This window comes from Rhizophagus irregularis, chromosome 12 (assembly GCF_026210795.1).
Source record: "Rhizophagus irregularis chromosome 12, complete sequence".
NCBI classification, from domain to species: Eukaryota; Fungi; Glomeromycota; class Glomeromycetes; order Glomerales; family Glomeraceae; genus Rhizophagus; species Rhizophagus irregularis.
Genome location: NC_089440.1, coordinates 2,499,726 through 2,566,691, shown reverse-complemented (window position 1 = coordinate 2,566,691; position 66,966 = coordinate 2,499,726). Strand labels below are relative to the sequence as shown.

At 25.9% G+C, this 66,966-nt stretch overlaps 9 protein-coding genes across 9 annotated transcripts; 2 read left to right on the top strand and 7 right to left on the bottom strand.

The window, feature by feature from the left end:
- Positions 1-17,070: 17,070 nt before the first annotated feature.
- Positions 17,071-17,846, bottom strand: OCT59_004082 (uncharacterized protein; the record flags this gene model as incomplete). The annotated part of the gene is made up of 2 exons (XM_066148055.1): positions 17,071-17,668; positions 17,752-17,846. The coding sequence occupies 2 exons, from the start codon at positions 17,844-17,846 to the stop codon at positions 17,071-17,073; spliced, it is 693 nt and encodes a 230-aa protein (XP_065996694.1).
- A 1,182-nt stretch (positions 17,847-19,028) lies between these two features.
- OCT59_004081 (uncharacterized protein) lies at positions 19,029-19,325 on the bottom strand (the record flags this gene model as incomplete). The annotated part of the gene is made up of 1 exon (XM_066148054.1): positions 19,029-19,325. One exon carries the CDS (start codon positions 19,323-19,325, stop codon positions 19,029-19,031), a length of 297 nt encoding a protein of 98 aa, XP_065996693.1.
- Positions 19,326-20,037: 712 nt separating this feature from the next.
- OCT59_004080 (uncharacterized protein) lies at positions 20,038-20,641 on the bottom strand (the record flags this gene model as incomplete). The annotated part of the gene is made up of 3 exons (XM_066148053.1): positions 20,038-20,106; positions 20,178-20,277; positions 20,589-20,641. 3 exons carry the CDS (start codon positions 20,639-20,641, stop codon positions 20,038-20,040), a joined length of 222 nt encoding a protein of 73 aa, XP_065996692.1.
- A 1,119-nt stretch (positions 20,642-21,760) lies between these two features.
- Positions 21,761-23,039, top strand: OCT59_004079 (uncharacterized protein; the record flags this gene model as incomplete). The annotated part of the gene is made up of 6 exons (XM_066148052.1): positions 21,761-21,809; positions 21,899-21,976; positions 22,068-22,312; positions 22,385-22,617; positions 22,692-22,965; positions 23,034-23,039. 6 exons carry the CDS (start codon positions 21,761-21,763, stop codon positions 23,037-23,039), a joined length of 885 nt encoding a protein of 294 aa, XP_065996691.1.
- Positions 23,040-28,107: 5,068 nt separating this feature from the next.
- On the top strand, positions 28,108-29,087 carry OCT59_004078 (uncharacterized protein; the record flags this gene model as incomplete). The annotated part of the gene is made up of 4 exons (XM_066148051.1): positions 28,108-28,211; positions 28,511-28,520; positions 28,589-28,677; positions 28,769-29,087. 4 exons carry the CDS (start codon positions 28,108-28,110, stop codon positions 29,085-29,087), a joined length of 522 nt encoding a protein of 173 aa, XP_065996690.1.
- Positions 29,088-39,223: 10,136 nt separating this feature from the next.
- OCT59_004077 (Rho GTPase protein rac1) lies at positions 39,224-40,638 on the bottom strand. Its single transcript, XM_025321685.2, has 5 exons — positions 40,554-40,638; positions 40,202-40,273; positions 39,931-40,111; positions 39,569-39,845; positions 39,224-39,485 (listed from the first exon to the last, which is right to left on the bottom strand). Exons 1-5 carry the CDS (start codon positions 40,586-40,588, stop codon positions 39,472-39,474), a joined length of 579 nt encoding a protein of 192 aa, XP_025168172.1. The 5' UTR covers positions 40,589-40,638; the 3' UTR covers positions 39,224-39,471.
- A 2,318-nt stretch (positions 40,639-42,956) lies between these two features.
- On the bottom strand, positions 42,957-43,319 carry OCT59_004076 (uncharacterized protein; the record flags this gene model as incomplete). Its single annotated transcript, XM_066148050.1, has 3 exons — positions 42,957-43,117; positions 43,178-43,241; positions 43,317-43,319. The coding sequence occupies 3 exons, from the start codon at positions 43,317-43,319 to the stop codon at positions 42,957-42,959; spliced, it is 228 nt and encodes a 75-aa protein (XP_065996689.1).
- Positions 43,320-43,447: 128 nt separating this feature from the next.
- OCT59_004075 (uncharacterized protein) lies at positions 43,448-44,391 on the bottom strand (the record flags this gene model as incomplete). Its single annotated transcript, XM_066148049.1, has 4 exons — positions 43,448-43,596; positions 43,652-43,789; positions 43,856-44,047; positions 44,232-44,391. The coding sequence occupies 4 exons, from the start codon at positions 44,389-44,391 to the stop codon at positions 43,448-43,450; spliced, it is 639 nt and encodes a 212-aa protein (XP_065996688.1).
- A 4,143-nt stretch (positions 44,392-48,534) lies between these two features.
- On the bottom strand, positions 48,535-48,968 carry OCT59_004074 (uncharacterized protein; the record flags this gene model as incomplete). Its single annotated transcript, XM_066148048.1, has 4 exons — positions 48,535-48,542; positions 48,615-48,636; positions 48,708-48,731; positions 48,807-48,968. 4 exons carry the CDS (start codon positions 48,966-48,968, stop codon positions 48,535-48,537), a joined length of 216 nt encoding a protein of 71 aa, XP_065996687.1.
- Between the last annotated feature and the right edge of the window lie 17,998 nt (positions 48,969-66,966).

Below are 66,966 nucleotides of genomic sequence, written 5' to 3'. Positions count from 1 at the left end.
GTGTTAGGATTATTATTGCTAATATTAGAGCGGGATGAAGAGGAATTATTATTGCGAGATCGAGAATTGGAACGCGATCTTGAACGGGAATTAGAATTGTCACGTGACTGTCGTGAATCCTGACGGCCACGTCTAGGGCCAGCATTGAAGCGAGAGTAAAGTTTGTTAAGGCGATCGTCCACTTTGCGTGTGTTACGGGGATTGCATATAGAGGGAGAACAACCAGGACGCCTACAAACATGACATAGAGTTTGTGCATCGTTAGGAGAGTGCCATGTTAATCCTTTACCGCGGAAAGCCACGGTCATTTCTTTGGCAGCTTCAAGAGATTCGAATGAGGAGAAATTCAAATATACATATGGTTTAGGCTTGTAGGAATTGATAGATAATGGAACGTTAAGGGCCTTAGCATTGACTTGAGTGGCAATTTCTAGTAGATCAGCTTCTTTAATGTTCTTAGGGATGCCGGCAAGGATAGCAACATGTTCTCTGCGGCTATCGCGTTGGGATTTCGAAAAAGATGCTGGGCAAACACGTAAAGAATTACCAAGGCAAATGATTGCCCAAATATCATTAAATTGGGTAACTGCATCCGCGCAGGAAAACTGGATATGTCCATTGTAATAATGTTTTTTAGGCGTGAGTTTGCATTTAACCACAGTACCATATCGGGAAAATGCTTGACGGACTTGAGTCTCAGTAAGGAAAAGTGGGATATCAGTGACGAACAAAGACTTCATTTCGTCACTGAGTTTGGCGTCTGCAGGGGAATAATGACTGAAGACCAAATCGAGGAGATCGGCACGTGGGGAACTGACACAATCGGTAAAATCATGTTGATCAAAGAAGAAGACAAGGATTTTTTTATTATCGCCTGATCCATCGCAGCGTGCGCGGGTACCATATGAGGAATATCGGGAGAGTGAGCAATCCACTTCTTCACACATGGAGCGATTGGTGATAAATTTGGTTTTGAACGCGTCAGGCGCGTCGCGTAAATATGCCGCAGCATAGTAACGAGATGGAGCGGATTTGATAGCGGCAGCGTTACCATCAGGGGATGGTCATCGTTCAGGGACATCGAAGGCAACAGATTTGCCTTTACCATTGGTGTTAGTGGGAGCATGTATAGAAGCGTCAACAGTTTCAACAGGAGTAGTAGTGGTTTGAGGAGAGGTAAGCACTTGGACTTTGTTGACAGGAAGACCAGAAGGAACGGAAGAAGTAAGGGTGGGAGCAGGAGCAGAAGGCGAAGTTATATCAACATTCATAGCATCATCAGTGACAATACGTGAACGTTTATTAGACGCGCCAGCGGTAGTCGTGGGAGACAAAGGTCGGTCTCCGGAGGGAGTAGAAGTAATAGGACGCGGTGGCGGCGGAATATCCGGGTTAATAACAGAAGGAGCTGGAGGTGTAGACATAGTAGAAGCTCAGTAAAGAGGAAAGCAACTGTGGAAATATTAATATTTTTGAACGAGCACTTAGAAATTTCGAACGAAAATTTCAAAAATAAATTTTTATTAGTATTTTCAAAAATTCAGGAAAGAGTTGCGATGATCCTCCCATATTTGGTGATTATGAGCAAACAGTCTTATGACTTTATCTTTTATTATTAAATTCAAACGAAAAGTACAATAAACAGATCGAACAATATTACAAATATCAAATATAGAAAATAAACATAAAAAATAAAAGAACTAGCTTCACGATTCATACAAGTAAAGAAATCTAAACAAAATAAAATTAAGTAAAGAAAAACTAAACTATTACAGAAACGCATACCCCATCTTTACCCGAAGGCCAGTGTGAGTCAACTATCCAGCATGTCCTAAGATCCAATCCGTTACCAAAAAGAAATCCTAAGTAGAGGCTGAACTGTTAAGCGGCGCCAAAAATCCAAATGTGAAATCCAAGATCCCCCACGGACTATAGAAGAGGAAACCCAAGAAACCCAGGAATCCAAGGAAGCTGTCGCCAAGGAAGGTGTCGAAGAGTCAAGAGGAATGTTAGAGGAAGGTCGAAGAATAGAAGAAGGCCCAAGAGCTGACGATTTCATTTTTTTTGTAATGCCTTGAGCTAATTCCCAATGATGAAAGAAAATGGATCGGCACAACCAGATTTGAACATAAAGGTCAAAATGAAAGTCATGCAAAGGTGTATCCAAGATAGACCATATGGTAGGTGAAGAAAAATAAGTTCCAAGAAATTCTGTCAAAAATTTCGGTATAAGTCCTCTTGTGAGTCGCAGGCAGGAAATTGAAGGAGGGTCACAATCCCAACAATTAAGAGCCATAAATTCAGCAGCAAAAGAGTCCGGTAAAGGGATTAAAGATGACGCGGAAAGGAAATTATCAAGATAAGTAGTCCGAAGAGCCAATAGTAATGTTTTAAAAGTTTGTAAAGGGCTAAATTCAGGTAAAATATAAGGACAAGTCCACAAGTGGTCTAAAGTCTCAGGGAAGGAATTACATTGAGGACAAAGACAACTTGGATTATAAAGATGAGGCTTTCGTCTCTGAAGAGTTGTAAGCGTTGGAAGCATATCTAAAAGTAGCTTGATACGGAAACCACAAAACTATATTTGGTGATTATAAAGAGATGTGACTATATAAAAAATTTCTTATATTTGTATATCATAATTCCAGCCAAAAATTAACATAATTTTAGCCAGAATCATACTTAAAACTTTATTGTATTGTAACTTCGCCAATATTAATCGTAGAGAGATGATCTTACCGCCATTCGATTCGTCTTGATGAGACGGTTCTAATGGTATAAAATACGTCGAAATCCAATCACTAGATTAATTTCCAAAATTAAAAAAAATACTAATGGTTTTTGTGTAATAACTCTGTCAATATTGATCCTAGAAAGACGATCTTACTACCATTCGATTCGTCTTGATGAGACGAATCTAATGGTATATGATACATCGAAATCAATCACTAGATCAATTTCCAAAATTAAAAAATATTAAATGGTTTTTAAGTAATAACTCCGTCAATATTGATCACAGAGAGATGAGCTTATCACCATTCAATTCGTCTCGATGAGGCGATTCCAACGAGCTATAAATCGATCATCTTTTTACAATCACTAGGTACTGAGAAATCTAGCAAAATGTTAAATGGCGCAGTAAACGTAAATCAAGAAATATTATAATGCCGATGTTTAACATTTTGTTGAATAACTCGTCAGCCAGTAATCGGAAAAGGATAAAACAGGGTTGGTCACCCTATCTCGGTGGTTAGTCACTGAGACCCTCATTAAGCCTGAGTATGGTGAGGTCGCAGGTTCGATTCCTATGACCACGGAAATAAAAAAAATTTTACTGCGAACACTACAACCAATAGCGTGAAGGTACAGGGATTAGTGTAGTTGGACTGCATCATGGTGAATTAGTGTGTACATGGTTAGGCCGCACATTTCAGCCCTAAGGGTCGTAGTGTCCTTCTAACGTTCCCTATGAGGCCATTGGCATGTGCGCAGTCATGTCCATGAGGTCGCTACTATACCTCGGGGGGGCTTGTATCGGGTGGTCGGCTCTACGATACCGCTTTTGGGGTCAGTAATGGCTAGATGGTCGTCCTAGATGGTAAAGCTGAGGGTGCAATGTCTTAGTGGTAGTTAGACCTTCTGTTAGGTCTTAGACCAACCAAGGTGTTCGTGCGCGAGAACAGGTAGCGTGGCTATGGGGTTCGGTCCCTACTCGTTAAGGTGCTTGGGTTGGTGATGCAGGTGGTTGATACGCTGTGGGGGTGATCCTGGACAGATGCCTGCTACTTCCTGTTCAAGTGGTCACTACAAAAGTATACCACTTGGGGTAAACAACTGTACTATCGGTGCTAGGTAATCGCGGGCTATAGTGGCCTTTAAGTGAGACTTAGTACCTAATATGGTGGTATGGAAGGGTATAGATAGTTGATGTTACCTGTCGAAAGTCCTCCATGAAAGTAGGTGCTCTCAAAGGTCGTAAAATAAATTGAGTACCATTATCATGCAATGGATTAAGGATGAGTAGGCGGCGTGTACCTAGCTTCAGATCAGCCTAAAATGGCTCGATGGGGGATGTCTTCTACATGGTGTTGTTACGAATTAATTAAGTCTTCGGTTTAATGGTTGCCTATTGAAGATGATAGGACACAGACCCGAGATTAGTCTCATAAGAGGCAATGGGTGGTCTGGCCGTAAACACTAGCAAAGGAAAAGGATAAAACTACCACCATTCGATTCGTCCTAGGTGAGACAATTCTAACAAGCATATGATATTCGTACTGTCGATTATTAGTTGCCAAGTTATTTAATATATTTTTTATATAACTGTGATTATAAACGGTTTTTTTTAATATAAGATTTTTAAGGATAGGTGTGATAGTGACTATAGATAGATTGTGACTATATAGGATAGATTTTAATAATAAAGTGTTTTGAACATTCAACTGGTGTGACTATATAGTAGAATGTGACTATAACGGGAGTGACTATAGAAGGAGTTGACTGTATATATTTAGTAATAAACAATTTTTTAATTTGTAGTTAATATTAAGCTCTATAAAATAAAAAAAGTTTATTCAAATTAAATTACTAAAATACTAAAAAATAAAAATTAATAAAAATTAATTTTGGTAAAAAGTCAATATATTAGATATCCAAAATCCTATTTAAAATAAATATACTATTATTCAAAATAAATTTAATAATACTTTTTTCTTTTTCTTTTTTATAATAAATAAAATTTTATCATTAAAAAATAAAGAAAATTTAATAATTTAATAATAAACTATTTATTATTAGTTAAAGGATTTTTATTAAAATTTTATTAAAAGTAAAAATTCTTTTTTTTATTAAAAAATCAATTTTTGTGTATTTATATAAAAACTACCTAAATAACTAACTACCATTAAACCCTTGAAAATCTTTTTTCTTTTACAAATTACATATATTTTACTGTTAAAACTATATATTTATTCAAACTTTTAAAAAAATCTTAAAATAAGTTCATTTTTAAAAGGCTATTATAACATATATTAGCTAATATTTTAGAAAATAAGAGTATATAATATAAAATTAAATATTTTTTATTAGTTAAATTAATATTATATATATAATTAAATATTATAATAAATTAAAAAAAATCTTATTTGAAAGTAAAGAATAAGACTTCTCATAAAATTAATATTAACCAATATATATTAGTAAGCTTTTTATATATATAAAAAGAAAAAAAAATATTTAAAAATGAAAATATAATTTTAAAGATTAGTAAAGTATATAATATTTATTAAATTATTTAATTTATATAAAAACTACATATTAAAATTAATAGTTTATTATAAAATAAAGTACTTAAATATGATTTTACCCAATTTTTTTTTAATATAAAAATGATTTTTATATTATATATATGATAATTAATATATTTAAAATATTTTAATATAAATTGTCTGGAGTAAATACAAAGGATTTTATATGTTTACGTACTATAAAAAATGATCAATTATGTGTTTCAGAATTCTAAGGCATTATGCTGTTAATTAAAAGAATATCGCTACCATTCTTAATATATGTTAATATCTTTATTTATTATAATATTTCACTTCAAATTTATAACGGTTTTCGTTTTCTAGTTTAATAAATACTGATTAAAACTACAAAATAATATTAAAATTATTCTATTTATAATTACCATGACATATCAAAATATTTATATTTATGAACCTGAAAATGTAAAACCCAACTTTTATTTATAGGAATTATAGCCTATTAATGATATAAAAAGTAATCTTTTTATTGTATATCAATCACTACGCATGTAATAAAATTTAAGGGCAAATTTTTCTTATTATGATAGCCATATTAAAAATTATGGTGCCGTATAGTTATTAATTATATAGACTTATGTATGTAGATCAAAATCGGCTAAAATAAATTTTATTGGTTAAAATTGATGATTTTCGAATCCATAATTCTGGCCAAATTTTGCTTAATTCCGGCCAATTTTATAATGCCGGCCTAAATTTTATAAAAATTGAAAAATGCAGTTCAAATGTAACATCACATTTATATAAAATAACTTTCAAACTAAATATAGAAAATAATACTTCTTGACAACATCTAAGAGTGTGTTGAAAAATTTCTTCAAATACTTTTTGTTTTTTAAGGTGGATCTTAACTAGAAGTTGATACATTTTATTTGCTAAAAATAAGGAATAATGAGAAAAACTTGAAATTTGTCAAATATAGTAAATAATTTAAACTCCAAATTAAGACAGAAAGTATTTTATATAATTTTATAACAAAAAAAAAAGCTAAAAAAAATATTAACTCAAATAAATTTTCAAATAAACCCAGAATCTATAAAGAAAAATTTCCCTTTTTTTCATTATATTTGTATAATAGTAATATAGTATTATAAATTCTTTATTATTTCAATGGTTTTAATTACAAAACAAACTATTTTCTAATTTAAAAAACAATTTGAATATTAAAATAAAAAAATTTCGTGATGAAATAAATAGGAATCTAATATTAAAACATGATTGGACAAAAGTGGATTTACTAAAAATAATGAAAATTTTGTAGTTTTTTTTTAATTTAAAACAAATATATTATTCAAAAATAAATCTAATAATACTCTTCCCTTCTTTTTTTCCTATAATAAATAAAATTTTATTATTATTTCATATTAAAAAATAGAGAAAATTTGATAAATTCAATAATAAACAAAATTCTTATTGGGTGACCGACCTTATTAACTTAATAAAAGCTGTTTCTTTTGAAAAGTTACACCTAAAAATAAAATATTTATTATTAGTTAAAGGATTCTCATTAAAATTTATTGAAGTAAAAATTCTTTTTTTTATTAAAAAATCAATTTTTTTGTGTTTATACAAAAACTACCTGAATAACTACCATTAAACCCTTAGAAAATCTTTTTTCTCTTGCAAAATTACATATATTTTTGCTATTAAAACTATATATTTGTCCAAACTTTTAAAAGGATCTCAAAAAAAGTTCATTTTTTAACGTAAACTTCTTGTACATGCGAAGAGAAAAAAAAAAATTTCAAAAATGGAAAATTAACTTCAGAGACTAGTAAAGCACATGATGTTCTATCAAATTACTTAATTTGTATGGGAGTTACATATTAAAATTGACGGTTTATCATAAAATGAAGTGACTCAAATATGGTTACATGAATTTTTTTTAATATAAAAATGATTTGCATATTACATGCGCGGTGATTGATATTATTTTAGTCTGATTTTATTCTATAATTAATTACTCATTTAATTTTAGAAATTAATGAAAACCTATAGTATTTTCTCTTCATCTTAGTCAGAATAAACTAAATCAAATACTGGTTACTAAAACTGAAATTGATATTATCAATAAAAAAAATTTTTAAATCATTCTACAAAAAAATCTGCTATTTAGAATTTAAATAATTAAAATATTAATATATAGCAAATTATAGCATTTTCTGAACATCATTCTTTAGCAGAAATTAATATATACAGAATATCTAATAAAAAGCAGTATTTAAATTAAAAGTTATTAATTTGTAAAATTCAGGAATTATTATAATTTTTAGATTTGAAATGGTAATTTTAGCTGAAATATAAAAATCTTAAAATAAAATCTTAATTTTAGCTAAAATTATAATTTTAATTAGAATTATAAAAAAATATTAATCAGTTTAGAGATGATAAATAATATAATTATTATATATAATTTAAGATATATATCTAATAAATACTAAATATATACTATATCAAACACAGAAATATTACAGATCAGCATAAAAAGTTTTTACTATAAAAATTTGTATAATGGTAATTTTTTGTTCTGTTTTATATAATAATATATACGTACTGAAATTTTACATAAATTCAAAATACTTTAAAGCCTTTATGTGTTAATTTTTATTAATATTAGCTAGACAAATATTAAAAAACTTTTATTAGAAATAACTTTCACATTTTATTCAATATATAAAAAATTTTAAGTTTGAAAAATACTTATTTATTTTATTTTATTTTATTTTTTTTTATTAATTTCTATAGATGTGATCTTATCTTAATATAACTACACCTACTTACATATACTAGCTGCTTTACGTGAGTAGCTCGATGAAGCTACAGTTCTGGCTTAGCTTGGCTTGAAGATCAGTGCCAAGCCAAGCCTGAAATGAGCTGAGCCGTAAAATCTTGGCTCAGCTCAGTTCGAAGCCAAGCTGAGCCATGAAAATCCTTGGCTTAGGCAGGCCAAGCTGGACTCGAGCTGGCTCGAGCTTTATCATAAAAATGTTTTCGCAATGTTTTTACTTTAAATTATTAAAAAAAACGTTGCGAAACGTTTTTTACTTTTATATTTATATAAAACGCTGAAACTATTTGTTTTGGCATTTTTCCTTTTGATTTTACATGTAAAAACGCCAAAACTGATAGTTTCAGCACTTTTTTTCGATTTTACATGTAAAAGCGCTGGAATAATGGTTCCTGACAAGTATTTTTCCTTTTGGTTTTACATTTAAAAACCGCCTGAAAACCTGATAGTTTCTGGCGTTTTTGATTTTACATGTAAAAAAACGCCGAAATTGATAGTTTCAGCATTTTTTTTGATTTTACATGTAAAAGCGCTGGAATAATTGGTTCCGGCGTATTTCCTTTTGGTTTTACATGTAAAAACGCCGAAACTGATAGTTTTGGCGTTTTTTTCGATTTTACATGTAAAAACGCTGAAATAATTAGTTCCGGCATATTTCTTTTTGGTTTTACATGTAAAAATGCCGAAACTGATAGTTTTGGCGTATTTCTTTTAATTTTACATGTAAAAACGCCGAAACAGATAGTTTCGGCATTTTTTTTTCGATTGTACATGTAAAAACGCTGGAATAATTAGTTCCGGCATTTTTCTTTTTGATTTTACAGTAAAAATGCCGAAACTATTAGTTCCGGCGTTTTTTTTTCAATTTTACATGTAAAAATGCCGGAATCATTAGTTCCGGCATTTTTTTTCGATTTTACATGTAAAAACGCCAGAATTATCAGTTCCGGTAGCTTCTTTTTGATTTTACATGTAAAAATGCCGAAACTATTAGTTCTGGCGTTTTTTTTTCAATTTTACATGTAAAAACGCCGGAATTATTAGTTCCGGTGTTTTTTTTCAATTTTACATGTAAAAATGCCGAAACTATTAGTTCTGGCATTTTTTTTCAATTTTACATGTAAAAACGCTAGAATCATTAGTTCCGGCATTTTTTTTTTCAATTTTACATGTAAAAACTTAAATAAACATTTTCGCAACGTTTTTTAATAAACAATGAAAAAAAGTTGCGAAAACGTTTCGTTTATGCATGCATTATTATATAAAAACATTTCGCAACATTTTTTGTATAATAGCTCATTTGGCTCGTGAGCCAGCTCGAGCTTTTTGAGCCAAATCTGTTGAGTTTCGAGCTTTTGAGCTGACCTAATAATCTGGCTCAGCTCTTAAACGCTTCCGTCCATGGCCAAGCCAATTTAATTATTGGTTGGCGGACAGCAACTTGAAAAGCCGAGCTATTCATGAGCCACTTAGGTCGTGTAGAGCACTAACATATACTAAACTTATAAAAATAAGAAAAACATAATATATATAAGAATTAAGTATTATGAAAAAAACCTACTTCTCCAAAGAAAAAGTCAACCTGTCATCTAGATGCTTATATCACTATTATAAATAATGATACAACCAAAATTTTAGAAGACTGTCAAGATCTACCTAAAAATTTGCCCAATGACCTTTCTAATGAAATGCTAAATCATTCCATTTATTCCAATTAGTTTTACTTAACTATTCTATTATAATGTGCTTCTCATCACACTTTTTACTATTCGACTTTGACTTCTTTTTTTTGTCTTTATTGCTAATTGTAATTCATTCCTATATTTTCAGATCAATATTTTAAAATCTAAAATAATTTTCCTAATTATTTGTTTTAACAATTTTTGTATTATTTTTAGATCTACTATTTTATAAAATAAAAATACTTATTTATTATTTGATTACAGTATCAAATATTCTTTTTATGCTATTAAAATTAAACTTATATATATAATTTTTGGTAATATTAATATAAATAAACTAAATAAAAAAAATAAAAATTATGGATTTATTAATAATTTTATTAAACTAACCTTTTTTTTATGATTTCTTGTAAAAAATTACTATGTTTAAGTATTTAAAATAAAATTTAGTTTTTATACAAAATGTACAAACTTGCATCTTAGAGTTGAAATCTTAAAAGTAGGAAAAATTAGCTTAATATAAACTTTTTAAATTAATATTATTTTGTTAAATAAAAAGTTAAGTGGGTCCTGTAATTGCCTTGTAAAAAAAGAGAGGCATTTATGCTAAGATAAAATATTCTAAATATTCCTTACCTTCTGAGCAAAACGTATCACCTGACAATATACACGTAAGGTGTTTTTCAGTATAACGAGTGGTTTGGTAGTTAATAATATTAGATGATAGTTTAGAGTTTTAGTTACTTATGTAATTTTTTCTAATAATGATTTTAGTAAACTATCAAATGCATTGCAAATAAAATAAATAAATAAATAAAAAGCTAAAATAAGTAGGCAAAATCCTATAAAATAAAAGTTTACTAAGATTTGTAAAGTTTTTACTTTTTGAAATATTTGTAACTTTATACAGATTATTTTTGCAGTACAATTTTTTAATTAGTAATTGATATATTATGTAACATAATTGATAATTGATATATATTAGTTATTTGATAGGAGGGTTAAAATATCATCTGAACTGCTTTAAAGTTTAGTGATATTCTAACCTCTCTATTAAATAACTGTATTATTCTACAACCACTGATGATCATACTATATTAAATTATTTTTGGTTTAACATGTTTTTTTAGTCTTTTTTAAAATATTTTTCCTCTTTCTATTTATAAATATAATATTATTAAATTATTTTCAGTTTAACATGATGCATTTTTTTATCTTTTTTTTATTTATTTTTTTCACTTATATTCAAATAAAATGCCATAATTAAGTTCAAATAATACATTACAGAAACCAGTTTCAGTAACTGTATTGTAACTACATTATAATCATACAGTACTAACTATATAGTGCAATAGTAACTGCATAGTAAAAATATTATAAATATGCAGTTACAGTACTACATATTAAGAAAATTAAGTTTCTGTAATATAAAATATTATTCATTTATTAATATTATTTGCTTTATTTTTTTTTCTTTATAATAATATTTTGTATTATTTTTTTTTAAAAAAAAATTAGAAGAGACTATTATTACTCTAGCAGTAAAGACAAAGTTGACTTTTATTATGAATTTTTAAAAGTAAAAAATACAGTTAAAATAACAGATATTTAGATAAATTTATTAAAAGTTTTAAGAAGAACAGTTTGTTATATAGAGTTTTTGCAATAGAAAGGTACGAAACTCAAAAAATATCAAAAATTGAATTAATATTAAATTTGCATTTATTTCAGTAAAAAAAAACATAATTAGCATATAAAGTAAAATTAAAATTTTTTTTGAGTTTCGTACCTTTCTATTGCAAAGACCCCATATATAGGAAAAATTTAGAAAGTGAAATCTAAATAAGATTTAATTAAACAATTATGCTCTTTTTTTACTAATATAAAGAAAAAAAATGGTGCCAATTATTCTATTAATTCTATTATTAGAACTTCTTTTTACAACTATTAACCATTTTTTTTAAAAAAAATCAAAAATTAAAAATATTAACTTATATAATAATTCTTGTTTTAAAGCTATAAAAAAAGTTGTTGATGGAAAAATTAGATATTTGTCTAAAAATAAAAAAAGTAAAACTAAAGAAGCAGATTCGCTAGATTTGATAAATATTTATCATTATATTTCTATAATACAGATTCTAATTTTTACCTTGGAAGTTGAAGAAAATTTGATAATATATTTTAATAGTAATATTTATAAATATTAATAAAGAATTAATATACTTTATTATTTTAGCTTTGAAAATGGGAATTTGGTATAAATACTGTATAAATTAAAACATATAAGATTTAGAAGATTAATAGACATTCCTAAAGAAGAAATGAAATTACTTTCTCAAATGCTAGATTATTATCATACATCTTATTTCTAATGATAAAAAAAAATGAGATTATTGGAAAATTTATAGAAAAAATTCATGGAAAATTAACTTTAAGTATATAGAATTTATTCAATTATTATAATTACTTATTGTTTTAACTAAATATATTAAATATTTAATTTTTATTTATTAGATAAATTAAAAGTACCAGAAATATTAAATGGTCAAAATTCATATAATAAATAAGTAATGGGAAAAGAAAACAATAATTTTAAAATTACAAAAGAAGGTAATTAATCTATTTTATTTTATAACTTATTAATTTATCTAATTTATTTTTTTAGTATTTTATAAAAATCAATAAAATTCTCTAAAAAAGCCATTATATTTAACTGATATAAATTAACAATTAGAAATTTTAATAAATATTAATCAATTTAAATAGTTATTTAATTGTGATTTAATTTCTAAGTTTAAAGGAAAGGGTAATTTATCATAGCAAATTTATCATAAATTAGAATAAATATCTATATCTATTATTGATATTTTTTTAAATACTAAATATCATGTATTAAATATCATATTAAATATTATAAATATTATATACTAAATATCATGTATTAAATATTATATTGCAGAATAAATTTACGTGTTTTATATATATTTTTTAAATATATATTATGTTATAAATGTTATAAACCATTAATTTTTCTAATTAAAAATCAACATTAATTCAATCATATGATTTTGTAAATTTTTAATTTGAAATATATTGATAATTTATTGTGTTTTATATAATTATAAATTTATTTTAAAGTAAATAAAAATGTGGTTAAAAATATGAATATAATTAATTTGCAATATATAAATTTGTAAATATAAAATATACTTAAAATTATTTGTGAAAATGAAAACATTCTCTACTACTAAGTTCAGAATGCAAACTACATAATATGTATCTTATTGGTTATTTCGTCAAATTATATGATTTATATGTTTATGCAAGAAGAATTTTATATAATACAAGACTAACAATTAATATAATTATATTTATAACTAATAAAATAATTATAAAAGTAATATTTTATATATAAAAAAAATTGGAAATAAAAAATACAAACCTAGAGGGTTGATCACCCTTGGCTCATTGGTTAGTCTGTGAGTCCCCTTGTGAAGCCTGAGTATGGTGAGGTCGCAGGTTCGATTCTGCTGATCACAGAAATTAAAAGAATTTTACTGCAGACACTACTACCAATAGTGTGAAGGTACAGGGTTAGTGTAAGTTGGACTGCATCATGGTAAATTAGTATGTACCGGTCGGCAGCATATTTCAACAAAGGGTCATGATATCCTCCTAGCGTTCCCTATGAGGCCATTGGGAAGCCTATTGTCCTGTCTGGATGGTCACTGCTTGCATACCATTTGGGTGAGCTTTTATCTTGGTGATCACTCTATGATACCACTAAAGGTGTAGTAAACTTTACTGTAGGGTTTACTATGCTAGATGGTCCTCATAGATGGTAAAGTCTCAAGTGCAATGTCTTAGCAGTAGTTTACCTTCTAATAGGTTTAGGATGATTGGAGACGTTCGTAGACTTACAGGTATATAAGGTTCTAAGGTGAGGTTCGATTCCTCAGTAAATTTGACGTATTGGTGGGTGATCCCTGGGTAACTGAGTTGGTTACTTTGCTGAAACTTGGAGTTTACAATCGATATTGATTGGATATCGCAATGATATCATTACGATATCATTACGATATTTTGATAAAAAATAGATTCAACATTGTTAAGTTAGTCGTAACTGTATTTATTCAATATTGATTAGTTTGATATCTCTGCGATATCGCTGCGATCATTATGCGATGTAAATATTATCACGTAACCACATCGTAGTGATGTCGTATTAACATTGAATTAATATTACAAAAATATTTGACATTTATTTGATATCGTAACCACATCATAGTGATGTCATATTAACATTGAATTAATATTACAAAATATTTGACATTTTATTTGATATCGTAACCATGTCGTAGTGATATTGTATTAACATTGAATTAATATTACAAAATATTTGACATTTTATTTGATATCGTAACCACATCGTAGTGATATCATATTAACATCGAATTAATATTGCAAAAATATTTTACATCTATTTGATATCGTAACCACATCGTAGTGATGTCGTATTAACATTGAATTAATATTACAAAATATTTGACATTTTATTTGATATCGTAACCATGTCGTAGTGATATCATATTAACATCGAATTAATATTGCAAAAATATTTTACATCTGTTTGATATCGTAGCCACATCGTAGTGATATCGTATTAACATTGAATTAATATTACAATTTTATTTGATATTGTAACTACATCATAATAATATCATATTAATATCGAATTAATATTACAAAAAATGTTTTACATTTATTTAATATCGTAACTACATCGTAATGATATTATATCAACACTGAATTAACATCACAAAAATATTTTTATTGTAATATATGTTTATTATTTATTATACATTAATGATAATAATTTTTTATTAGTGGATTATTATGGGTGAGTGGAATACGTTTCTTTTCTTCCTTTTTTTTTATTCTTTTCTTCTCTTTTTTATTCTTTTCTTCTCTTTTTTATTCTTTTCTTTTCGTATGTGAGTGGATGGATACGTCATTTTCAATTTTAAAAAATATATATATATATATAAAAAACAATCATGATTAATAAAATATATTCTTTGTAAAATATATTTAAAATTTAATCCATAACCTTGGGATAATAGTTAGAGCAGGTAATTCTGGAATTTTGTAAAGAATAATAAAAATGATAATATTTTTAAGTTAGTTCTTTCTTTAAATTTTTTGAGAGTGTTTTGTTTCTTAAAATCATAATATTGTAAAAAAATGCTGGTTGCTACGACTGACGGACAACGACAAATTGTCAGGCTACCCCCGGATAAAGTAATTGGAAGGCGGAAAATGCCATAAATATCCAGCCCTATTTTACAACATTTTCTTCCAGGCTAAAGCAAATATTACAAAAGAAATTGCAAATATATTTAACAAGCAATAAATACATGGCCATTGAAAAATATATTCACACTTCATATTGTAATACCAAGAAATTGCAAATATATTTAACAAGCAATAGATACATGGCCGTTGAAAAATATATTCACATTTATACCACAGTCTAACAAAAAAATACTCAAACCACAACATATTGTAAAAAAAATATGAAAAATACGCGTATATCCTATTTTCATACCTTGCTTAACAGCTCCACTATTTATTTAAAAAACGGCTTTTTTCTTTTTTGTATGTACTTAAGTGGGTACATTTTTCCTTTCTTTTATTCTTTTCTTTCGTATGTGAGTGGTGGGTACATTTTCTTTTCTTTATTCTTTTTTTATTCTTGCTTTTCGTATGTGGGTGTTTTACTATGTTGAATATATAAAATAAAATGTCCCAAAGTATTGTTAATATTGTAAAAAGATAATTAAAGTATACTTTAAAAAGAGAAAAGAAGAGACGAACAAAATACCGTAAAGTGTTAATATAAAAGACAAGAGAAAAGTGTATTTTTGAAAATAAACAAAAAAAATCTCATTAATAAACGTGAATTTTAGCTATTTTTAGATATCACATGCATGTAATTAAAGTGATTTTAATTGGTTAATTTTAATTTATTATTACATCATGCATATGATTTTATTGGTTAATTTTAACCAAAATTTTATACGATACAAATTAAATAATTATTTTATTATATTTATATAATTAATATAATTATATGGCTGTAAAATAAAAATTATTTTTTATCCAAATTCTATTTGTAGTATCATGATTTGGTAGTTGGCACCTTTCTGAATTACAATTATGAATAAAGTGTACTTTTTGAACATTATCTATTACAGTAATTGGAAAAATACGTCTCCATTTATCTCCTGTTGCTTGAAGACGGTAAAGTGGACATTTTAATACTGAATGTTCAACCATAGTATCTTCAAACCAATCTACAACAATAAATGCATAATATTTGTTATTATTACCCTTATGTTGAAAAATACCTTTGATTATTGCATAAGATTCTTCATGATCTTCTTCATAAATTGTGATAAAATCACCGAGATGTAGGTAAACTTTTGAAAGAATACCATTTTTTTCTTCAATTGTATATGATGCTAATTTGTACCAACTAATTGAAGAATTTATAAGTGCCGCCTCAAACTTCATATCCACATAAGATAAAAACAATTCAATTTTAAAATTATGCAAAGTCAAGAGAAGTTTATCATGTTCCTGCTTTGACATTCTTTTTTTTAAGGAAATATTGGAAATAAAATTTACTGGTGAAATAACTAAATTAAAAGATTAGTAAATATTATGCATATGTAAAAAAATAAATATGAAGTACTATAATATTTTGCTATCTTACCTTTTACGTCATCATTTTGAATTTGTTCCTCAATTAAATATTTATCTTCTGTAACATACCAATTCGAAAATAATTGATCAAAATTTGAACTTGCGAACCCAGTACAAGATCTATTTAATCTTGGATCTATACCTCCATCTGCTAAATGTCGAATTGCAAATAAAGTATTATAACGTTTTAATAAATCCAGGTCTATAGTTTTGCAATTAGTTTTTGGTACCATTCCTTTAAAGATACGATGAACCATCTCTTTTATACCAACCTGAGAGTTGACAAGTGTACCAAAAGTTTTAGCATGCATCAAAAGATGCATATTAATATGTATATTTGGTAAGTTAACAAAACTTGCAAAAACCTATAAAAAAACAAAATATTGTTAATTATTGAATTATTCCATGTTCTGAATTTCAAATTTATAATTATACCTTTGGAAGAATTAAAAACTCTTCTTTAAGACATAGCTGTAATTCCTCATAGCTATCTAACGTAAATTCCTTATTAAAAACTGCTTTCATAGTCTTTGCAACTTGTACCCAACAAGATATAATAGCTTTTAAGCACTAAGCTAATTCGAGCCACATCAATCCTTTGTCGAATAGTGGCTGCTTCATTATTTTTGAGGCTTGATTCCTTTAAAAATCGATTTAATAAAAATGGCATAATCATAGCTAGTCTAAGAAGATCAGACATCATAAAGCTATTGTAATGACTAATTGGATTTGGTAGACGAGACCACTTTTTTGGAATTTCAAAATTTTTCCAAATTTTAACAAAATCATCCTCTCCTTCTTGTGAAAATAATTCACAGGTTAGTTTTAGTAGCCGTCCAATCTTTCCTGCGGTGGCATGATAAATATCCTGTGGCATCTGTAAATATCTCTCACGTTTTAATTTATCCAAAATACTAGGTAATGATCTTAAACCATATTCTGTACAAAGTTGTCCTCTTTTTGAACTTACAGATTCTTGAGAAATTTTTGAAATTTCTTCATCTGTGATATGATGATAACGTAATGTTGTCACACTATCCTGATTATAGGTACTCAATGATTCCTTTTTAGTTGTACAAGTACGGCAACTTTTATTTGCATTATGTCTAAATTGATTTTTAAATTTAAATCATTTTAATAGTTGTTACGAAAATATATTATTAAGATTAATAATTAAATTGAAAAATACCTCAGTACTCCTGCCATATCATTACCTTGAGGTAGATTTGCTGTAACAAGGCCCAACCCAGCAATTATCCATGCATCTTGTCCTTGAACGGTCATAATCTTTCCTTTCTCAAATTTTTTTATTTCTGAAACAAATGGTACTATAAACTCATTAAAATTTCCGCCAAATGGAATAAATCCAAGAACAAAATGGTTCTTGATTAGCTTTCTTTGATGCGTTGGCATGTTACCAAACTGTATATAGACGTCACCTAAGGAATGGTATACATTTCTAAATGTACCAAAATCATCATAGTAAAGATCTAAAAACAGCTTATAAACTGGCATAGACAATGGTAGATTTCTGACAGAAATGTAATCTGAAGGATGTTGGTATGAAAGCTTTGCATCACGAATGTGCCAACGGTCATTAGATTTATAAATTATTTCAGTAATTCGTAATGAACCTTCTGGAATAATTTGGTGTTGATACGTCGTCATTATAGTTACTTTCTCTAAAATTTGAGAGGTCATTATGGTTATAAATGGTTCATCCTGAAACTATACTTCCCCAGTTAGAGAACGACGTCGTCTTGATAGCCCTTTTAGATTTCCAGGTAAATCATCATAATTTAAAATTAGTTGAACTCGTAACTCATAGTTTCCATTTTCATCTTTCAGAATTGCTCTCAACTTTCCAAGTTTTTGAAGACCATTATCATGATAGTAGACAAAATCACCAGACTGATATATTACTATTTTATTAAAATAAATATTTTAATGTTAACAAATCATAATTATATCAAAGTATATTGTCCTATTACCTTCTGATATTATTATTTCATGTTGTCCAAAAAGTGGTGATTCTCCCCATAAAGTTCCATGCCAATATTCTGATTTTGTTTCAGAATTAACACCGGATCCGATATACATATGCTTCATCAGCATTGGATTGTTGAGAACACGCCATATAATATCACTAATTGAGAGTTGATATGAAAGCTTCGAACCTCACGAAGTTGACAGAGTTTTTTTTGGTAAAATTTGAATAGGATTTGTTATTATTGGTAGGAAAGGAAGACGTTTTCTCCATGATTGGAATCTACAGATATTTTTTACTACATGAGTAGGTTCGAATTGAGGATTGTGAATGATATCAACAAGATCTTCATATGCTTTTGTAGAAACATTATGTTTTTGAAGCCAACAGAACAGTGCTGTAGTTGTATAATTATCAAAGTAAGGAGCAAATTCGCCATCACAGGATGGTATCTTATCTTCATCCAAAACTTCGACAATTTAATGTATTGCTTCCTCTTCGTTGCCATCACCCTTCTCTTCGTCGTAATTATGTTCCTCTTCATCATTGTTACAGTCATCTTCGTTGTTATTACCTTCCTTTTCATTATTGTTACCTTCCTCTTCATAACTACTACCTTCCTCTTCATAACTACTACCTTCCTCTTTGTCGTTATTATCTTCCTCTTCGCCACTACTTTCCTCTTCATTATCATCATCTGATGATTCGGTAACCACACCATCTTCCAATAATATCAACTCATTATTATCATTATCCCCATGATTAATGTCTTCCATGTTAACATCTTCGGATAATACGTTATTGAAAACATTATCAGGTAATGCCTCATTACAACTGTCATGAGAAAACCGATTGTGAATTCGAAATGGTTTTATAGAATTAGAATAAGTATATCGTCGTCTTATAATTAAAAAACTTTATTCAATTATTCAATTTAAATTAAAAAATCAATTTAGCAAGAACTTTATGGAATTTATGAAAATTAAACTGTACAGCACCTTTCATAAAAAATTATTTACTTTATTTTAATGATAATGACTATATGATTCAAATGCGTCAAATTAGGTAATATAATTTATCACAGCCACAATTTGTTGCCAAGTCATTTAAAAAAACTTGTTGTCACCTGATCACCACGTTGAGGTGCAGCAACATTGATCGGGAAGGGGGAAACGAAAGGGAAAGGGAAAGGGAAAAGAAAAAGACGAAGGGGAAGGGGGAAACGAAAGAGAAAAAAAAAATGAAAAGGGGAAAGAAAAAGACGAAGGGAAGGGAGAAGACGAAAGGGAAAGGGAAAATATAAAAATTATAAAATTAAAAATAAAATATATAAAAATATAAAAATATAAAATTAAAATATAAAAATATAAAATTAAAATATAAAATTAAAAAATATAAAATTAAAATATATAAAAATAAAACATAAAAATAAAACATAAAAATAAAAAATATAAAATAAAAAAAATATAAAATAAAAAAAAATATAAATTAAATCTCAAGCTCAAAGTCGCCGTAGGTGCCTCCTGTTACGTTGGCGTCTCCTACTATGCCACGTTTCTAATAATGTAAATAAAATAAATTTAATATAAATAAATATAAGAATTAATTAAAAGATCTCTAATAATTACCGGGCTGCTTCCAGAATCTGCTTCTGAAAGACCGATAGTAACGCTGGCCTGTTCTGGTCCAGCGACCTCTACTTCCTTCATTTCTCCACTCAACAAAATCCTAAAAATATCAATACAGTTAATACATTTTTTTTTATTATCTTTATTTTATTATTGCTTTACTAACATTGAAATTCTGAATTAAATTTCGGAATCGTTGCTCACACTGTCTTGCAGAGCAACTAAATTGTAGGTCCTGGTAGAGTCGTCTTGCGGTTGTTTCCCAGAAGGAGACCCTACTTCTACCATCCATATCGTGGTAGCGCTCATTACCACGTCTTTACATTATTGTTATTTATTGAATTATTAGATAAAAGAATAATGTAAGTAACATAAAAGAAAGAAGACATCTAGAAAGATATTTTATTTTACCTTTTTTGTCTTATCAAATGGTCAGTAGCCGCACGGGTCCATTCTATAGGCATGTTTAAAATTTGTTGAGAAATGATTATTTTTTTAAAAAAAAAGACGTATACTTCCCTTATAAATATTTTCTCTAGTTTGAAATTCTGTTTATTTTAGTTAACATTCAAAATAATATATGCAAGTAATATGTTTAAGATATCTGCAAAAATAAATTTCTTTTTTATTTAAAAATTAAAAATAATATATGCAGGCAATGAGATTAAGATACCCTTGCAATATATTTATATCAGACAATTACAAATAATAAGTTATTATCTAAAACATCGAACGAATTCAATCGCGTCAAATATGAGTTCAACTCGAGTTCAATTTGAGTTCACACGAACTAATTTATTTCACTAGATATTATGAATTTATTATACTATTTTTTATTTACAATTTTAATCGTTTAGTTTATTTTTTCTAATTGTAAAATTAAATCATATTTAATCAAGTCAAATCTAACAAAAATTAACAATTTCATCAACGCAAATTCAAACTCGAATTCAACTCGAGTTTGACGAGTTTCAAAATGATTAAATTCGCTGGATATAATAATCTAACTACATTTGTACATGCCAATTATATTAATATTATAATATTAACCCTTACTTATGTTTAATTGTGAAACATAAATAATACCGATATCATTAAATTTTGATTTTTTCTTTGACCATGCGAGTTGATATGTCATACAGTGTCAGAATAATATAGCAATTGTGGCTGTAAAAGGCTGTGCTTAATCGTAAAAGAAAGTTTAACATTATTGTTTCATCATTCATTTCTTTAAACAGAAATTCATAACATTTATTTTTATCTTATGATAGTCATTTTATATTTTGACAATAGATAATAAATTCCATTGTTATGTAATATTCTTCAAAAATGAGACATTGGATCAAAAAATAGGAGATGGAGTACGAGAACTCAGTTATTAGAATTTAGAATTATGATTACAGTATAAAATTGGAATACATACATTATGTACTGTGTGAATGTGTGATCTCGCGAGATGAGAATGTCCGGTTTCAAAATTAATATAAAGAACTTTAATTTGGTAAACATATTTATTTTACTTTTTTTTCGCTTATTTTTCTTAATCGAATTTTTCTATATTTTTTTTCACTAATATTTATATTATGTCTAAACGTAAAGCAGTTTATAATAATCAAGTAGAAGTTGAAACAGGTATTTATATAACTTTTTGTAAATATAATTATATTTTTGCTTATATGTAAGGAAAATAAATAGTAAAATACCAAAAATATGTATGATAGGAACGAAAAAAAATCCAAGGACTTTATCAAAAAAGAAGAGAGAAATGAATATCGAAGAAACTAATCAATTATTATTAGGTAAATATTAATTATATAGGCTTTAGCTCTTTGATATTATTCTATTAATTTTAATTGAAATAATTGAAATGATATATCTGATATTATATAGAAAAAGAAGTAATAGTAGAAGATGATGTAAGGGATAAAAGTGAAGATGAAGATGAAGAAGATGAAGAAGATGAAGATGATGATAATGATAACGACAAGTTAGGCGCGATTAAAACAGTTCTGGATTTGTTTCAGTTTTGTACAAAATTAGATATATGTAACTGGCTTTTAAAAAATCCAGACATTTTACGATTAGCAAATGAGATGAATGAATCATCTTATGTCGTTAGTTCAAAGAATACTGAAGTTAGTATTAATACAATATGGTAATATTTATTATGTCTAAATCTTTAAATAACGTATCTCATAATATTTTAGGATAAAATACGACTCTGGGATGAGTCGGTAAAGTGCTTATTTTTACGAGCGAGGAATCTGAGTAGTGAAGCACTTGATGATTTGGTTGTGAAAATTTTTCAGTTTAAAATTTATACTAGTGAAGCCAGAAGCTATTTAGAAAAAACTCGTAAATCTTTAATTGACTTTCGAAATAAATTCAACCAAAATATTCTAAATTTAGTGGAGGAATACAAAAAAATAAGAAAGAGCAGGTATTTATTTATTTTATTGTTTTATAGTCAACAAAATAGTGCTATTTGTATAATTATTAATTAATTAATTATAGGGGTACGACTGGAAATCTTTCACAAAAAGAAATTAAAGAATACGTTGATGAAAATGTGATGCAAAAACTTTTAAACCGTCAACTCGCAGCTGTCAATATTTTGGAATTAACAAATAATGGAGGAACTGATACGTTAGTTGAGTTTGTTAAGGAAGCCGTCCACATTTCTTGGGACGGTAAAAACTTATCTGGTATAAAGGAGTTGGATACCATGACTAAAAATTTAATTATCCCTTCCCGAAGTGGAAGTGATATAGTAAATACCCTAAAACAAGTAAATTATTTTATTTATTTCGCACATTACGCTTTTGATAATAATATATTAATAAAATTAAATTATAGATTTAGGTGCGTTCTTATAAAATTATATGACGAAGAAGAATCATTAATAAATGATTTTATAAAATTTTAATAAAAAAATAAAATTGAGTTTTATTGAGTATTTCTTTTTAGTTTATTTAATTATTATTCTTTTAATGATATAGATTTTAATAATAATTAGCTTCAATCGAAAAATCACAAAAAGTTTTAAAAGTTTTAAATATCTGTTGAGATTCAATCATATTTGAATTTCTTTAACTTGTTGTGTTATTACCATTAAGTAATCAATTATCTGTATAAACTGTGTAAAGTTAATTTGGCTCTATTTTGAGTAATATCCACCTATAAAGAACTCATCCGTGCATTACCTAAACAATTATTGGTTGATCAAGTTCGTATAATACCAAATTTATAAAATTGTCTGATTAAATGATCACGTATATTAAATGATCGCATATATTAAATGATCACGTATAAGACCTATTAATTTCTAAAAAGTCAATTCAACTACCATTTTATTTAACCGCTATTTATTTTATTTGTACGCTTTTTTTTTTGAAAAAAAAAACTTTCTTTCTGAAAGTAGAGTCTGCCTCCTATACCGTTTGCCGTCGTGCATAGTGTGTTATAGGAAAAGGCGGACTTGAATTATATAGGTGTAAGCTTATGTTATATAGGCGTAAAGCTTATATAATTAACGCAATGAAAATCCTTTAATTAAGGGTTAAAATAGGCATGATGCGATATTCTCATATATCATGAGCTCTGTCTGTTCGAAGTGTCGTTTTATATATAATTAAGTAGGCTTAAGTTGTAAGTAACTTTTTTATAACATTGATTATTGGAGAATTAAGTGGCAAAAATAATTTTTAGTTTGTAAGACTTTAACTCTATACCAACTTGTGTGTGTTTGGCGTATATTTTATTCTCTAACCCTTAGACCCACTCGTGGGTTAGTAGGTTGCTTTGCACTTCTTGCAGCCTATCTTTAATGGGTTTTAGGTCCATGTTTACCCATTTAAAATTTATTAAACAGGATGTCATTCGTCCAAACACATTGCAACATTTGTTGATGAAGCTATGGTTGTCTAATAAAAGTTCACTTTGCCAGGCAATTTATGGTGGATTTAATGGATCAAATTACAAACAACAATAATGCAGTCATATGAGAATTCCAGGCCAAAGAATAAGGGTGAATTGTCAAAGTTGAGAATATATTTGTATTTTTTTTTTAAAGCCGTCATTCTCATGAACTTTTTCATTGTATCCCTAAGTTCAATGATTTTGGTAATGATGAAACTGCAGTTATTTACAGGGGTTTCCCGCCAAACTTCTGAGGTGAATTTATGTCTGGTGTTTTCGAATATACTTATCCTTTTTGCAATAGAGTCGTAGCGAGTCTTCTTAAAGCGTACCTGTGACACCCCATCCAACTTGGGCAGTGTCGCTGAACCTAAAGCAAGGTACCCGGTTAATCCTCAACTTTGGGTTGAATGAGCATGATTCTGGAGTATTAAGGCATAATGTTTTGACTTACATCACCAATTTAACTCATAATTCTAATTTATTGAATTAGTTTATTATAGATTTATTGATATTTTTTTTTATCTGTTATATAATATTTAAACTAATGTATACTTTATCTGTAATTAAAATTGTTATTGTAATAAATAACTGGTAACTTAAATCTATTGAAATTAACTTTTAAATTAGATTACAAATTATTAAAATATTATAAAATTGAATTTAATGATATTTGATTGATTTGATATTTTTAAAGGTAAATTCAATATTTATAGATAATATCATTTTGATATTATTTTGATACTGAATTAATATTAAAATAATATTATATTGATATTGCATTTATTAAAAAAAATCATTATTGTTATAACAATATCAAAATGATATCGTTTCGTTATATCAAAATGATATCATATTAATATCGTATTTACTTTCTATTTTTCATTATTGTTATAACAATATCAAAATGATATCGATTTGATGTTTCGTCAATATCGTTATGATGTCGATTAGATAATTATAAAGTGATATCTTTACGATATCATATTGATATTGAATTAATGTTGGAACGATATCATATTAATATCGTATTTACTTCCCATTTTTCAAAAAATTCATTGTTGTTATAACAATATCGAAATGATATCGATCTGATATTTTTTCAAACAAATATCTTTACGATATCATTTCGATATATTGAATTAATATTGAAATGATATCATTGCGATATCATAATGATATCATTTGCAAATCGATATCGCCACGATATTTATTTGACATCATTATTATATCAATTCGGTATTGTTTAAAAATTCAAGGTTTCTATAAAGTACTTATAATAAAGGGGTGATTTCAGTACCCTTAGTAGCTTACTGTCCTGGTAGTCACTGCTATACTACTGGGGATTTACAACTATGGTGGGCTGGTATGGTAATCACGGCCTGTAGTAGGCTTTGAATGAGACCATATTAGTAGTCTTAATATTGCAGTACCTCTAAGTTAACCATCATGGAAGGACTTCTAGATGTCTGCTCCATTATATCTGCCGTACGTGGGTGGTTGCTCACTTCTGACAGGCGCTAGTGGGTAGCATAACTGCGTTAGAAACCCTGCTACACTACGATCCATCCTTGTGTGGGTATAAACTTGAGTCGTCTTCCCAGTGTGGTATATAAGGGGTAGGGGGATGAACATCTGGTTACTTCTAATAATTAGAGTAGATTACTTGGTTATCTGTTACTCAACGGTAGGAGTATATTACTGCAACTGGTGTTGTAATGCTCCCTTCACGTAGCTTTGGTGAGCCGGTTGTGCTGATGTCTCCTAAAACATAAAAAAAAATATATATATATAAACCTTAAAAAGAGGAGTTTTATATAGGAGATGCTTATAAAGAAAATTAATTGTACTATATGATAACTATCTAATTAACTCTAATTTTTTGTATCATTCTAAGTTATATAAAATTATATAATTTTCTAATCACTATATTATATAATCATTTAATTTAATACTATATTAATTACTAATTACTATATATTACTATATATTACTATATTTAATATTCCAATTATTATAAAATTTGTATTAAAGTAAAAGCACATTAAGTACAATATACTTATATATCAATATCTAATATATCAGATATATTGAGAAGAGTATGTAATGGTATTTATATGCTAATATTTCTCAATCAGTTTTTTATTCAGGAATCTAGAACTAATAAATATGTGATAGATCAGAACAAGTCATTGCACTATATACTATATATATAATTTATTCTAAAAACTTCCTATATATACTTAAGCTTTTGCATGTATTAATAACAAAAAAGACCTCCTTGTTGATCTAGAGTCATGATTCGGTGTTTATTATAATTTTAAGAAGTATCCATTTTTGTAATAAATCATAATAATGTAATTTTCCCCAGATTTATTCCAAAATTAAGCCTTAACTTAGTACTACAAATCATATAAAAAGGTGAGAGTGAATTCTTTTATCTGTTTTGTGCAAGTAAAGCAAAAAGAAACCAAAGAAATATTAAACTTATCACAATTACATCAACCAATATCAACAATCAATCAAATGAATATATTCTGCAAAGTAATAACAAAGTTAGTTTATTTGATTTTGGCTTGATTCTAGAAAATCAAATCATTTTTTTCCAATTCTATAGATACTTAAAGATAAAGCGGACATCTAGTGTAGTTTTTTCTGTCACCAGATTTTCGTCACATGTTGAGATAAGTGCGCAGTATATTGACAATAAAATTATCACATGCTGAATTCTTGATGTTTGGCGCAGTATCATACTGGTATTATGAAAATGAAAATGACGGAATTATGGTGGTAAGTGTGAATCGGAAGTCTTGTTTTATTTTCTTTTATCTCACTGCTAATCTCAAGAATTCTTCTTATAGATTCGAAATATTTCATCTCAGGTTGGAATAATCTATTACATATTTTTTAAAAATTAGTCATAAACTAATTAAAAAAAAACTAAACTTATGTAATAAATATGTGTGCAACCCTGTTGGATCTAGCTTCTCAAGGAGTCAAGGTATGACTTATTGAAATAATAATTTTTCAGATATATAAAATGTTAGATAAGCGAATGAAATGTATGATAGAGTATGCAGATTCTAGGCCATTTAATGCGAGTCCCAGCATCAAGTTATTTCTTTGCTCTCAGAATAATTTCTACAGATAATTTATTTCTACATCTATTACTTCTCTACAATAGAATTCCGAAATAAATTACACCACTTAATTTTCGTCTATCTATATCACTCCCACTCATACAGACTAATAAATCAGAATATAATTCCAGAAATGGCGTATCAGCTGACTGCTACCAAGAGATAACGGATATTCACTGATTCATAACTTCGCCGCCGCTGAGTGGCCAACATAAAGTACGGTTTCTCCTAAGTATTCAAGGATATAAGGGAATATATTGCCGCCACAGATCGGCTGACACGAGAACCACACATTTCTTGCAGTAGACTGACCGCTCGCAGGGTTTAAAATAGTACTGTAAAATTTAAATTTTTGTGTTAATCGGTGGAAAGTTACGTACAATCACGTGACCGAGACGTATATAAAGATAATCTGAAACAAAATTTTATAAGTTTTATAACAATGCTGGTAGTAGCGTAGTTTTCCTACCAGTATAGTTTAGTTCGAAGGGTGAGGTCTTGCATAACTGCTTAGTCTACTTTGTGGGATTAAATTCGCAATTCTAATAACCTGAATAGTCCCTGTATTCCTTTATGTATATATACTATTAATGTTATAGATACCGATAACTACTCTTCTAGAAATAAAATAAATAAAATAAATAAAAATAAGTTTTATAACAAAACTTCACAAAAAATAAATTTTATAACAAACGTTAGAATAGATGACTGCTACGTTGAGATCGAATATTTATTCGAGCTACTTAGCGCCTAAGAATTAAATGTTGCAGATTACTTTAAGAAAGTTGAAGCAGTGAATTGGAAACTAAAACATTACCTCAACTTTCGTTTAGAAACGAAAATGTAATCCCACCTTTGACTCACTGTTTATAATGATTGGGAAAGTTCGCTCGAAATTATCAAAACATAAAAAAATCCCGGTCAGTGTACGTTCATTTTGCGAAGAACTATCAAACGTCGATACTTTTGAAGGCTCGTCAATCATAAAGAGTTGTCCATGATTGATCTGCCGAAAGAGTCCAACATATGGAGAGAAATATATATTCATCACAAAAAGTATCAGAGTGGTTACGAGGACGAACAAGCAAAAAAAGGAAGTCACAGAATAATGATAAGGCGAACCTATCAAAAATGAAACAAGAAGTGGACAATGAACAGAAAAGAAGAAGAGCGAGTGGGAAGACTTAATTGGAAGAATCAATAGAAGAAACGCTGTCTTATTTGATGAGTCATACGAAAATGATTTGGTTGAATCCATTGGTGAATCGAGTTTAGGAAAGTTGATGTAAGCTTTCTTATTATAGTTGAGATCTATAATTAATTTTTAGCGCACTGATTCAATGATATTAATAGGTTTCAAAGCAATATAATTTTTTGGCAAAGCATCTCAGAGAAGTTTGCGAGATATCAAACAAGATTTCCAAGACACGCAAAATTATAACGTAAGTTTTGATATTATGATATTAGTTTTATTACGCTCTAAATATTTGCTAAGCTTTAACTTGTTTTTAAATTTTGCTTGATATATAATAGATTTGGTTATTGGAGCATTTTCGATTTAACACAAGAGAGTTTCCATGGGTGCACAGAGTTCACCCAGAGCGAAATTAACCAAATATCACAAGATTTTTCCGATCGCGTCCATTGGTCCCCAGAACCAGCTCATAAATATCTCCAAAGGTATTTTGAATCGAACTGTGATCCTTCTAAGGTTGTGGATATCGAGGATCACGCAATGTTTAAGTTGGTTGAAACGAAACAACAGAAACACTCATCCAAGAATTACATTTGGAGAATATGCGTGGAAAGTATAGACGAACAACTATCAAGTATAGTCCGATCTCAATCTTAAAAGAACTCCTAATTGATTACAAATTATCTTTTTCTAATCATATTTTGTTGCATATTAACCATCTTTTATCTTCACCTCATAATTTCATGTGAAGTGCGAAATGAAATGGTAATATACATTGATTTGACAGATGTACAGTATGTTAAGGTGTAAATATGTAATAAAGCAAATAATTACTTCGCACTGCGTTTCTTTTTTTTTCGAATCTACATCACGTGTGCGTATGGCTTATATACCGCTCGTTGACATTTTTGTGAGATAAACTCGTGTCTTGTTCCTTTTTCTTCCCTAGATCCTTGACTTTTCCGAAGAATTCTAACTTCTTCTTTCTCTAATTTTATTCGTTCTTTAACCGTTACATCAACTTCTAACCCCGAATCCGATTTTCTAAATTTGCCGTAATTTTTCTTCGTGTTCCTTTATTGTTCGTTCCTTGGTGGTTATCTCATATTCTAAATTCCTAATTGTATCTTTATTCTTCGTCATTGATCGTATCTGTCTGTGTGGTTACCAAAGATTCCAATTTTGTTATCTTCTAACCCTGCTCACATGACTGTGAGTCGTTGCTGCGCTCGCTGGGACACCACTGTATCATGTGATTGTGTATAACCGGAGGATCTATTAGTAAATTCTTATTTCATGGGGAGTTGGGAATAATAGGGGTTTTTTCCCGAAGGGAAAAAACCCCTAATGTTCCCCTTATAAATGACCGGGAATCTTCGTTTAGTTATTTCCCGGCCTCATATAGAATATAGATAGCCGGGAAATTACTAATTTTAGATTAAAATAGTTAAAATAGTTAATATTTAATGAATGACACGCTCCAGGGGATACCCATTTATTTCATGGGAAACTCAGCTAATCACTCGCAATTTAGTATGAAGGTGATCATGAGTGACACCTAGTGCGACAGGGGATTAATCTATTAATAACCCCGGCCAAGAGAATTATTTTTGCATTGTTTTTCGTCATACACTTTCCTGAAAGTTCTAGTATGTTTTATTTCACTCATCGCAGTTTGAATCAACATATCCCTGATTTTGCGGATCGTAAGATAGGGCGTCGTTAAGAAGAATCAAAAAGGAAAAAGGAAATTGAGCGATTAGAATCTAGGATTTACAGATCCTCAGATAAACGGCAAATTTTTATTGTCCTACTTGTGTTAGCGCATTCAAATTACGTGTATAGGCTAATCACACATTAATTCGTTTTTGGGATAAAGTTATAGGAATTAGCAGTACGTAATCCAGCATGGGCGATTTATCATCTCTATTTTTACAGATCTTAATCAAATATTTCAATTTTTATTCCTTTTTTGTGATTACAATTGAAATTATAATATTCATTCTATATAACGAACTTCCTATTTGAGATATTGGGAAACCAAACAAAGACGCATGATTTTTCACCTCCATGTGGTTTTCTGTTTTGTAAGAGATCTTAGAAATAAATGGTAAATTTTGAGATACGATATTTCTCCATTACCGTTAGTATTAAATTATGGTATCGAGCCTCAAATTCATTTGTTATTATTAGACAGGATCCAGGCTGTTAGTTTTTATTTCATCTAATTAAATTGGGTTAAATTCTCATTTCCATATGTAGTAGTAACAAAGTATAAAATAATCCTTTATCCTAGCGCATTTATGCAAGATAATTGATATTGTTAAAAAAATCAGGCACTATTATCTAAAAAAATTCTGATTTGATTTACCAATAAGCTCACTTCTCAATAAATTTACTATGCATTGCTTTATCTAAATATGTTCAGTTTAATATCATTCAACTCTTTGGAAAGCATGCCATTTTTAACCTTACCTTTTGTTTTTTTACTATTATTTTAGATATTCATAGAGATCATTATTATGTAGCCTTTTTCAAGCAAAAAAATTCTGATAAACTTTTTGCATATAATAATATTTATTAATATGAAGATTGGCAAAATTAAGAATGAAATTAATACTAAAATCACAAATAAACTTTCTGCATATAACACTAAAATTGTCAATAAATTCTTTCACTGCAAAATTTGGCAAAATTAATATTAAGCTTAAATAAGCTTAATAATAAACTTACTGCAAAAATCAAAAAATTTTAAGATATATGATAACATAATAAAAAAAAAATTATAATTATAATTGGATTGTAATAGGACCGGGAAAACTATATATAAAGGTCACCGGAAAAAAATCAGAAAATCATATGAATGCGAACCATCTTATGATTGGTCAATTGGCTATTTATTCACATGTTTCCGCTCCAAAAACAGAAAAAGGAAAGATCTTCACTCAAATTTTCTTATTCTTGCGAACCAACACGTGACTTTTATTAATTATTTTTACGGTGACCTTTTTGAAAATTAAATATGGGTTCGAACCAAGAAAACCGGTGACCTTTATTAGTAGTTTTCCCGGTCCTATTGTAATTGCAGCACTATACTCCATTCAACATCTCTACTAAACTTTATCTCAATTCCATTACATGGGTTAGGATTTGGCAGGCTTAATAAGCAGACATATTCTTTTATTAGTTTTATACCTTTCTTTTTTTCCTTAAAATAGCTTGCTACTCTATCATTTTTACTTTCATTTTTTTTTAGCTGGCTAATCCTTTTTCATGTATTACTTTATAAAAAAAAATATAATAAAGATTTTACTTTAAATTTTTTAAATATATGTACATATACAGTATATATTTTCAAATATAAATTTTATGTTTACTTATCAATAAAAAATCTTATATTAAATAGCCTAAAATTTATATACTCCCTTTCTCTTTGATATATATAATATTATATATTTTTACTTACTTTTCTAGCATTTTTTAATCTGATATGTATTTAAAAAATTATTAATAAACAACATCTGTATTATTTTTTTTTTGCAAAAAATCATTACTATTGATAATAATCATATGATATTGAAATCTATACTAGCATCATAGTATTAATAAAATTGTAATATATATTAATTTATTATTTAATTAATATTATATAATAATTAACACTTAATTAATAATAATATCATAATAAAATTTCTTTCAAAATATTCATTATGAATTTTTACCAAATAAATGAAATTAAATAAAATATTACTATTCAAAAATGAAATAAAAGGATAATAAGCAAATTTTTAACTACATTAAAAAATTCTTTAAAAAGTGATATAAAAAAGAAGAATTCAAGAAATTCTTAATAACTGAAAAGTATAGTATATTTAATAAATTTTGAATAGATTAAATAATTGATTTAAGCAGTTATAAACTGTTCATTTGATACTAAATATAAGTTGAGACTGCTAGCTTTAATAATAAACTGCTCATTTAATATTTAATGCAAATTAGAATTACTTGTCTTATAAGAATTGATTTGTTAATTTGACATTCTTTTATTTTATACTGTTATTATTATTATTGTATAATATTATAATATTTTATTTATATTTTTAATTCTTTGCATTTTATTTTATTAAAAAATGGATTACATTAATAAAAAACTTAAAATAAGATTATAGATGTATAAATATCAAGTACTTACAGTTAAAATAAGTAAATTAACTTGCAACCAGAAGTAATATAATATATACCAATAATCATATAACTGCAAAAAAATATTATTAAGATGTAAATGAAAAAATTGTTAACTGTTAATCTAATAAAAAAAGTAAAATAGTTATATATTAAATAATTTATAAATATAAATAAAGTCATGCTAAAAATTACATAATTTAGTAGATGGGAGTTCAAGAGAATTCTATCTATTACTAATAAATATTACTATAGAAAATTTTAACTTTTATATGAAATCTTACCTTAAAATTTGCTTAAATTCTATTAGTTAATTAGACAAAAGAAAAAAAAATCATAATAATGTAATATAAAATTTCCTTTTATAGTAGGATTTTTAATAAATTTTATATAATTTTATATACACAGTAAAATTTGATAAATTGGATCTTTGATAAATCAGATTTAAGCCTAAACTAGACTTTTTTGCTAAAACTAAATCACATATATTAAAATAGTTTCGATATACCAGAGTTTACTAGTAAAAGCTCAATATTCGCTATAATGGATCAATTTTCAAACCAGCTATAGTAAAAATGATTTAATAAACTGAATCCCATGATTATTAACCAATAAAATTTGAGTAATATAATGTGGTAAATCTTAATTTTGGCCAAAATTATAAAAATCTTAATTCTGACTGAAATTATATATTACTTATATATTTAATTAAAAATCATTTTTATGACCTCTATGGCTCTATGACTTAAAACTAGATAAAAAAATTAAATTATAGTGTATATTAGTTTTATTAGTATGAAAATTTTTTAAAAATTCAGTATAATGGATTTTCAATATATCAAAATTGTTTCACTATACTGGATATCATAATAAACCAGATATTTTTAGTGGAACTGATAGATCTGGTTTATCAAATTTCACTATTGTATAAACTTTACCTTAAGTAGTTAAATTTAGAATAACTTGGTGTTTATTTTTCACTATGCAGTACATATGTAACACATATAATTAGAATTTTGCACATATCTTTTTTAAAAAGGATATGTAATATGTACATAAAAAATTTTGAAATATTTTTATATGATTGGACATATATATATTACAGTACCTATTATAATAATATAGCCATATCACTTTATCACACAGTAAGATCTATTAGGACTAGTCAGATATCATAATATACCTTTTATAATAATAAATTTTTATAGTAAATATTATATAATTTTTTATTAAAAAGTTTTTTTTACAATTATTTTACCATTAAAAGTCCAATTTCAATGAATTTTTTTTTGTTTTATAAAGTATAAAGAGGGCTACAAAACAAAAAAAAGTTTATGTAAATCAAATTATTAAAATAGCAAAATAATTGTATTGTAATTAAAGTTGCCTGCCGAAATTAGGGAGTTTTGGTATGTCGAAATTGTCAAAACTATTTTGACATTTCGACATTGGCTCTCTAATTTGTCAAAATGCTGAAATAGTTTCGACATGTCAAAATTGTCAAACCCTAAAAATATTACATTTCACATAATAACTTGGCATCCAATGATCGTAGAAAGATGTACCATAGCTTGTTGGAATCATCTCATAATGACGAGTCAAATGGTGGTTACTGGTTAGATCATCTTTCTACTATTACTAGATGCCAAGATATTGAGCAAAACGTCAAAAACTGGCATTTTATATTTTGTGATATTGCACTATTTGACATTTCACTTAATAACTTGGCATCCAATGATCGTAGAAAGATGCACCATAGCTCGTTGGAATCGTCTCATAACAACGAGTCAAATAGTGGTTAAATCATCTTTTTATGATCACTGGATGCCGAGATAATAGGCGAAATGTCAAATGGCGCAAGTATCACAAAATACAAAATGCTATACATGCCACTTAAATTATTTTGGACTGCCATAATTATAAGTAAAATCCCAAATTCAATTATGACATCCCAAATTATTTTAGCACTTTACATAGTAAATTATATATAAACTGAATGAATTAAGGCATCCCAAATTATAATTATGGCATCCCAAAATAATTTGGGCAGCATGTATACAAAATGCTGATTTTGATGTTTCGCTCAATAACTTGGCATTCAATGATTGTAGAAAAACGATTTAACTATCATTCGACTCGTTATTATGAGACGATTCTAACGAGCTATGGTGCATCTTTCTATGACCATTGACGCAGTATCACAAAATACAAAATGCCAATTTTTGATGTTTCGCTCAATATCACGGCATCTAGTGATTGTAGAAAGACGATCTAACTACCATTTGACTCATCGTTATGAGACGATTCCAACGAGCTATGGTGCATCTTTCTACGACTATTGAATACCGAGTTATTATGTGAAACATAATGTTTTTAAGTTTTAACAATTTTGACATGTCGAAGCTATTTCGGCATTTCGGCATTTCAACAGGTTTTAGTTTCAACATTTCAACAATAGTCTGTAGAGTTTCGGCAGGCAACTTTAATTGTAATATATATGTATTAATATATAGTAATTGCAATTAATTTACCATCTAACAGTTCAATTTCAATGAATCTTTTTTTGTTTTATAAAGTATAAAGCGGGCTACAAAACAAAAAAAAAGTTTATGCAAATTGGATTATTGAATAGTAAAATAATTGTATTATAATATATATATAATAATATATAGTAATTTATTTATTAAGAAGCGTTTTTGCAGTTATTTCACCATCTAACAGTTCAATTTCAATTAATTTTTTTTTTTTATAAAGCATAAATAGGCCTACAAAACAAAAAAAAAGTTGGATTATTAAATAGCAACTAATTGTATTATAATATATATATAAATAATAGATTATATATTTATATATATATTTTTTTAGTTAATTGAATTCAATCATATGGAAGATAAGAGGGCCAGGTCTCTAATGAGCATATTACATAATTTCTGGTATACCCCTTACTATTAAAGCCTATTACAGTCAGACCTCTATGTACCGATATCCTATGTACTGATAATTGCCTGTACTGATAAATTTTCTATACCCTGTTTTACAATTAATAAAAAAATCTCGTTGTACCGATATTATATATGGTTTTACAATGTAACATGTACCGATACTTTTCTTTGCCTCTTTATAATTAATATATAGTAAGATGTACTGATACTTTATGTTATACTGGTATTAATTCAGGTCAACACTATGAATTTGGCCAGAGTTAACGTAAAGGTTCCATCCCAATATGCATGACATTTTAATATATTAGCTATCCGGAGTTTATATAATACTGGCGAAATTGGATTTTGGATCGCATTATGATTCACTTGATGACAGTTATGTAATGATAATTTGATATACTGATATATTTTCCCTAAAACAACAGTATCGGTACATAGAGGTCTGACTGTATATTAATATAATATAATATAAATACACCTAAAATTTTCTGAGAAATTAGATTTAATTTTATATAAAATGCATAGAAAATTTATATGTATAACTATTTATATAATTTATTAGACTATATATTATATAATATCAATTTTTCTTAAAAAGTTCAAAAAATATAATATTTCAATTTGATTTTTAAATACTATAATTATAGTTTTGAAAATTTCTATACAACAATTATTTAGCAAACTTATAAAAATTACAAAAAAAAAAGCTAAAATATAAATTTGAAATATAGTGAGAAATAATGGTATTTCTAATGAAAAAAAATTTTAGATATACTTTTAATTCATCAGTTGAAAAAAAATTCTAAAATACAAACAAAATATGCTTTACATTTTGATGAATTGTTAATATGTTTAAAAAGCAAATACTTATTAATATTATCATATTGAAAATTATAATAGTGCAATGAATCTTGTAAAATCATCAGGACTACATATTAAGATAATGCATTTTATATATTGCCTATCTGATTAATCATAACCATTTGATAGTATATATGTAGGAGTTCTATAGAAAAATAATGAATAGTTACAAATTAATAATATTAATATAGTTATATAGTTTTTTTACTTTTGTATAATTACTAACATTACTCTAATAAATTTATATATATATATTGAAAATTATAATCTAATTAAATAAGCTACAATGTATGAAAAATATATTTATTTTAATCTTAGTAAATAAATAGAAAAAAGAAATATCAGTTAAAATATTAATTGAATAAATAGCATATAAACTTATTAAAAAAAATATTAAAATAAAAAAGTTATAAATAAGCTTATATTTTACAATAAAAACTTATGAAAATATATATTAAAATTAAATCAATGATAAATATTTTATTAAAATAAAATAATATATTTATCTTATTATGATATATATAAGTATATAAATATGACATAGATTAATATAAAATAATCTCAGTTGTTATAATATAGGACTGTAATAAATAGTTAAAAGATCTAAATAGCTTTCACAATTTGAATATAACTTGATAAAATCTACTTACCATTTTGCTGATAAAGACTTTTTATATTTTTTTTTTTTTTCCGTAGCGCATTTGCAGTTTTATTAAAGTAAAAAAATAAAAAAATATATACAAAGTAAAATTTCCTAATAACTACTCTAATATAATTAAACTACAAACCACTCGTCATACCGGTAGTACCCCACGTGTGCACTGTCGAGTGATCGTTTGACTCTGTAGGTAGACTTCGTTTAGTAACGAATTAAATGCTTAGCTTTATAAAAGGCCTATCTTGATATCAGTGATGCGGGACCAGACTTTTTATATTACTTTTTATTTTTAATATTATTATAATAGTAATATGGATAATAGTAAAGGTTTAAAGGGTTAAAAAAAGCTTTTTTCAAATTCATCATACCTGTATAATTTTATAATTGCATGATTATATATTATATATATATTACGTGCTATAATATTCTTTTTATATATAATACTCTTTAAAAAAGAAGATTTTATTATTTAAATAATCCAGCAAATATTTTAGGTGTAATGTATAATAATACCCTAATTATTTTATAAGTTTAAACATCTTTTATTAATAGTAAAAATTCACATAATAATAGGTATAGGGCTAAACCTTTAAAATTTGCAAGATATCCAGAGTACAGTGACCTGTAATATATGATATATGTAAGATTTTAAAATGGAATGATAAGTAGTTTTTGTAGTTTAATTAGAAGCATTTTATATTTTATACATTTTGTAACTTTCATTAATAAAAGAAAAATTAAAATACAAACCACTTGTTATATTTATTTGTATTCCATATATACACTATTAAGTAATCAATTTGAATCAATAAATAGGCATCATTTAGAACATGTTGTTTTTAGCCAAAATGGTACTATTTTTAATATTAAATTAAAATATAAATCAAATCTTGAGTTTTAACTAAATAATTAATAATGTTTTTCTTTTGGTATATTATTTCTTATTTATTAGCTAAACTTTTTAAAACTATATTTTTAATTAAGCATCCATTTTTTTTTGCAAGGATTTGAACAAAAAGTTTAAGAAATGTTTAATTTTGGAAGTTTTTTTATTAGTATTTACAATTTAAAAAGTTTGAAAAAGTACATTAATATAATCTGAAAAAAAAACATATTTTTTAATAATTAAATATTTTATTTATTTAATAATATTGTCATTTTACAGTTTATAAAACAGCTAAATGTAAAAGGAAAACTTTGAAATATTTATTTTCTACAGTTTTAGACTTTATATTATTAGATAATATCAATATCAATTAAATTATAATATAATAAATCTTAATAAATTTTTTTATTTTATATTTCATCTTGAAAAAATTATATACCTGAACTATAGCACTTTATATATTTCTTTTTTTGTAAGTTGGTATTTTTTTAACTTACATCTAATTAAAAGTCAGGTTAATGTTATTTGGGTGAATTTCACTAGGAAAAAAGATTGAGATTATTAATCTAAACTTGCTTTTGCTATAGTAAGAAATCTCAGTTCCATTAAATTGGGCCATTTCTAGCAATACTGTTGAGTGAGAACAATGTAATTCAAGAATTCTCAGGTCTAGGTAAATACAAAAGCATTACACATATGTTAAATAACCCAAACCTGTTAAATTATTAACATCACTACTTTTGAATAGCAAACTCACTCTATAGTCTATACTAAATCTACATCCATCTCGAAGATGTTATTTTATATGACACCTTAATTCTGGCGCATATTAGCTAGGATCAGTAAGACTTGTACTTGAACGAGATTATGATCTTTAATGTACCTTTATAAAAGAATTCTTAGCAAAGTATTTAACATCCTTGTCACGCACATCTTTGATGAATTAATGGATAATTCGTACACAGGCTATGTAGTTTACACTCATTTCTATTATTAGAATGTTGCACAAACAATGTTACTTTCGATTTCTATTTGGAAAGACACAAAATTGTTCATGCGATTTATTTGAAACTTGGCGATTTTAAATTGGATCATGATTGTGAATAAATTAAAATGAAGATCATCCAATGGATCAATGGATGATGACATGATAATCCAGCCATATTTGTGCCAAATCACCGAACGCCCTAATAAAGATTGTTTAAACGGTTAGTCTTGTTTCTCTAATAATTGGAAATAAGGCATTTTATGAAGCTGATAATTTGATAATTTTAAAGACCTATTAATTTACGTTAATATTATTTTTTAATATATCTAAGATATAAAAAATTACATATAAATATAAATTTTTTTTACAAAAAACAGTTAATATAATAAGAAATTAAATACGAAAACATATATATTAATTAATTGAATTAATTAAATAAAAAACCTCAATTGATCTTTTTTATCTATTTGATTGTATAATTTACAACATTTGTAATAAATATATTACACCCCCGTTTTACAGTCTTACATAACAACACCTGCAAATGAATAATGGAAATTTTTTTAGTACATATATACCCTTTCAAAGGAGGAGAACCCTTCAAGATCACTTTATACTCACATTTTGATTTCTTCTTTTTGATAGGATTAGGAGAAAGAACAGCACGGATAGCTTCATCAAAGACATTTTTTAGTCCTTTCTGTGTTAAAGCCGAACATTCAAGATAACGTACGGCTCCAATTTCTTTAGCCATTTGTAATCCTTCAGGGTATGTAATTGGTGATTGAGATTTCATACGTAATTTTACAATTGTATCCTTATCTTCACGAAGATCCAATTTTGTTCCAACCAAAATAATTGGAGTATTTGGAGCATGATGAGAAATTTCTGGATACCACTATAAAATTATATCGGAGAGATTTTTTAAATAAAAAAGTTTTTGAAGTACAGAAAAATTGCAGATCTTATCATAGGCTCCTTACCTTATTTTTAACATTTTCCAAGGAAGGTGGACTAACTAACGAAAAGCATATCAAAAATACATCAGTCTGTGGATATGAAAGTGGACGCAATCTATCATAATCTTCCTGTCCTGCTGTGTCCCAAAGTCCTAAATTAATTGGTTTTCCATCGACCATAATGTTGGCTGAATAATTGTCAAATCTAATTATTTGCACAATATATAAATATATTATTTGTTTAGTTCAAGAGAATTCCTGGAAGAAAAATTAAAGATTAAACAGAAATACTTACACAGTTGGAATGTATTCTCCAGGAAAGGCATTTGTAGTATAACTTATAAGAAGACACGTCTTACCGACAGCACTAAATCAAAGTTTAAAAGTTGATTAATTTAAGAGACTAAAATGTGATTTTCATTCTTTGGAATGTTTGAAGAACAATAATTGACTTTGTTAAAATAGTGTTTTCCATTCTCGCCCATTTATAAACTTAATTTAAAAATTATATATTAGCTCTTATATCTAATTACATACTATTGATTTAATTTATATTCTCTTTTTTTTTTACTCTGATTAATTTTTTTTATTTTATTATTTTATTTTATTTTATTTTTTTCTAATTACGAAAAAAAGAGAGAGCTTACCCGTCGCCTACTACAACACATTTAATAGATTGCATTTTCAAAAATTAATTTTTTTTAGATAAGAAAATTTTATTTGAAGGAAAAAACTTTTTTTTGCAACCCTTAATATATGTTAATTTATTTTGAAATTGTGTTTCGACAAAATAAGTAAAACGTTAATGTGCACAATATAAGTGAGTACAACATTAAAAATTTGTAAATCAATTAAAACGGAGTGGATACAATAACAAATAACAAAGAATTTTATATTGACAATGTTAAGTTTTTATAAATTTGCCAAAAATTACCGACTTTTTGTTTGATATTTTCAGTGATTAAGAGAATCCTATATTCCGTCTATAGTTTGTGTAACTTTTCTAGCCAATGACTTGTCTATGAATATTCTTTACCTTTTTACTCGTCGTATTATTTATTATAAATCTTTTTAGTATTTCCTTCATTATAATAAATAAAAGAATGAACAAATAAGTATTTTTCTCGATTTGTTATGCAGGAGTTTGTTAATCGTTACAAAATGTTTGAATATATATGTAAATTACAAATCGAATCGACTGAAACACAACTTTTGTTTCATTACTCAAGAAGTGCCGTATCAATGAATATCAGAATATGTGCCGCAGTAATACCCGCAGCAAAACATTACTTATTTACGCCTTTACAACAATCTTTTGATATTTATAATTATTTACGAATAAATTTATACAATTCATTAGAATTTTAATCATATATTATATTATCATTTGTAATAGAAACCAATAATATTAACTTGATGAGATCTATAGTAAAACAATTAATTGCATGAAATAACACTAAATATGTAGTGCACTTTGAAATTAGTATGATTGGTTTGGAATTTACTGAAACTTTAAACTGCAATAAAAGCTAGCATCTCTTGCAATATCAATATTCTGCACGCAATTTGGTCTACTTACTTTCAAGCGAACTTGTCTGATAAACTAAATGCGTGCATTGTTTGATCAAGATAATTCGCATGTATAATAATATTATGAAACTTGTTTACGTTTACAAATTTTTATAAATAATAATTTATATGAAAATCTTGATTGGTCCAATTTTGTTTTGTTTATTACAATTAATTTTAATTATTTGACTTTTCGTAAAAGCTTTTTAAAGATTAATTTTTCTTTGTTAAGTCCGATTAATGATTTTGATTTCTTTATCCTATTATTCCATCAATTATAAATTATTGGTTTTTTCCTACAAGCTTTTAAACAACTCAGAATGTTTGCAGCCATCACGTTATGGAGTACAACAGATGAAACAAATCTTATATTTGCATTATAGAAAAACATATATAGTACTAATATTACTGATGATGCAAGACTTGTCAATATACCATACTTTGTAAATTGGCCGATATAAACCGAATTAACAGTATACCACATAATAAATTAATTTTGGATTTACAATTGTAAATAATAAAGATTGGACTCTAAAGATATTTTAGAGTCTGTTTAAAGAATTATCTTTCATAATATTTTTGTTGCAAAGTATATTAAAACATTTATATAATTGTATTATAGTTCGTGATGCAAATTCATCACAGCTTTCTTAGTCGTTTAACATAACAATGGAGATTACAATCTGAAGGGACAAAAACATGACCAGAATTATCATAATTTCGGCCGGAGTTATAAGTAGCAATATACATGTCATATGATTTATAGGAAGTTTTATAATTCCAGCCTAATTATATATATTATTTTCTCCCATTTTTCTGTAAACTAAAGGGGATTATATTAAACTAAAAATTGAATTGAATTAGAGTAGACTTAATATCCCATATCATATAATCAAAAATTCAAAATTTATTTCTAGCATAATTTATAATTTAAAGTTATATAAACAATTTCCTTATTATTATGTAAATATGAGCTAATATGCAAGATATATTACTGTTATATAAAAATTTTAACTTCTAGCATTAATATTACAGTTAATCTCTTTAAATGCATTTTTTCTAAGTATATATTATATATTATATATTACAGTATTCTAGGTATCTTGCAAATTTTAGAGGTTTAATCCTATAGGCCTTTACCTCCTTCTATTATACAAAATTTTTACTAATAATAGAAACTTATTATAAAATAATAATTAGGGTATTTAATATTACATTTAAAATATTTGTTGACTTATTTAAATAATAATATCAATAAAAAATATAATATTTTTTGAGAGATACTATATATACTAAAAGGAGTATTATAATTTATATTATCGTTCAGGTACATATGATCATAACATACTATATTTTTAGATATTTTATTTATACTTTATAATATCATAATAAACCATTTATACTTTATATAAGCTATTTATACTTTATATTATTAAAATAAGCTATTTATAAGTGTACATATAATAAAATTCGTATAAAAATCATTTATTCACATTAAATGTAATATTACAATTCTGAAAAACATTCCCATGGAGAATTTTTTTAATGGTCTCATCATTTCCGTTAATTTCTTGATTTTGTTGATCATCATTTAATTCGTTTAAATCATTTGAGTTGAAACTGTGAAGTGGTGACCGCGATTCTAAAAAAAAATAAAATTTTTTATACCATAAGAATTATTAGTTCATAATTTAAATCTTACCATTGAAAATTTCTAAGGCTGAAGAAAAAGAATTTGCAGTTTTTGTCATTTGACAATAATGTATCTAATGAAAAGAAAAATAATAAATATATTGTATATTACTTTTACATTAAAACCACAGGTGCAATTCTTTTCTTACCATTATAAATTAAAGAATTAATTTGCGATAATGTATTTTGCTGCAATATAGGCTTGGGACGTTCATAATAAGCCAAAGAATGAGGATTTTTATGCCGCGACACAGACATCACATCATTATCACTAATTCCTTCACTTTTTGAAATTTGAATTAAGGTTTTTTATTCCACTATGATTTGTGAACTTTCTTTTATCACAATCGATTTCAGTTATTGTTGCAATTTCTTTCATAAGTCCTTTTACCGATTTTCCTCTCATTTGAGCAGATTTGAACCAATAACCTGTAAACTCAACTATTTGAAATTAAAAGAAAGGTAAAAAAAAATAATAATTTACTACATAATAAATAATTATCTTCATTATTGTTGCAAGGTTGCAAGTAAAATGCATCTTCACAAATTGGTGGTCTTTTACTAAAATAAAGCTCATAATCTTGAATAACAGCATTATCAGCAGGTATTGAAATTACTTCAGCTTTAGAATTAGATTCACTTAAAGATCTCTAATTACACTTAGATCTATAAAATGTAACGTCAATACCACCATCCTTTCTTTTTTTAAATTGTTGTATCTTTAGATTATAATGCTCTCCACCTCGAAGAGTTAATTCAAAAGTATTATGCCAAAATATGTGTCGTATAAGTCCTTTTGGTAAATCTGGTTGCATTGTGGGATGATTAATAATTTTCCTAATCTCATCTTGAGTAAAAGCATCTGCACCATGTATTTCACCTAATCCCTAATCAGTTAAAAGTTTGATCTTGCCAGTAATTGCGTTATATAATTCAGAATATATATTTTTATTTGTAATTTCTTGTGGACGAATTTTAGAATATGTGTTGATATGTCGTGCAATAGCAAATCTTGCTGATTTTATTGATTGTACTGAATATTCGAGCTCCATTTTGCTGCTTACATGAAACAAAAAATAAAACAAGTTGACGCTTTAACTCTTCTTTAGAATTCACATCATCTATTTTTCCAGGTAATCCAATATACTTACGAAAAGTTTCAAGTGCATTAGTCCAAGTACTTGTAGAATTATGTGTAGCTTTGCCACGAGCTGCTGTTTGCATACTTTTTATTTTTTCTTCAGTAGGGGCCATATATGTGAAAGTTTTTTTATTCTAAAAAAAAATCTTTAATAAAATGCAAAAAAAAAATAAAATAAAATATTAACTGAATGAATACAAATAAATATTACTTTTGAGATTTTTGTGGTGGCATTATTATAAAAATACTAAAGAGTCAGCAAGAGAAAAAAGCATAATTTGTAAATCATTTTTTCAATATAAACAGTAAAAAATTAAACTTTTAAATAAACTTTTTTAAGCTTTTAAATGTTATGGTCAGTTCCAAACGATAATAATATTATTGTACGGGCAAAATCACTTATTTTATAGGTCAATGTATGATTGGTTACTAATTTTGCCACTGACGTGGCAAAATTAAAACCATCATACATTGACTATCTTAAAATAAGTGATATTGCTCCTCCCCTATACAATAATATATAAATATGATATATTTATTTTTTCTTTAAATGCACTATTATTTTACTCAATTTCAAATATATAGAAATTATATAAAATTTCTTTTTTTAAATGTATATTTTTTTTTAATGCAAATTTTTATTATAATTCTAAGAGGATTAAATGCAATATTTCTATAATAGTTGCAAAAACAATAAATCCTTTGGCTAAGAAAACATATTACATATATATTTACCTGTTTAGCATAATAAATTATTTAATAGTGCATACATAAGGTATTTTATAATATGATGAGCAGTTTATAAATTAATAATGTTAATTTAATTAAATAGTTTAATAATTTTATTATGTATTACTTTTATTATTTTAATAAATTTATAAATGTGCTGCAATTAAAAAAAAAAATATTTTATAATAGTATATTAATAAAATTTTAATTAATAATTTTAATAAAATATATTAAAAAAAGTATTATATAATAAATTTAATTTATTATAAAAATAATTTAGAAAAATCAAATAAACTTTTTGTAGCACAGTTTATATTTACTGTATTTTTGTATTATACTTATTTTTTGTAAAAAATTAGTTATTAAAAAACAAATAACATATTCATTTAAATTTAAATATATATATAATAAGATAACTTATTATTTAAGAAATAAATATTTTAACATCTCTTAAATTCAAATAAAATTAATAGAAAAATAACATTATTATCTTAAAAATTTTCCATTTAGGAAAAATTTTATAATAAATAAAATCTTCTAAAAATTTATATTAAATACACATGTAATTATAATTATAAAAAATGGCATTACCAAGAAGATTTACCAATATTACATTATTGGTTTTAATAACTGGATATAAAATGATCCAACTTCAATTTTAATTACATATTCATTACAAAACTACTTATCAAATATTAATGGTTTATACAATACAGTCAACCCGCCCCTTTATAGTCACACCCCTCAGAACTGAAAAAAAAGGTGTAATTATAAAAAAAGTCATATGTTATGACTATAGAAGAGGTTTTTCTAATATATTTATTAGTATATTAGGCCAAAATATAGTGTACTTATAAAGGGGAATTTTATATGATGTGATTATACAGGAGCGACTATATAAGGAGTCGACTGTACTATTTATATTTCTTTCTAATTTTTTTCTTTTATCATATAATAGAAATTATTTTTAAATATTTACTTTAATAGCATTTATAAATAATAGATTTTTTTGGTATTTAAATTTCAATTATAAAGGGTTTAAATTTTATCATATATTAGTATATTTTATTATATCTTATTATATCTAAGATTTAAAATTAAATAATAAATGAGACAATTTCTTTTTCAGTATTTGAAAGGTTAAATTTACTTATATTTATTAGTTTTAGTATTATTTTTATAATTCATTTTTTTAATATTAGCTTTTAATTCCAGTTCTTATCTTTATTATAAAAATAAAAATAAAATAAAAATATAATTATTATAATGCAATTATTATTTTAATTTCAGTGATCTAATTTTAATAAATTTTTTTTTAATTTACTACTTTTATTTAGTTTTACAAATCTAACTAAAAAAAGTTTGTTTAAATTAAATTATTATAAACTAAGATAATTGTATAATACCAATTATTATATATAATATTTAATATTTAATAATAAAAATTTTTTTAGCCAATTAGATTTTAATCAGTTAAAATGAAAAGATTAAAGTTATTAATTGAAAAATATCAGTTGATTTTTAACCCATTTTTTATAAAGAAAATTTCTAAGTTTACACAGGGTGTTTGTACACAGGTCATATAAATATAATTTTTAATAAACTAATTTTTTGTTTTTTAATTTGAAATTAAATGCTACTGACATTATACTCTTTTACTTTTTATTCTTATTATATTACAGATAAATATATGTATTTTCACCTGCTCTGCAAGTTTACTTAAGATATTAAAGGAGATTTTGAATGCCATTTTTAATCTACTAATATGATCCGTATTTAAACATTCTGTGTACATAGAAATTGCCTTTTATAAAATAGCCTTTATAAAGTAAATCTAAAAATGAATAATTAAATAAAGAATTAGATAAAAAATCAAATAAAAAATCAACAAATTGCAAAATGTTTACTAATTATAAATAAAGTGAATGGATAGTAAAATTTAACTAAATTAATATTTTTTATATATCTATATAGTTAAAAGTGATTTAAATTGGTAAAATTTATAAATAAATATATATATAAATTTTAACATATTATATATTTAAATTTGAATAATAATATAACTATTTTTCTAATTTGTTATTTCAAAATTGGTAATTTTATGATTAAAAAGAATATATGAGGTCTTTGCAATAGAAAGGTACGAAACTCAAAAAATATCAAAAATTGAATTAATATCAAAAATTGAATTAATATTAAATTTGCATTTATTTTAGTAAAAAAAACATAATTAGCATATAAAGTAAAATTAAAATTTTTTTTGAGTTTCGTACCTTTCTATTGCAAAGACCCCATATTGTAATATTTGATTAAGAATTTAATATCATATTTGTAGAAAAAAGTATAAAAAACTTATAATTCCTATGAAAAATCTTTATACACCTCTTCAGTTACCATTACGTTTGCTAGAATCTTGAGCCACATGATAAAAATTGCATGTGATATTGGCTTTAACAGAAATTATTTATAAATATGGAAAGTTTTATTAAATATATTTAAAATAAGTATATTTTAAGAATATTTTAAATATGTAAAAAATACATTTATATTGTACTTAAATTCTAGTTTAAGTATATTTTAAGTATAATTTAAATACTTGAACAAAAAACAAGTATATTAAAAGTATATATTAAAAGTATTTTAAGCATATTTTAGGCATATTATAAGTATATCGTGAATTTAAATTAAAATTTATTTAAGTACAATATAAGTGTATTTTTTATATACTTAAAATATATTTAAGACGTAATCCGCCTAAGAACTATAGAAAATTACTATATAAATTCAGGGAAAAAAATTAAAACCAAAAAAAGGCACTATCTCGTGATCCGGTGATTAGATTTTGATGATTCCTTTGCTAATTAGTAGCTAACGGTACTCTCTTCAAAATAAAAAAATATTTAAAATTGGACTGATATATCACAAGATAATTGAAACCATAATTTTTTATAGGCAGCGGAAGATTTATCTGGAACTTCAGAAGATTTACCTGGAAAAAATCATTTTTTGTGATTATATTGTGATATACCAGTCCAATCTTAAATATCTTTTTTTTGTTTTGAAGAGTGTATCGAAAGCTATAAACTCAAAAAAAGATCATCAAAATCCAATCACCGGATCACAAAATAATGCCTTTTTTGGTTTTAATTTTTTTCCCGAATTTATATAGTGATTTTCTGTAGTTCTTAGGCGGATTACGTCTTAAATTAAATTTTAAGCATTTTTAAGAATATCTTAAACATATAAAAAATACATTTATATTATATTTAAATTCTAGTTTAAGTATATTTTAAGTATAAAAACTTTTTATAAGGAATTAATAATAATAATAAAAAAATAATAATTAGTATAAAAATTTATAAGATTAAAAAAAATAAAAATTAAAGTTATTAGAAAAACATATGGGCTGATTTGTCTACCTTTAATTAAAATATTGATTCTGTTACATTTTTATTATACAAAATACTATATAATATACAGTAAATTGGGGGTGAGTACTAAAAAACTTTTATTTAATGTTATTATACTTTAAATTGGTAAATATTTCTTTTAAATTAATATAATTCTTAGCACTTACTATATATATTAAAAATTTGTATCTTAACTTTAAACGTAAATATCTCCAGATCTAATGATCCAATCGGTAAGCTCTTTTTTCGCTCATATAGACCAGATCAAGGGCTTTCCGAAGAGCCTAAATTTATAAAAAACGGATCAGTGGATCCCAAGATATTTGCATTTAAGCATGTTAAAAAGTTCGTATCTCAACTTTAAATGTAAATATCTCTGGATCTAATGATTCAATCGGCGAGCTCTTTTTTCGCCTATAAAGTCCAGAACAAGGGCTTTCCAACGAGCCTAAAATTATAGAAAACGGATGAGTGAATCTTGATATATTTGCATCTAAAGATGGTAATACAAATTCCGACATAAAATAATTATTTTTATTGTTTGAAAATATCTATTATGATACCATCTTTTATATGATATTTTTATTATACTTTTATAAACATTTATAGCTACTAAGACTATATAAATTTTTATTTTACTTTATATTTTATTAAAATATACTTACTTTTTAATAATATATGTTAAAAATTCCATATATATGAGAAATGGGTTTTTTATTAGTGAAATGGGTTTTTTCACACCTCTTTTACATTTAATAATTTAAGTTTTGCAAATGTAAATTTTTGTTCAACTTATTATTTAGTCAAATGATCATCAATCAGATGATTTTTTGGTATTACAAAACAATTTTGAGTAACGAAAATTGTGAAAATCAATTCAATAACTCTTTTTAATACAGAGTAGACAAATCAGCCCATATGACTAGAGATTTTGATAAGTTAGCAAAATGCCAAAATAACAAAATTTTACTAAAACTATATAAAGTCTTATTAAAAAGTTGGTGAAACTCTAAAGAAAAATAAAACTTAATAAAATTTATTATAAATGCTGAAACTACTAAAACTTTACTAAAACTATAATAAAATTATAGTAAATTTTAAAGAAACTAATTGTAAAATTTTGGAAAAGTTTAGGCAAACAACTTTAAATATAATATTAGAATTTATATTAAATATTTTTAAATATATTTTATTTGATATTTTATGATTTCACTATTATTTTTTATTGTATTTAAAAATATTAATATGTCTTTTATTTGACTTGTATATATAATAATTAGTACTTTATAAGCTATTTTAAACTAAGCAAATTTTGCCTAAAAGGACAAGTTTTTACAAATCTTTACCAAATTTTATTAGCAAAAATTATAATTAATTAATTAATCAATAAAGCTTGATAAGGTTTGCAAAGTTTGGACTTTTTTAAGCAAGACTTGACTGGCTTGAAATAGCTTATAAAAAGTATTAATAATAGTATATAAAAATAGTATTTAACACTTTACTTTTTATATTAATTATTTATATATAATTTACTAGAAATGAAATATTCTAAAATAACTTTTAAATCATAATAATTTTTAAAATTAATAAATTATATAGTTTTTTATTAATATATTGCCAAGAGAATTCTATTAATTAGAACTGTATTTTAAAATTACAATCTAATAATTGTCATTAGAAAAGGATAAATAAAAAAAATAATTATTATATACAGTATTTGCTTTTATTAAATATTTTCTTTTTTTAAAAAAAAATTAGTTAAGTTTGAAGTGCCATTAAATTTATAATTATACAACTTCAAATATTTTTAATACAGCTAAATTTTCCAATATAATTTTACAGTTACATTATATTTAGTGATTTTTACTAATAATGTTATAAAAATCATATAATATTTTTAAGTATCCTTATTTTGAATTATGGCTCAAATGCTTATTTCAAATTTCCAGTTTAATTGAGTAAAAATTGTTATATTTTATAATACAATTTTTTTTATTTTTATTATATTTATAATAAAAATTTTTATATATAAATTTTATATAAAAATATATAAAATTAAGAAATAATTTATTTATCGCACGTGCGATGCAAATTTTTATGTTTATCATTGCCATTTTAAGGGGGGTGGCGATGTATAAGCAGGTTGATCAACATAAATAATTTACAAAAAAGGAAAGTGGCGATGCATCGCACGTGCGATGAATAAATTTACTCTAAAATTAAAAAATACTTTTTATATTTCTATAAATATATTAATAAAATAATACTATTATTTATTTAAACTATTAAACTAAATTTATTATTGAATTTTCAAATTAGTGTAATTGGCAAATTTTTTTAATAAATAAATATCAGCTATGAAATTATTACAAAAAGTGATCATATGGATATATAAACTATAAATATTATTTGATTTACACAATGTTAAACTGATACTACTGTATCATGTTCAAAATATTTTTTGCCATTTGTTTCATATTTTTGCTAGCAATATATAACTTAGTAATTTCAATTCCTATGACTTCTATAATCAATTTCTATAATCAATTTCCAATTTCATTTCATGTAATTCTTAATTTTACATTAGTGGTTATCATATTAAAAAGTAACTAAAATAAAAAATAATTGACCATTAATTATTTGAAATAATTTTTTGAATATAATTTGTATAGGAGTTTCAGTTATTTTCAGTTATTTTCAGTTTTTTCAGTTTTTTCAGGATCCTGCTTACTTATAAAATAGATTACTGAAAACTTAAAATAAAATTTATAATTAAGAATTTTTGAAGATCCTACTATATATAGATAAATTACACTTAAAAAAGGAAATGTTATACTAAATTGTTATAATTTTTTTCTTTTTTAACCAATAGGATTGCTGGTAAAATTACTAGTAAATTTAAAATTTTTTCAGAGACTTCTATTAAGAGTAAACGGAATCTTGTTTTTTCATTATAATTGATTAACAAATCATTTGATTACACTAATTCAAAAATAGCAATAAACTATTTTATAAACTATTCTATATATTAATTAATTTTAATATAAATCTCAAATTTTTTTTTTTTATAGTACAAATTAATATTGAATTTTACATATAAAAAACAAATAGAATTTTTAACTAAAAAATGCTAATTTTTTATAATATATTTATTTTATATTACATTTTACAATTAAAAAATTTTTATTAATTAATAAAAATACTTAATTAATATATAATTACAATTTTTACATAATGTATAAAATAAGATTCTATATAATCAGTTTCTAATATTTATTTAAAAATAAATATATTTCTTAAATGGTAAGATACTACAAGTAAATTTACTGCAATTTTACCAAAAATTCAGTTCTCATCTAATTTTATAAAAAACAAAGTTATTTTAATAAAATTTTTTTTTGCAAAAAGCTTAAATTATAATTTATATGACAATAATTATTATTTATTAAATATATATTATAAGATTGAAGATTAACTATTAGTCAAAAGTTGTATTTTTTAGATGACAAAAAATTTTTAAAATTTTGCATTGAACTTTGATGATTTTATTGGAATTTGATTATGATTATATTAAAGCTTAATAGAATATGTAGATTTTGCTATGGAGAACAACTTTTATTATGATGATTTATAATGTTTAAAAGTGGTAATTTGATTTTACATAGAACTCTAAAAAAAAAATTATTTTTGTAAACTTGTAAAAAAATGTATAAAGTTAAATTTTATCATCTCTATTTTTGTTTATTAGAGTTTGAAGTTTCATATAAGTATATTAAAATACTTTGTAATGAAGTAGAATATTATAGTAAAGAAAATTAATTTATTATATAAAATTCTGATGTTATTTTTTCAAGGTTAATTTGTATCTATTAGCCACATATTGAATTATACAATTTAGGGATTAGAATTGATTAATCAAAAATTGACAAAACATAGTAAAATCGATTTTCGAGAATTGATTCTCAGCAATTTTTTACATGTAAGTTAAACTGACTCCAAAGTAATTTTTCATACCGGTCAAGTGCTGATTATTTTTGCTAAAATTAGAAATTGATTCAAAGTCAGGTTGGTCGTCTATAAGAATAATCTTAAAAAGATTTAATTTTTGATCCCAATCCCTAATACAATTGATGCTAAGAATATAGATTAATATAATTGCAGAATTATAAAATAATCCAAATTATATTAACAAAGTTTGTGTTTAGATATAATTTATTTTAAAAAATTGTAGGCAAATTTGCTAGTATTATCATTTAAGAGATAATATAATGATAAATTATTATAAAAATAAAATAAATAATAATAAAATATTATTTTCAAATAATTAAACAACTTTTTTGGTAAAAAATTAAATTATTTCTAATTAAAATATATCTAAATTATTTGAAATAATCATTTGTATTTATATAATTATATCTATTAATTTTTTTTTTTATTATTATTTTAAAATGATTATTTATAAATTCTTTTATTTTAAATAATTAATTTATTATAACTCACTAAATGATAAATCATAATTTGATTTTAATTTCTTTGAAAATTATTCTTTTATTATTAAAAAAAAATTTTGTATTTAAAAGTAACTATTTTATATATAATTATATTCCAATTGTATAGTTAAAATTTACTATTATTAACAAATATATACTTTTAAGATTTACAATTTTTATAAATTGAACTTATTTTTTTTATTTTTAGAAAATAATTATATATGGATTAATGAATATAAAATTATTCTTTTAATAATATTTTTTTTTATTACAATTTACTTTATTTAACTATATTTGAAAATTGCAAAATAACATATAATTTCATTTTAAAATTTAAGTTCAGTAATATTTACAATTTATTAAATTAAAAAACAAGTTTTATACAATTTTTTTTTTTATTATTATACTCAAAGGAATCACTACAGATCAATACAAAGGGGAGACTAGGTCTCTAAAAATTACTTTAAACGATTAAAACAGTTCCTACCCACATGCAGATATTATCTCATAAGTTAAACACACTATGCTAAAAAAAAGGAATCGGTAGTTAGCAGTAAAAGTAGAAAAACTCTATTCTAAATCCACATACTAACTAAACAGAGTAAGTAAAATTTCTGAAAGAAACAAAAATTTCTATTTATAAAAAAATTTCAACTATATCCTTTGCAAAAGATAAAAAACTAACTCCTCATATATAAACCAAAAGTAGGTCGCTCATTTCAGATTCTGTCCATTAGCTTCTTTAGCATCTTCTTCAATTCTGTTACTTCCTTGTAAAGTTTTTGCTTGGAGATCCTAGGGCTCTTCTTTACCTTGTTCTTCTTATCTTCAGACTTGCGATTCTGGTTCGAAGTGTCTCTTGAGTTATCTTTCTTTTTCTCTCGACCATTTCACAGTCGAGTATTCAAGGAAATTCTGTTAGTACTTATGGCTTTATCCTTAATAGGGTTGGAATTCTTCTTCTGAAAGTTGTTGGAAACTTTGGATTTATCTTTATTACTTGAGTTTTATACAATTAATTTTATTACTTATTTATATTTTTTTATATATAAATAGTTGTAATTATAATACTTACAATATTTTTATAAGTAAAAAATTTAAAAATTATATGGTAAAAATTTTAATATATATTATAATAAGAGGAATTAAGTGAAAGAATAAATTTATAAAAATAAAACTTTTTATATGAAAAAAATTTAAGTAAAAAACTAGGTTAAATAAAGAAAAATTTAGTTTATAAAATAAATTTGCATTAAAAACTCTATAAGATCTTATTTATTTACACTACAGTCAACTCTTTATAAATGCATCCTCTATAAATGTACACCCTCTATAAATGCATCCTTTATCTACAGTGCATACAACCTAGTCTCAACAAAAGAATTTTTAAGCGGCCAAATTTTTTACATTATGTAATACTTAATCCTGTAATTTTATTGGTCAGATTTATTTAATTTAAGTTATAATTCTTAATTCTAGCCAAATTTATATAGTTAATAATTAAACAAAAGTAATTTTGGCCAGATTCTGGTCAGAATAAAATGGCCAAATAATTAATTTAATAGTAAAATATTCCAACTTAGAATTGCTACTACTTTATTAAAAAATACTTTATAGGAAATTTAAAAACATAGTTTTATTAAATTTAATCTGATTTATCATTATATGTTTATACTTTATGTTTATCTTTTTTTTTGAATGAAATAGTAGTGATTTAAATTTCATCAAATTTAATTGCTGGAACTAAGTTGTATACACTGTATAAGTTATAAAGTTACTGTATATGTATTTATTATTACTCATCATAAGACTTGCCTTATTTAGATATATAACGATATTCATTAAATCATAGACTATAAGTTATTTAGATATATAACGATATCCATTAAATCATGAACTACAGTAGTTCCAATTTGGACCTTAATGCTAAATGCATAGCCATTTTTATATATATATATTCTGTAAATGCATTCTTTATAAAAAAATTTTATATAGTTTACTTATAAAATTTTTGTATTACCTTAATTTTAGATTAATATTATATAGATTTATATGTATTCTATAAATGCATACCCCTTTTAAATGCACTTTTAGGACCCAGAAATATATATATAGGGGTAGGGTACACAGATGTGTCGCCATCATAGTGGAATTAGACGGAGTAAAGTTTTGATTTGCGTACAATTTTAGAATTTTTCATCTATAGTTAGGTCATTAAGATTGCGTATTTTTTATCAAAATTTTTATATGTAAAAAATTAGTTTGCGTATTTTTGACCTAAATTTGGCTAATCTTATATATATAATATATTTACTGTACGTACTTATTTAATTAACCGAATTGTAAGAAATTTCTAAGGGTTAAAAAGTGAAATTTTAGAAAAATATTATTAAAAAAATGGTAAATTCTATTTTTTCACATTAGTATTTTGTTTTATAAATAATATAGAAGCCATGATAAAATAATTAATAACTTAATGTCTGAAATTTTATTTGCGTATTTTTGCAGGATTTTCAATATCAGGTGTCAATTATGCGTATTACTCATATAAAAAGTCTCTGCGTACAGCTCATAGTAAAAAATTTTTTCGCCACCTGACTCCTATATATATATTTCTAGATCCTGCACTCTTATACCTGGTCCTAAAGGGATATTTTATATTACTTTATTATTTTAGATAATTTTAGTTAAAATTTAGAAAATTACAAATTTATTTTTCTTTTTTTTAATTATTAACTGAAATTTTAAAATGTTTATATAATACATATTTTTAATATAGTAATTTTTTTTTCTTTGTTTAATTTTTTATTTAATGAACTATTATTAACAATTCTTTTTTATAGGTTTTTTTTTATTTAATTTTTTTTAATGAAACTATTTTATTTTTTTTCATTTTTTTCTTTTATAAACAGCCAAACTTTTAGATGTTTAGAGAGATTTTAATTCTGCTAGGACCTTAAATATATTTAGCTTTAAACTTCAATATTAAATATTTAATGAATTATTTTTGAAAACTATTTATCTGTTATCATTTTTTTTATTTTAAATTTTTATAAGAATTCAATATAGATTTACTGATTTATAATCTATATTTAAACTTTTAATACAAAAGTTTAAATTTAAATAGATTTTTTTTTTATTTAAAATATTTAAAATTAACTTGAATTTGCTATCAGAAATTTTTTTTTTTTTTACAGCTTTTATAAATCATTAAAATAATATTTTTTAAAAATTTTTTTTAAAGATACATTGATTTTAACCTTTTGGATATCAAACTTTAAAATTGCAAATATAATAGAAGGAGTAGCTTTCTTTTTGATTTAAAATGTTACTAATTTTTTTTTTTAAGAAATATATTTTGAACTTTAGCCTTTTAAATATTATAATCTTTTGAATATTGGACTTTAGTTTTAACTTTATTTTGATTTTTTTTTTAAAAAAAAGTTACTTTATAAAAATATTTTACTAATATTTTTTTTTATAAAAATTGCAAACTAAAATAAATTGAACTTTAAAGTAAAAATTGCTAACTTTTTTTTTATTTTTCTTTAATTTAAGAAATATTTTAACATTTTTATTATTATTTTTTTTATAATATAAAATTTGATTTTAAAATAAAAAACAGGAAATGGAAGGTATTTTTTAATTATAATTAATTAAAAAAGTTTTTTTGTTTAATTTACAAAAAATATAAAATATTAGTTAAAAGTAATTTTAAAGTTACATAAATGTCAAAATGTTTTAACCTTATTAATAAAAGTTTTAATATTTTATATATAGATTAGTTTTAAATAAAATTCAATTTTTTAATTGAAACATTATTATATTAACTTTCATTTTTTTTGTAAATCTTTTGACAGAATCTTGAATTTATAAGTAAATTTTAACTGAAACTTTTTTTTTGTTAATTTTTAACTGACATATTATCATATTAATATTTCATTTTTTTTTATAAATCTTTAGTTAAATCTTAAACATATAGGTGAATTTTATTTAAAATTATTTTTTTTATTATTTTTTTTTATTAAAATATTATTATTAATATTTCATTTTTTTTTTATAGATCTTTTAGTTGAATTTTGAATTTGTAGGTGGATTTTAACTAAAATATTTTTTGTTAATTTTTAACTAAAATATTATTACATTAATATTTTATTTTTTTTTATAAGTTCTTCATCTAGTATTTTACACAAATTAATTTATAATACAATGTAATTTTAATTGATCTTAAAGGGTAAAAACATTTTTTCAAATAACTTTTAATCTAACAATCTGATTTCAATAATTTTTTTTATTTTAATTAAAGTAAAAGAGTTATTAATTAAAAAAAAAATTATTAAAATCAGATTAATACTAGATTATAAAATAATATTTTTGGAATTTAAATTAAGTTTAAATTAAATCTGAATCAAATTGAATTTGTAAAGAAAAAGTTTGATTCATGTAGAATACTATTTTCTGCTGAATTTTAGACTTATAAGTAAATTTTATTTGAAACTATTTTTTTTATTAATTTTTTATCAAAATGTTATTATTAATTAGAATTCTAAACATTCAATTCAGTTCTATTTTTTTAGTTCTAATTGGTTAAAATCTATTTTATATAATACTATTAATTATAAAAAAATGATTAATAGCTCATTGGAATACTTTTATTAAGATAATTCAAATAATACTAAAATTATTTTTTACTAGTTTTAATAAATAATAAGTTACTTTTACCAATTGAACTATTAATTATTTTTCTATAATTATAAATAATGAATTATTGCACAAAACTGATTAATCAGAAAAAAACTAAAAATGAAATCAAATTGAACTGTTCAGAGCTTTATTATTAACCTTTTGTTTTTTTTTTATAGGTCTTTCAGCTGAATCTTGAATCTATTAATTTTTTAGTAAAATGTTATTATTAATATTTTGCCTTTTTTTTTTATATAAACTTTTCAGTTAGATTTTAAATTTATAAATAAATTTTTAACTGAAATTTTTTTTTTTAAATTTACATTAGTTTTTAATTGATTTTGTACTTTAGATCAGTAAATTTTAAATTTTTTTTTATCTAGTTTTTTTTAAAAAAAATATATATCAACTTTAATTTTAATCTTTAAATTAGTAAATTTTAAAATTTTTTTTTTCAAAACTTATTTTTTTCATTTTTTTTAAAAAAAAAATTGATTTTAATTTTTTTTTTTTTTTTTAGATACTGACTTTATTTTTTAGATTTGAATTAGTAAAAATCAAAACTTATATATATATATTTTTTTTAAAAAAAATTTTTTCTTTTTTTTGTAGATATTATTTTTTTAATTTTAGGTCTTGAATTTGGTAAATCTACTATATAATTAAAAAAATTTATAACGTTTAGATTACCTGTATAAATAAATTCTAAATTGAACAATCATATTTTTATTGGCCAATTTATTATGTAACGTTCAACAAATTCAAAAAAAAATGAAATTTATATTATTATATTATTTCCAGCCAACCAATCCTGATGCGAAACAACAGGTTACAACTAGTTTTAATTTAAAATTTAGATATTTCTTTAATTTTTTTTTCTTAATTTTTTTTTTTTTTTTTTGTAAGTATTAGTTTCTTTACTTTGAATATTGGTAATTTCTTTAATTAGATTTTTGATATTAGAATAAACCGGTAGATTTTGAAGTATTTTATTTCAAACTTTTTTTAAATTTTTTTTAATTTTATTTCTTTTTTAAATGATTTTACCACTCACTAATAGTGAAATTCACCAGAAATAAATTCATCAGTGGTGAAATTCACCCAAGGTAAAGTTCACCTATATTACATAATTTATTAAAATTTAAATTGTTTTGTTTTGAAAAAAATAATAATTTTATTAATAAAAATATTTATATAAAATATATAGTTTAAATATAATAATATATTATACAATAATTCATAAGTTAGTATTATTATAAAAAATGGGATAAATCTTACAAGTATTAAGTAGATTTTATACTGCTAAATAACTTTCAATTAATAAAGAAAGTAAATTTTATTTGACTAAAGTGGTGAAATTATGCTCTAAAGTTGGTAAATGAAAAAAAGAAAAATTCAAAAGTTAGTACCATTATGAAAACGTAGATTTCTCCATATATATTATACCTACACCTATGAAAATTAATTTACAAGTAGTTTCGATCTTGCTGAACAATTTTCAATTAAGTTAGAAAGTCGATTTCATTTGACTAAAGTGGTGAAATTACGCGCTGAAGTCAATAAACTGAAAAAAAATTTAAAAGTTAGTACCATTATGAAAAATGTAATTTTTCCATATGTATTATACCTACATCCATAAAAATTAATATACAAGTAGTTTCGACTTTGCTGAACAATTGCTAATTAATTTAGAAAGTCGATTTCATTTGAATAAAGTGGTAAAATTACACTCTAAAGTTAGTAAACAGAAAAAAGAAAAATTTAAAAGTTAGTACCATTATGAAAAATGTTAGTTTCTCCATATATATTATACCTACACCCATGAAAATTAATATACACGTAGTTTTGACCTTACTGAACAATTATCAATTAATTTAGAAAGTCAATTTCATTTGATTAAAGTAGTAAAATTATGCTCTGAAGTTAATAAATGAAAAAATAATTTTGAAAGTTAGTACTATTATGAAAAATATGGGTTTCTTTATATGTATTGTACCTACACTTATAAAAAATAATATACAAGTAGTTTTGGTTCTGTTGAACAACTTTTAATTAATAAAAGAAATTGATTTCATTTGACTAAAGTAGTGAAATTACACTCTAAAGTTATTAAATAAAAAATATAAAACTTTAAAAGTTAAACAATTAGTAGTATTATAAAATACAAATTTCTCTATAAATTTCATTTCTAATTTATAAAATTGAGTTGTATGAGTTTAATAGTATGTTTGGAAAAAAAGTTACAGTTTAAAAAAATTTATATAAAAAATTTTTATTTACGTATATGAAATTGTAAAACATAATACAAACAAAATTAATATAAAACTAAAATTATCATATTACTGGTGAATTTCACTAGAGGTAAATTCACAGGACCCCACTTACTTATAAGTTAAGTCACCCCCAGGCTTAAGGTAAAAATCATATATAAAATTCTTTGCAGATCTTACTATAAAAGGAAATTTTATGTTATATTGTTATGATTTTTTTCCTTTTTAATTAATTAACCAATAAAATTTAAGAAAAAAGTAAGGTAAAAACTATTAGTAAAGGGTCAATTTTCTATGGTGACCTTTATTATAAGTAAGCGGGATCCTAAATTCACCCCTGGTGAATTAAATTAATCACTGGTGAATATAAAATTAATCCTTCTTTTTTTATCTATTTTGTAAATATCATTATAAATATCATCAGTTTTTAAATTAGATTTATTTTTTAAATAGCATATAGATAGTAAATTATACTTGTAGCCGAAACCTTTTCACGTGATTTTCGGCCACATCTTTAAATCAAAATTAAGTTAAAAAATGATAAAAATTAATTTCTACATCCAGCCGAAACTATAATATAAAGTCTTTGAAGTTTCGGATGGATTTCTGGATAGTTTTTAATAATTTATTATAATTAAATTACTGAAAGGCCAAAACCTTGTTCAGCTTCATAGAGGTTTCGGCTACATGTATATAGTAAATATTATAATAATAAATTAGTAATAGATAAGGATTCCAGAAAATATATAAATAGGTAAGATCTCAAGTTGCTTAGAATTTGCCAAAAAATTGTGTACAGTCAACTCTGGATATAACGAACCCTCTCACTGGTCAAAAACCAGGCAAACGTGGCATAGTAGCCTTTATCTTTATTAAATTTATTCGAACTTTACAATTTACAAAAAAATAAAAAGAAAATATGAAAATAAAACCAACTAAAAACAAAGCTATATAGTCTCCTAAGAAAAAATAAAGTAAAAAAAATTAATCTAAAAAAAAGAAAAATCGCATTACACTAAATTTCCCCAGATCTTCCCCCTTGATATATTCCAACCAAAGTAGAAGCAACTATGCTAACAAAATAATGAATAGCGCGCCCACTATAGAAATCGACACTCCATCCTGCAAAAGCTGTTATTAAGTAGCACCGTTAGACGACCCATAAAACCCGAAAAGTGATTAAACCAAGGCAAACCATATTTCATCGAGTTCTTCAACCAATCGGTTCTGGAGTCACGTGAATCGTGTAGGGTCAGAGGTGGTAAAGATGAGTAAGGTATGTACGTTGACAATGGCAAATTAGAAGGCTTCGGAGTAGTTTTCAACTTATAAGTAATATTCATCGCGTTTTCCCATCTACTTTTCTCATAAGAACGCGGATTCCAAATTCGTCTTCTGAATTTTTGGACAAAATTATTATGAATAGCAGCGATAACCTTAATCGCAGAGATTCTTGGAATAGACAAATCGACTAAGATGTCAATAAAAAGTGTAGGTAAACAACCACGGACAAGGGCGTAAGAGGACCAATTTGTAGAAGAAAAGGACCAGCATGAAAGAGAAGTGAGTTTAGCAATAAAGGGAGTAGGATCAATATCAGACAATTTTCCAGCTTCTTGAATTTTAGAAATCAAATGATTTTGATAAGATTGGAGAATTTGTTGCATAGGTAGACGACGTTTTTTGCACATAAAAAGGTGCATCAGGTCTTCCATGCGATCGATACAAGAACGGCAAGTTAATTCGTCCATGTATAAGTCTGGTCGAGTCCGCTTAAGCTTTTCCAATGTGGGTAAGTCGTCCAAGAAAAGTTTGAATTTAAAGGTTAAGTGTCTTGAAGCATGCTCAAGAGTAAAAGATGCATCATGAGAAGGCTTGAAATTCAAGGTAAACCAAGTAAGTTCCCAGTTGACAATATATTCTATATTAGATAATAATAAAGAAATAAAGTGAAATCACGTTAAATTTAACAAATCACGCATTAACTGCGTTTGATAATACTGTTTAAGAAGGTGTCGTGAATTAGATTCACAAACGGCGTCATTGTCGTAAGTCAAGACGAAATCATGGGCAGAAGCAAGGTCCATTCCAGAAATCAAAATACTGGATGATGCGGTATGGGCAGTATTGGCCAGGGAGTCAGCAAAATCGTTCAAATAATTGCCAGAATGAGCTTTAACTTTAACAGGAAGCGCTGTCAAATTCTTGGTAAGGATAGTTCGTTCAATAATGGCCCAAAGCTCAAAATTTGTTGTTTTGTAGTAAAGACGGCTATTTGAGTAGACATAGGAAGAGCAACTTCGAAGGCCATCAATGGCAGTTTGCGAGTCAGTATAAATAGTAACTTCTGAGTCGCGAGGAGAAAGGGTTAAAACTGCGTAAATAGCGGCAGCTTCAGCACGAGAAGAAGGATTATCTCGAATGATGCCATGTGCATAAGTAGCAATGGAATTAGGAAAACCAGCATCAGGTACGATTTGCATCCAAGACCAGCCCATAGAAACATTAGGAGTGCCTAGATTAATAAGAGACCCATCAGTGAAAAAGATATAACGTGAGTCTGAAGACACAACCAATGGCGAATTTGCAAAAACAGCAGCAGCTGAGGATTCAATAGTGATAAGAGGAGCGGAAACTTCAACAATATCATCAGGAGGAGAGTCAAAATCAAAATCCAAATGACTGTAATAAAGACGGACACCATCTTCGATATCAGCCCAGGTAAAAGGAGAGGATACTGCAGAAGTATTACGTGTAATGCGCTCATTGATGGTGGGCAGAATAAGCGAATGTTGTAGAGAAACCGTAGGCGTACAAAGGGTTAAATCAGCATTCCGTTTTTTGGAAGGAGGCAAAGGAGTATGAGCAGCACAACCAGAGCAAGGAGAGAGTCTAATGAGATCACCAGGCGAAGATTCACAATCAGGAGAGACCCAGTGAACAATAGAACAAGTACCACGACTTGCTTGAACTAAAAGTTGTTTGCCAAAGATGGGAGAACCGTAGTCGTCTAACGTAACAATCCAATTTTTCGTAGTGGTAGGAGAGGACAGGCAAGGAGTCAATTCATAAAATGAAGAGTCAATCGTAGGCGTAGTAATGAACTGGGTCAGCAAACGATTGTTGGTGTCAGGAATGGTAGTAGCTTGCTGGATATCTTTATACCAATAAGGGATACAGCCAGGGCCACGTCGTCCAACCAAATTGTCATAGTAGGCTTTCCAAGAAATTAAATGAGTCCCTTGGGGAGTAACAAGCTGAGATAGATAAAACAAATGCCGTTTTCGCAAAATAGGGAAATAGGCTTTAAACGCTTTAGGTGTCATGCATTCAAATAAAGGAACGCGTCCATCCATCAAAGTCAGGTTCGGAAGCTTCGAAAGTTGAGTATAAAGCAAACGAAAAGGAGTAGAGGATAAGAGAGCAATAGTGCATGCGATATAATCTTTCTTAAAAGAAAAAAGAGAAGACCATATAGACCAATCCTTAATTAAAAGGGGAGAAATAGGAATTAAAAAATTATATTGAATCAAACTCAATCTATAAATAAAAAGAGATTGAATAAAAGAAAAGGAAGAATTAGCCATTAAAAATAAATTAGTAATATGACATTGTCGTTGATGAGCAAATAAATTTATCAAGCCCAAGGCTTGAGATAAAAATAAAATGGGATTTGGTAAAGAGCGAGAAAAATTTGCTTTGTGCTTTACAACAGATCTCGTTATTAGGTGGCAGTCAGATTCAGACAAGTGAGTAACTTGCATCCGGTATTCAAGTTTCGGTATAAGGACAGCATTATGTAAATAAACAACTTGTTTGGATGAGAGCTTTGCAGGGCGGATGGTTGCAGCGAAGGAGCAGCATTCACGTTTGAGTTGTTTCTTGACAAAATCCCGGGAGCTTTTAATGTTAAACCAAACACCTAAAAAATGAAAAGAAGTTGTCATAGAAATTGGGATAATGGTAATGGAAGGAACACTATTTAATGAGGATAAATCTAAGTTAAAAGTAATAGGAGATAAAATGGAATTCGAAGTCAAAGGCAACGAATTAGTAATTAACACATATTTGTTATGATTGGCAGAAGTGTTATTAATTTGATAGAATTCTTCTGTAATGGATAACATAAATTCCATGCCAGTCTTCGACGAGGAAATAAGAGTAGAGTCATCCATAAATACTAAATTATTAATCTTCAAATCGGAAGAAGGATTGGGAGAATCAATTAAGGATGGTGTAGAAAGAACATAAGGGTCCATCATTTCATGCTTCAAGACAGTAAGTAAGGGATCAATATAAATAACCCATAAGAGAGGAGAAATAACTTCGCCTTGGTCAATACCAATGCGAACTCTATAAGCAGGCGTGGATCCATGAGCAGTGAAAACGCTATTAATGCGTTTTGTGAAAAGGGAAAGAATAAACTTAATAGCAGAAGCTGGGAGACGTATTCGTTCTAAAGCAAAACGTAACATTGTCAAATCAACCGAGTCAAAAGCTTTAGAAATGTCTTGAGAGAGAATCCAAAGTGGGTTTTTGTTGACATCAGCATCATGGATAATAGATTCTAGAGTAATAATGGGGTCGCGGCAAGAACCACCAGGAAGACCAGCGAAGTTACCACCTTTAAGAACATCATGTGTAGCCATAATAGTAGAAAGGCGATTATAAAAGAGTTTGACAAGAGATTTTCTAATCACTTCAAGTAAAGTAATAGGACGAGTATTTTTCAATTGACATTTCCATTCGTGAGGTTTGGGAATGGGAAAAACCATTGCCTGTCGCCATAAGTCAGGAATATCAGCTTTGGAAAGGCAAGCTTGAATTAAAATAAGGAGTAGAGCCGAGGAACGAGATCCAAGGTGTTTGAGCATTTCATAAGTGATCATGGAAGGACCTGAGGCTTTACCGTTAGGAGTAGAAGAAACGGTGGTTAACCATTCGTCAAGGGTAGGGGGATTCATTAAAGAATCATAGATGGAGGAGGGCACATCATCCATAGGTTGGTAAACAGAAGACCATCTATCAGGTAATGTATCTACAGATACAGGAGGAGTGGATTTTATAGGTACAAAGTTTTGGAAATGGTTAACAACAGCATCGTCTATATCCTTGGGAGCAGTTAATAACTGAGGGTGAGTGGGATGATCAACAAAGACACGATCCAAAGTGATACGGCGGCGGGTGCGAGAAACGCTGAATCAATGAAAGAGGAAAGGTCAGTTTCAAAATTATTGTTCCTATCGTCCAAATGAGCACGAATGGAGGAATCTTGGAATTCTTTTTCTTGAAGTAAATGAAATCCCCGTAAGGATTTTGAAATATTGGATAAATCATCAAGAAGTGACTTGAAATCATCTTGTCGACCTGATGAGAGAGAAGAGGGCAAAGTAGGAACGAAAGTAAATACTTTCTTATATAATTGCAAAATGTTTTGAAGTCTGATTAAATGAATAGACCACTTATGTTCATGAGCGGCAGAATAAGTTAAAGGATATTTGCGCAATAAACGTATTGAATGCATAAGGCGATTTAAAAACCGATAATGTTGGGTTAAAATTTCCAGATCTTTAGAAACCTTAGGAGTATAATTATTGCCAACAGTGGAAGAAGGTAGTGTAGCGTTGGCAGCTTTAAGAATTCGTGATTGGAGATATTCGCACATTTGATTGATATGCCAGGAGGAAAGGGTTGAAGGTGAGACGTCACATAAAGCATCAGCTTTATCAGCAAATTCCGTCCATTGAATTTCAGTTACAGAATCAAATTTGAAGACGCGACGGGTTCGGCGCTTAAGTTGTCGAGCGCGAGCCAATTTGGTAGAGGCAAAAAGTAAAGACATATCATAGTATGTTATGACGGGGTTATGATCAGATGTGCAAACATCTTGAGCATTAAAAATGCAAGCAGTAAGAGCAAATCCTTTGAGAAGAGGGCAGGACCATACATAATCAACTCGAGTAATGTGATCATTGCGATGAAAGGTACCTAAGGAGTCGGAAAGATTAATAGGAGTATAGTCTTCATATCCGTGAGAGAGGAGATGAAAAAATAATCGGTGAATATGTTTTGAAGCAACTTGAGGTTGATTGAAGTAAATAGGGTAATATTTGTCTAAATGCATATTAAAATCGCCACAAACAGCATGGTAAAATCCAGCATGTTTAGTAAGGGTAAGTTGTTGAATGAGCAAATCAATAGTATCAGTGCGCAGAACACTTTCAGCAGGGGGAGGGATATAAATAACAAATATACGCAATTTAATATTGCCTTTGAAATATAAATCAACAGAAAGTAACCGTGAAGAATGGGATTTGAAATCCTGAACATGTGAAGCAAGGGAATTTTCTATAAAAAGAGAAACACCACCAGAAGAGAGAATTTGTTTAGAAGTATCCAAATTAGAAGAGAACACAGTATAATTAGAAATACGTTTGGATAAAAACTTCATTTGTTTAGGGTGAAGATGGGTATCCACGATACCACCAAAGGAAATACGTTTTAAGGAAAAGAAAGTAGAAATTTCTTCTAATTTAGTCTGACCATACATTTTAAGGCCATTAACATTAAAGGAAGAAATATTAAATGAATTGGGGATAGGGGAAGTGTTACTGGAAGAGGAAAATAACGATTCATGCGAAAAAATTTCAGTAACATTGTCAGGGGTTGGGAGGGTTTCGTACAAAGGTATCATAATTAAAATTATTGTCCGACATTAAAACACAATGATATAAACAGTCGGGGAGTTAAAATTTGAAGAAAGAAATTAATTGGAAGAAGCTGAATCAGCTTGTTCCAGGGGAGCACCACCAAGGGAGCCAATGAATTGCTTGATATGACCAGTAAGTTGGTCCAATTTACTTTCAATAGCGACACGACTATTTTTGAGATCATTAATTTCTTCTTGTGTGGAGGAGATGGGAGTAAAAGGAGGAGCATTGGGAGAAAGGTGAGAAGAAGGAGGTGATGTGTCAGGAACAATAGTGAATGTAGGCGAAGGTCGCGTTAAAATACTTTTGGAAGGCAGCGAAGATTTAGCGGAAGACAGAATATTAAGAAGAACATGAGTTACAGGG

Excerpts from the sequence above, each read along its gene's own strand:
- OCT59_004077 (XM_025321685.2), bottom strand. The coding sequence starts at position 40,588 with ATGCAATCTATTAAATGTGTTGTAGTAGGCGACGG. Across the intron at positions 40,274-40,553 it reads TGTGTTGTAGTAGGCGACGG|TGCTGTCGGTAAGACGTGTC; the intron begins GTAAGCTCTCTC and ends ACTTTGATTTAG. Across the intron at positions 39,846-39,930 it reads TGGAAAATGTTAAAAATAAG|TGGTATCCAGAAATTTCTCA; the intron begins GTAAGGAGCCTA and ends ATAATTTTATAG.